A 72,089-nucleotide genomic window follows, 5' to 3' on the forward strand; every position below is an offset into this window, starting at 1 on the left:
GCTCATGCCCTCAGAGTTATTGAAGCGGTCAAAAATGAAGCAGCACTTTTGAAACTACGGGTGAGATTCCCTTTACGGAAGTTTCATTGACTTCAAATGCCATGGTTGGTGAAGGGACATTTCTATGCATCATTGCAAGACATTTCTCATACATTGTAAACTAAAAGTTCCTGCATTGCTCTTCAACATTGCTTTGCTTACCAAGTGGCAAGCACTCTAACATGGAACATGTTGCAGTGCCAAATTCACTAAAGGTGTCGCCCAGCCTACTCTCAAGGAGATGCTTCACATCTACACCAATTATGCTGAACACTTGGCAGACAAGGATGTTTTCAGACTCTAGTTTTTTCCTATAAAAATCTAAGTATGCAGTAGAGTTTTTTTTCTTTTCACATCACTATCAATATGTGACCAAAGATCCTCACATTTCTTGCCTTTGGCATAATCACTCAGCAAGAATTCTGTTAAATGTTGCCACATGGATAATATAGCATTCACAGCCCCTTCCCTTGGGCTGAGAACCATCAGCTAGTGTAAGAGACACAGTTGGGATGACTCTTTATTTGATGCCACACAAAGCACAAAATCAGAAATATTTGCGTTTTAGTTCCCACGCATAACAAAACAGTGCATCAAAATGGACTAAAAAGTCAATGGCATTCTTCATTAACTCTGAAGATTGCAAAGATGCTTTCAGCATACCATCTAACAAGTGGCAAGGATCTCTTATAGGAAAGCACTTTAACTCAGGTATCGGTTTTGACAGATCATCACACAACCTTTTCATATACGTAGCTGAATCACTGCAAATACAAACAATATCACTCCAATCTTTGTTGAACTTGGAAAGGATCTTTTTGCAGCAGCATTTCAAGTGACACTGCGTTCCATGTTTTCCAAAAGTCTGGTGTCATGTTTTCACCACTATCCCAGATGCTTGGTGATAGCATTCTTTTCACATATACTTGTCACTATGCCTTGCATTGAGTGTTTAAAGTCTGAGGTGTTGGCAATTCACCTACTATCAATACTGACTCACTGGAAACGGGGGACTGATGTATCAAGGGTTTTTACCCATTCTCTGTGGGTAAATGTGATGGCACATATTGGGAAAGATTCTTATGAAACCAACCATTTTATCTATCAGTGAAAGAATCAAACGCAGCCAAAATATCAAATATGATTTTGATATTTCCTGATTCTATACAGTTTATAAAATAATTAAACAAGACCTAAAACATGCTTCTAAACCCTGCAACTTTAGACCAAAGACCACAAAACTGAAAAAATCAATAGAAAGAAGAAACATATATACAATATTTTAGTGACATCCCTAAACAACAAAACTCAAGCAGAATAATGTTAGCTCAGTCTTTCTTGCTGCTAGCTTGTATAACAAAGTTACATTGTATTAGCCCCTCTTCAGGAAGAAAAATGACTCTTTCACTCTCCTTTTCCTTTTTCGAATGACATTTAGTTTGTGGTTGTACAGGTTTTTTTTCAGTGTTTATATATTTACACTGGCGAGGGCTATATCCCTTTTGGTGGGGTTTTATCAGTTATTATAGGTTTAAACCTAAAACCGAACAGCCTACTTATGAAGTACTGTTTAATGTTTGCTTAGTTAGAAAACGAGTAAGCACATTGAATTCTTTTGTAAATCTTTTTTTGCTTGGTGCAGATCTTCAGTCACTGTCAAAAAGTGAAATTTTTCTAAATTGGCTACTGTTCTCAAAATTGGTTTATTCATATTGTTTATCTACACAGTCTGTCCGACTGGAAAAGTGAAATTTATTCAATCTCTAAAAAATATGGGATATGTAGTAGGTAGATTGTACTAATGTATACAGCAGTAAAGTCTTTAAGCCTAATGAATGGTTGATGTGAATGTGCAGCTGGTTTTCTACTGGAGACCAGAGGCATCTGATCTACACCGCCCCTAGAGAATGCCCCCAGGCATCTGTCACCATTGGCAGATCTGGATGGGGACAATTTGTGATCAGTCAATCACCACTGCAATTCTTCAGCCATCTCCTTCGGCACCTGAATGGGGTTGGAAAAGTGAAGGAAATGACCCTGACTTGTCCATTCAGAACCCATCTTCATCTAAACGTGCTGTGCTCTCCTGCCATACTGCTAACTCCTCAACTTTTGCCTCACTTTGAATTTCCTTCACATTATTTAGTGTATCTTCAAACATGGCAGCCTCGGGTACCCACCTGACAGGACCCGCTACAAACATTCTTTTCATCTAGGTTCGAGCTGTCTCTATAGTTGTCTAGTCTGCAAATGCATTTCCCCTTCCAACATCATCAGTAATTGCCTTGTGGGCACAGCACCTGATTATGGCCAATTACTTAGGGAGTGTCAGAGTGGTCAATAGCCTATGTATTAGGGGTCCGTGCTATATATGTGTCCCATGCGGTGTAAGAAACCCTCTCTCTGCCCAGAGCCACCCAAAATAATGGTCATACTGGCTGTCAGTATAAATATTAACAGACAGTCCCTCACTCAATTCACAACCTCTAATAAGGGCGACTAACTCAGCTGCCTGAGCGGACTGATAAGGAACTTGTGATGTCTTAACTACCATATGCAGTGTAGTAAGTGCATATGCAGCGGCAGTGGTGCCATCTGGTAATTTGAAACAAGAGCCATCGACATATAGTTCCCCTTGGGGGTCAGATAAGGGAACATCAGTCAAGTCTACCCGTACCTTCGTCTCTTCCTCTGTCCGAAAAAGATAATCATGTATGTCTGTTTTCCCACTCTCAGAAGGGAGGGGTAGTAACGTGGCAGGATTCAGAGTGGCACATCTTTTTTTATCGTAATCTGCGGGCCAAAGAGTGTTAGCTCATACCAAGTCAGACGTGCACTGGTAAGGTGCTGTGTCTTTGTCTTATTCAAGAGGGTGTTCACCGCATGCAGTACCATGACTGTGAGGTCAGTATCAAGTATGAGCCCAGCCGATTGCCTTATAGAGAAAGCCACAGCCGCGACCGCTCTTAGACAGCTCAGAAGGGCTCTAGCGACTGGGTCAAGCAAAGCAGAAAAATAAGCACATGGCCGTTGCTTACCTCCAAAGGCCTGGGAAAGTGAACAACCAGCCGTTTCATGTACGTACAACTCAACCAGCTTTGCGTAATCTGGCGTACCAAGCACAGGTACAGAGCAAAGCGCAAGCTTCAATTGGTGAAAAGACTGCTGACATTCATGCGTCCAAGGAAGTGGCCCATGCACATCTTTAGTGGTTAGTGCTAAGAAACCCTTTATTAGTAATGAGTAGTTTGGGCTCCAGTGTCGACAGTAGGAAGTGATGCCAATGAAGGTGCGTACATCCCTCTGAGTTTTAGGAATGGGCATTTTAACAATGGTGCTAATGCGCTCAGGGGTCAATCTCCTTCGACAGTAGGTGAATTAAATAGGTGACCTCCTGGCGACAATATGGAAATTTGGAAAGGGACACTTAATGTCTATGGTGAGCCAAATGGAGCAACAACTTAACCGAACTGTCCTTGCATCCCTCTTTAGTGTCAGATGCAATTAGTATGTCATCCACGTACTGGAGTAATACATTACCTGGAGAAAGTATGAGGGAATCCAATTGAGCTTTCAAAGCTTGGCTATATATATACTAGGGCTCTCAGTATAGCCCTGAGGAGCTCGACAGGATCTAAACCTTCTGCCAGCCAGTGTAAAACCAAATAAATAACGGCTATCGGTGTGAATTGGTATACTGAAGAACAAATTTTTCAAATCAATGACAGAGAAGAATTTGGTAGAGGAAGGAATCATTGTTAGAAGGGCAGTAATGTCAGGGACCACCGGAAACTTAGGAACCACTATTTTGTTCACTGCGCGCAAATCAATTACAAAATGATAAACATCTGCTGCAGTGTCACCGGGGGAGTCTGGGGATGCCTTTTTGAGAATGGGAAGAATAGGGCTGTTATATATGTTCGCTGCTGTCTCTTCAACTACCCCGACTCAATCAGGTTATGTATAATGCGTAACAAAGCTCGCTCCCCCACCTGAGGAATTTTATATTGGTGAAGGCGGGGCAAGACAGCATTGTCCTTAACTTTGATGGAAGCTGGGGGTATCTGCAAGAGTCCCACATCCTTAAACTCAGCAGGAAGGGGCACATCTTTGGACCGACACTGCTTGGAACTGATCACATTTGGTCAGATTGTCATATAAACACCTTCCGGAGAACAAACAATTTTCGTATGCACCTTCTTCAATAAGTCTGAGCCCATTACATTTTCTCCACAATTGGATGTCAATAGAAACTGCGAATCCACAGTAAAAGGACCAATAGTCAAGGCATGGGGTTTGGAAATGGGGCTCAAAACCGGTACACCTGAAAAGCCTACTGAAACATTATTTTGGCCAGACAGAGCTGCCCCAGGAACCAGCGAACGAAAAACAGAGCTTTTCATCGCACCTGTATCCACCAAGAATTTCTTAGGTGAGCTTTGCAAATCCGCGGTGACATAAGTACCGCACTGATCTACAGGTATCTGAACTGGTCCCTCACCCTGTCCCTGGCTGTCCTAGCTGTGAGACATCCCTGTCACCTCGTCCAGATCATAATCATCGTGATAATACTGCCTCCTTCGAGGGTCATCAAAATAATTCTGGTCAGAGCGACCCAAGGGTGTACCCTCCTCCCGAACCCCAGGCTAATCACTTGCATCACGGCCCCGTCCACAATACCTAGTCCTGTGGATGCTGCAACATTCTGCAATAACACCAGACACTCACTGTGCCAGTGCCCCTCCTCCTTACAATACGTTCACTGATTCGGCCCCACCGGCGTAACGTTCCTACTAGTAGAAGGAAGTTACTGGGCCAGACCAGTACCACGTCCCCTGCCATTGCCCCTAGACGCCTGCTGCAACAACACCTTCATCTTCAATTCCTTATGCTTCTTTTGTACCTTTTCTTTCTCTTAATTTTCCCTATGTTCATAGTACAGTGCCATACTCCGTATTACAGAAGGGGAGGAGGTAGTCCAAGTACTCTCTGAAGCCTGCAACCGAGTCGCTACCTCAGGAAGCAGGTTCGTAACAAATCTATTAACGAACAGTCGGACTCCCCCCTCCACCGACAAATCCTGTCCGCTAAAATCAAAAAACACATCCTCAACCGAGTGAAAAAAATCTGACACACTTTCATCTTTCTTCTGGCTACATGCCGTTAACTTGTCACAATCTACCCTTCTCGGTGGAATAAGAGAATGCATGTATGTTATAATTCGACCCGGTAAAGCTAGTATCTCAGCTTTAGGCTTCTCCCTAGGTTTCCTGTCTTTGTCCTACACTTTAATCTGTTCCCAGGTACCACCCAACTCTACAGCGTGATCCTGCGTGTGCACATGCCTCCAAATGTCGACGGGCACCAACAGACCAAAGAACATTTCAATGTCAGCAAGTGTCAGTACAATCGAAGAAGCTGCTTCAGTCAGTTCCTTATAATATGCTGTTAGGTTTCTCCTAGGGTAGGGTAATTGCGTCTTAAGGGACAAAACCAAGCCTCAACCTTTGGTCTGATAACAACATTATGCTGGTCTCACTGCTCTGGTATTTCTGGGTGATATATGGGGTGCACCTCCCTCATCGGGAACTGAGACACCCAAGGAGCCTACCTCGGTAAGCAACCATCTCTGCCACATTACCAAACACCTGACCGGGCGCCATGTCAGCTACATAGACATGAGTCTTAATATCATAAATAATCGGTGTCACTGCATCATTAAAACATTGTTCCCAATGCTTAAGGGCATGCTGCTGCACAAAAGGCTTATAGTCTTTCATCACCTCCCACACATCCTCCACACTGTAAATAGAGTTACGAGCCCACTGGGCTGCCGGATTGCCACCCTAGCAGTCGCCCAGTCCCGGTCCCCCGCTCCCTGTACAGGTGTCCGGCTACCCAATACCGTCAGGGAATGAAGGACAAGGGAAGGAGCAGTGACAGAAGGAACAGGCACTAAAGTCGTCAATGTGTAAAAAGAAAAACTCTCTTGGGAATATATAGCCACCTAGATCACAATCCTTTCAAGCTCTATCAAACCAAGTCAACAGACAAACTCAACTAGGGGTCTGAAACACCCAAAACAATAGCCGCATATATCTCAAAGATAAAGTGAAAAAAAGGGAAGTAAAATTGAAATTTTAGTTTATTAACAACAATATATCCACATATTCGCAGTTATATAGCAGAATGCATACAGACAATCAATAAGGAATATAAAAACATCAACAATATCTAAAAAATATAGTTAGAGAGCAAAAGTACAATGTGAAATCGATATATTCATCACAGAATGGTGTAGTTCCAGTATAAATCAATCTGTGTGTGTCACAGGTCTATTCATAGTACAATAGATCCAAATATGAGACAGTTTCTGGATATTAGACCAATTCTGAGTAGTACAGGCGTCGACGCGTTTCGGTGGGAAATTCTAATTGAGATTCCACCTTCATCAGGACAAAGATAAAAAACTCTCCAAATTTTCTATACAATTAAAAACCCCTGTTGTGGGTGTAGTCCATTTGAAAGAACAGATATGTAAATATTATCTCTTCCGAGTGTATTCTTAATGAAGTACTTAGAAGTCCCTGTTTGTTGAAACTCAAGGGATCTTAATGTTTGCACATGAGTGCAGAATATGGGGAGCTCAGCTTGATAGAATCCAGCCCCACCTGACTCATTCAAAAAATCTGCACGAATACTGCAGGATTATCAGTGGCCAACGTGCGCTCCTTGCTGGAAATGTGCTTCAAACTTGCACCTTCATGAAGTGGCGGTTTCTATTCGTGGTGAGGCGTTTTCTGGTCCTCTAAATTATCGTGCCGTCTCCCCGTTTTACTCGTACCCGGATCAGTAGCCCATCCGTGATGAATATATCGATTTCTCCACTGCCGACTCTTCGGAACAAATGGTCAGATCCAAGGTTTTCGCCTCTCAGGACCCCAGCCGGGACGACCACTGGGCGAGGCACCTCCTGGTCAGACAGGCGGGGCAGCTGCGAGTACTATGCTCTATCGTGCAGGGATCCCAGATCCGCCCATCCGACCTGACGCAGCCCCGTCCTCCTCACCCATCCGCGGGCGAGGATGGGTCACACCCGAAGGGATCCCTGTTCAGGCGCCAACTGCAGGAAATTACCCTATTAGGCCCACCCCGGCCACTCACGACCACCTCTCAGCCTTCCATACAAAATGAAGAGTCAGTCAGACAGCGGAGAATACAAGCCAAAGTTATTTTAATAGTATCTGCTCGAGCGGAGTCCAGTCTGACCAGCCTGGACGAGGGACTGACCCCTGCCCACAAGGTAACACAAAATATACATTTCCAACACCTCTAAAATTCCAGCCCTGAGTGGAATTTTCCAGCCTGGGCACTAACGAACAAAGGGAGTACAGAAAGGCCAACTACCATCTTGGGAACGGGTACATGCTATCTTAGTTTCAAGGTAACTCTGCCCGTGCTCATCTCCCTAGAGGGGGGAGCAGGGCTTACTCGAGAAGAAAGGTATGCAGAGACAGAACGATCTATTCATTAGTGTAGTGGACTACAGCTAAAGAGAAACAATTGAGGCTGCCTTTCCACTGAGACAAACAATATGAGACAGAAGCTTAGTTTTCGATCATGGTACAAAATGGCGGCTGAATACAAAATGGTGCTGCAAATGCTAACTTATCTCATTCCAACAAAAGCAGCCTTAATACTGGGCCCACAGAGATTTCAGGTTCCATTGAAGGCTTGCAAATGCCACCTGGTGTAGTTGACCTGGAGGATGAATGTGGCTAAGCAGCCAAGAAGCCTCAGAAAGTGCTCCAGAATTGAAGCAGAAATAGCAGGATCATAGCCCAAGCAGAAATAGCAGGATCATAGCCCGAATGTCACAGGTTCACTGTGATGGTGGAAAGGTTTTGAAACTCACCATATGCAGGATCGCCCAATGAAAGAAAACGTCTGTGAGGGACTTCAACTAATTTGTGGCGAAGGCCTATGATGTTTGAAGTTCCATCATCCAGAGATGGTCTCCGGCTGACTGTGGCAAGCCGGCTTTCAGCAGCCAGTTGTTGAGGTTTGGGAAAATAGAAACTCCCAACCTCCGAAGATGGGCAGCAAAAATCACAAATCCTTTTGCAAACACCAGAAGGCAGAGGTGAGGCAAGATAGACAGATGCTTCTCCGAAATTCATTCTGGTGCAGAAGGAATGTGGGGTGGGGAGGCTATGAAAGGCAGGGCGTAGCCCTTTTCAATAATCTACAAGACCCATCTGTAGGACGTGCTGCATCACCAAATCTGGGTGGAAATACTGAATACTGCTTCTCACTGGTCAAGCGCGGGCCACTGAGGATAAAATAAAAGAGCTTAGTAGCCACTAAAGTAGTGGAAGAAGAGATGGAAAACGTGTGCCCCTGTTGGCCACTGCGATGTCTTCAGGTGCAGTGTCTGGGTCCCCGAAAGTACTTGTTAGCTGTATCACTGGCTAGGAAGGTTGCAGCACTAAAAAAAAGTAATAAAGTTGAAATGCAAAACGAAACAAATTCCAAAATTATTTAGAAAATAGAGTAAATTTAATAAACAAAATGACACCAACATGAAAATATCCAACCTTTAAAAATTGTAAGTGGGACTAGCACCAAGAAGCACAAAGTGCCAATAATAGTTACTAGTCGCCATGGAACAGGAGCTAGGCACAATTTGACGCTGACCGCGTTGCAGTGCAAGTCGGTTACACTGAACAGGTTCGTCTTAGTCAGAGATTTTACCTTCTGACTTTAGCCCTTTAAGTCCCAATTCACCAGAGCAACACACCTGTAAAGCACGCCAGGATCTCAGGGGAGGCACTTAGAGACTCACAAGGTGGCAGGGAGAGGCCAACAGGTGAATCCAGTCTAGATTCAGTTGCCACTGGTCAGCTGGCAGAAAAAGCCTTTTGAAGCCTGTTGTGTCACGGTAGCTTTAACTGGAGATCATCCTTATGGCTCTTGGAGTCGAATCCACGTCCTGGGTGCAAGAGTGAGAGCAATACTCTGCTAGTGAAACAATCAATCACAATGCTTTTTGCTCTATTAATACTCACACTCATTTGTTCGAGAGCAGCCCTGGCACACCAGCACACTGCAAATAATCCAATTTGGCCAGGTTGTGGTATTTCTATCTGCAGACAGAATGGGAAAATGTATCTCTAGACAGATCTAGTATCTTATCTTCAATTCCTCATACAGGCAAACGAAACTGATTTCTGCAATTTCTGATAATCTGACAAATAAAGCACCTAATGCGGGTTGGGGACGCAGTTATCTTCAAAAATAGATGAGAAAATGTGTTCCTAAAGAGAAGAGTCAAAATAGCATTTTAAAATAACAAACAATACAAATTAGTATTAGGAAACAATAAAGGTTTATTAACATTTTAGAGTGCAATACAAAAGGCAAAAATATCTCAAAGTCAATCAAGATGCATAATATTTCCATTTTAAGCAAAGAGCTCAGAAATGATTTACCATAAGACAGCCTTCAATAAAATAGATACAGCATTTGCAATATCAGGGAAATATGGTTTGTCTAGAATATGCAGCAACTCTAGAAGAAAGTTGAGCAGCATCCCTAAAGACTCAGGGAAAAGACCAAAAAGGTCTGGCACAACACCCAAAAACATGGCTTTTTATAATGGAAATTACCATTGAAAGTAACGGAAATCGCAGTCAGCATAGAGTGAGCAAATGTTTCAACAAATCATAATACAGCATTTTAAAAACGTCATATAATTCCACCGTCCATACACTATCCTCCTAATAATAATAAATCTCCACTGACCTAATTTCATCGGACATATAAGTAAACATCTGTTTACATAAACAATAAAAGTCTTGTGAATGAATAAGCCTACAGTGAAGAAACAAGAAAGAGACCTAGGAGTGCAGCAATTTAACTAATGGACCACACCTACACACATACATACTCACACTCAACCATCTACATGCACACTTACACCCAATTCACAAGCGCGCATACATACACCCACCATTCACAAGCACACGCACACATCCATTCACAGCACGCATGTATTAATACACATACATTAATATACTCACATGCTCCAAATATACAAAACAAATATATATATATATATACTTGAATGTATGACGATACAACACAAACATTTACAACGCATGCCTTTACAACACAGTTTTTACATCGCAACATCCATTACAACGCATGTTTTTACATCGCATGCCATCCCAATGCATTTTTAGAAATTACGTTTACAGTGCATTCCATTACATTGCATCATACCATTACAATGCATACCATTACATTGCATTTAAGGTAAGTGTTGGATAGTGTAGGGGTAAAAATTACTATTCCCACTCCAGTGAGTGCAACAGTTGGGTAAGTGTTGGACAGTGTAGGGGTAAAAATGTGTATTCCCACTCCAGTGAGTGCAACAGTAGGGTAAGTGTTGGACAGTGTAGGGGAAAAAATTACTATTCCCACTCCATTGAGTGCAATAGTAGGGTAAGTGTTGGATAGTGTAGGGTAAAAACTATGCGTTGTAATGGTATGCGTTGTAATGGTATGTGTTGCATTGACATGCATTGTAATGACATACGTTGTAGTGACATGCGATGTAATAGCTGCATTGTAATGGCATGCGATGTAAAGGATGTTGCAATTGTAATGACTGCGCTGTAAAGGTAGTGCGATGGAATGACTGCATTGTAAAGGTTGTTTCCCACATACTTACCAGGCAGCTATGGTGATCCTGGAGGGTTGGGTCTGCCACCTACTCTTACTGGAGGACCTTGGGTCAGCCAACGAGGAGCTGCGGCAGTCCATTACTCATCACAGAGTGGGACGGGTCAGTGAGATATGTTGACCCCACCCCAGTCTATGACAAGTGTACATGATGGACACTCTGCCGTGGGTACTTCAGGTCTTAAAATTGAAGTGGCCAGGTCCGATTCTATCAGTGACGCACCCCCTTGTCATGTGGTGGAGGACCTCAAGTGCTTAGCCGGGCTGAGGAGGCTACGCCACATGACTGTAAAATCCTCAGCCCAGCAAAGTTCAGCTCTGGAAGCCAGGTGCCTGAGCATTTGGCGCATGTACAGCGCCTGGTTGCCTGACATCAACATAAAGAGTGTTTATGAGGCCGACGTTTGCTCAGCCTGACAGACACCCTTCATGTCTGCAAAAAGATTAGGGGAGCCTCTGCTTTTAAGTACAGGTTGTGCCTGCTTCTTACTCTCTGAAACTCAATCCGTCACCTTCTACCTCATCTACCATCCACCTGGTCAGAACAAGGACTTCAGATAAGATTCCTCAGACCTCCTCATCACCTAATCCATCAAACACACCCACACAACTATGCTCAGTGACTCTAACCTCTCAGACAATTGAAGCATGGAAAAAAGAGACACATTTCTTAACCTCAGACACACGCTAAGTATGTACAGCATGTCACTCAATTAACACACTGCAAAGACCACATTATGGAACCTCATTTTCTGAACATCATCACCCATCTAAGCCTCAAGCACTGACAGACCAGACTGACCACCTCACCATCCCCATCACCATTATCCTGCTGAGGTCCACCAACATATCAAGGTCAACTCAATAGAGAACAACAAAGCTCCAGATCCTTCAAAGACTTCTCCATTGGCAATCTAAAGTTTGAACTTCAGCACCTTGGTACTCCAAAGACTTTGCCGACAACAAATGCTCAATCTCCAGGCAAAAGAGGAAATGGATGAAAAACAGAACCCCGATGAACTGGTGCTGCTAAATTTCCTCATATAACACACACAGACAACTCATCTCATTAGCAAAAGCCAAGTAAAATACCAGACCAGGATCATCAATGAAGCTTCCAACAGAAGCAAAACACTCTTCAAAACAATCGAGCACTACATAAACCCCTCTTTGAACCGCTTATCCTACCACATGGAAGAGACAAGTGTAATGCCTACAGAAGATCTAACAGTACAGTGACAATACCAAATCTGTTAACCCTCTGACACACACTCCTCTCTGCTGAAATCCACAATAGCCCTCTGTCAAACCCAGGGCCAGACTTGGAAACCAAAGCAGCACTGGCAATTTTGTCGGATCAGCCCACTCCAACGGAGGGGGGGTGGTGGAAGTGTGAAGCACTGCTGCTTTAGTTACTGGGGGCCGATATTGCAGCACCTCTGCAAAACCGGCCCCCACCCTTCCAGCCTCCTGGGGAAACGCCCGATGTCCGCTATGTCCAGTCTGGCCCTGGTCAAATGAATCTCTCAAAAACCTCGCCGACACACTCAACTCCCTGAGGAGGTCTTAAGCTCATCTTTCTTAAAAGTCCTCTCCCTAGAAGCTCTCTCACTTTTCTTTCCTGAAGTTTTCAAGACAGGCTATATTGTCCAGCTCCTGAAATAACAACACTAGTCCCAGAGAACCTTGCCAACTACCAGTCGATAACTTATATATCCTTCATTGGCACCATTATTGGAAAATCAGTCTATGTACAACTAGAACACTAACCATCTCCTACACAATCACCAATCCTGCTTCAAATCATGCTGCAGCACGGAAACAGCTACCTTACAAATCATAAATGATGTCTTCCTAACCAAGAGGAAGATGACAATGCGAAAGGCAGGTCAAACACCATAATTCAACTGCTGCTCAAACAAACAAAGGGATGATTACATTTTCACCTTTCCTCTGAACTTTCTCCCCTAGACATTCACATTCACTTGCTGATAAGGAATTTATGATAGGCTCTTTGTCCCACTACAGGGACTTATCTCTGATACTATCTAATAAACGTTTAAGTCTGTTTTTGCAGCACCAGCCAACATTGATATTGCAAAAGGTGCCACAGACATTTGGGTGACCCTTTCTGTAATGTGGATCATGCAAGGGCACATTTTGTGCCTCCACGATCTCAAATGGGCATCCCTCTATTCCCATGTAAATGTAGAACGCTTTGCACCTGCAACATACTGTATTACTGGAGTGATACTAAATATGCTGTTAGGAGGCACAATTTCAGTGTGCCCATTGGCCTGCCAGGAGTCATTAGGAGGAGGATTTGGGGGTTGCAGGGGGCCCCAGGCGTCCCCTACTGGCTGTAGCATACTGCACCCATTGGTGGAGGTGGGATTGGGCTGCTTTTTCCCTGCCAACTGTTTATATGGCCACCTATTAGTATACTTTGAAAGGAGGACCACCAGTACCAATCACTGTTCCGCCTTTGAAGGCTGCACTTCCCCAGTTGAGGTGTGAGCCAACAACTGCACCAGGTGTACAGCATGCAGTGTATATTATGGCGCACTGTTCAGTCTGTTCAGGATGCAGACAGGCACAGTGCACCATTTTTACCACATATATAACTATTTGTAATATGAAACACTTCATCCCTGAAACTTCTTGTGAAAGTCTTACTATGCAATCTGCTCTTTTGTTGCTGAAGCTTTTCAACACACAATGCGTCTTGTTCACCCTCTATAAAACAACTAAACAATAAATACTGTAAGTAAATTAAACGAGCCAGAGACAAAGAATTAAAAAAGGATATTGGAGTGGATGATGGTGTGGGTGAAAAAAATATCTTGCATGAAATAAAGTACCCAATATGTAATGTAAAAAATATTGAAAGTCACTTTGGGGTTCCTTTGCCTTATAACCGAACGTCTGTGACATGCAAATTTTTTTATAACTTATGGTAGGGGTTCTTTATTCCATCTATATATTTGCTTTTAGAGCAAAGGTCAGGAAAATTACCTTATCATGATTCTGGTACCCTTAGTGCTCTTCCTCCTTCAATCTAGAAAAACACATGTCTTTTTCACTTTAAAGTTGAATGTGGGTATTGCACAACCATCTCATCCTTGAACCCATGACTTAACTGGGTACCACCAAGCATCTTAGCCCAGTTGTTCATGTTATTTTTTGAGAGGAAATGCTGGACCATGACAAATTATATGATCAGCTGCAATCACTGAGTGGGTGTTGTAGGAATAGCGGCCAGGGCCGGGTTTAGGGCAGTGCGACTGGTGTAGCCGCACTGGGCGCTGACCTGTGGAGGGGGCGCTGACCTCAGGGGGGGCACTGTGTTTAGCAATAACTTATGATAGGAGAAATGAGGGGTACTTTTGCCCAGTAGTAGTGAGAGAATCTCAGGAGGTTTTTATGGGGTGTGGGGGCGCCAAAAATGATTGTCGCACTGGGCGCCACCAGCGCTAAAGCCGGCCCTGATAGAGGCAATCTTTCCTTACTGACATTGTACCTTTTCTCTCCGAAGGCTTTGTTTGTAACTTCCTAGCAAAAAAGTCCATCTGGAAAAGGTCCATTCAAAGAGAGGAAGATTTACAAAAATTAATTAGGGTGGCCTAGATTGCTGCCATACAAAAGCATGCATGCCATCTGCAATGGGTGCGTGCTTCTGAAAAGCCACAAAAGCAGTCTTTGATCCAGTGAAATGAGAAATGACTGTTCAAATATTTATGATTTGGCGACGGAATAAACTGCTAGGGAAAACTAGATGTTGCGGCTTAAGCCGTAGTATGTTCAAAGTAAATGACTGAACAATTCTTTGATATCATGCTCAAAGAAAAGCTCTAGACAAATCTAGATGTTATAATATGCCCTTTGCTAAAGAAGCAAGATGCCAAAGGTTGGAAAGGTCAGGTGGAATTTCATCATTTCCCACGGTAAAAAAAGATAAGGCCTTTCTAGGAACAAATGTCCCCGTGGAATATAGTGAAACGTTCCTTAAATGAAAATGCCTGAAAAGTACTCCTACCTTTCTGGCTGAAGTAATAGCAAACAGAAAAGGCAGCTTCCACATTGCCCGGTTACATGTAAAGTGGTTGTTTACAATGTTTGAGCATTGGGGAAGCAAGGAATAAGGGACCACCGAGGAGGTAATCCTTGATGGGATCAAGAATACAATATCAAGTTTGCTTTTTTCCTCAATCTTCAGATAGACCCCTAGTCTATCAGCATGGGCTGCTATGGCCAAAAGACAGTGCTGATAGGCATTAAGATCCCTGTGTCTGCCAGACAAGTCATAAAAGATTAAATATCCACCCTCAATAGACCTGTGAAAAAAGCAATGCCACTTGCTCAAGTATTTTCAACTTCTAATCCGTTTTGGCAGCACACAATATCAAATGTGTCATCCAATTTTCTGTAGTGTGCATAACTACTTGATCAGAAACCAAGCTTGCAGGTTAAGACGTCATAGGGAAGAATGAAGGCTCAACCCCAAATCATCTTCCAACCCAAGAGCATGTTGAGTGAAGGTGCCAGAGACCTGTGGAATAACAAGAATGCTGTTACATGGCGGCAACCCTGAGAATCAAATTGAACTTAGTCAGAAGGAGAGTACAGAGATCATAAGTGCTGATGTGTTAAATTTATGCAGACTGACAAAACAGTTATGACACAAAAGGCATGGAAAAGATTCTGAATGGGAGATCATCCCATATAAATGTTATCTTCACCACTACCTGGAAGGGCGCCTCTAGGCACCTAGTTCTCTGTGGCAAAATTATATTTAGGGCATCTACTTTCTGTTTATTTTGTCAGAAACGTTGTACTCTTTTGCCCTAGACATCTGGTATTTGGCATATGGAGTACTGGGACTGCTGATCATGTTCCAGCTACATGTAACTCGCCCTAAAAAGGAAAAAGGTTTTTGCTTTCAAATTGCTGTAAACCTATTTGAACGCCAACTGTCTAATCACAAAATATTTGCACACAATTACCAAGTACAGGTCAATAATGCAGAAGTGATGTGAATGTTGTACTGATTCGCATCTAAAAACATAGTAAATACTTAAAAGCCAGTGTGTTCTGTAGCAGTCCTACTATCAAAGCATGACATGTATGAAAAGCCCAAGATGGCTAATTTCTGAGAGGAATAACTACACACTTGAGATTTAGCATCATACTGATAAACCAGCATGACAATCAATGGAACTATTGGATTTTTAACACCCACAATGTTTATTCACCCTACAAGATACTAATATTACCAATTAGAAAGATAGCAGGAGAGTGTAAGAGCTATTCACATTCCACCTACAGCATTCTATGGGTCACTAATAATTGACGATATTTACTCTGGACGTAGCCATCAGACTGGATTCAATGTTAAACCCACACAAAAGAAGCTCGGGAAAGGAGAGAAATGTGTTCCAACACCCCAGGTGAGTAAGGAGAGCCTCAATATACTGTTTGAAATGGAAGACCTTTTTCACCACAGCGGACCACCCACGGCTGCAAAAGAAAGATAGATGGGTCTGAGGAGGCACAGATTTCCTTGGATCCTTGCTGGAAGTAACAATGATGACTCTGGGAGAGTGTTAGGAAGAGGGAAGACAGGACAAGGAAGCTATACTTCTTCTCTGTGGGGAAAAGGACTCTAGTTTTTGCCAAAAAGCTTATCCCAAAAACAAGACCCTGCCATTGTTCCAAAATTCTAGGGTGGAGAAAGTGTTAGCATTTTAGTTTGATTAATTCAGTGGGTGTTGCCACAGACTGATTTCATCCTTTAATTTAACTGGCTTAATGACTGAACCATTCATGAGATAGCTGGCATACCCATAAGAAGAAAACTCTTGCTTGCTGCTGAGAGGACTGCCGTCACTCGGGCTTGAAATTCTAAGACTAAAAAGCTCCCCATAGGACAAGGAAGATAGGTTCTTGCATTATTCCACCATCTAGTGGTTAGTTCAGGAATATCTCTATTGTACTCCCCCCCTCCTCTTTAAGCATCGCCTACTAGGTGGGTGTAGGCACCCCCTCACCCGATGGCATCAGATGTGCACCTACAATGCCCCTGTGTGTTTGCCATCTTCAGATTATTTTTTCCGGTGACCTGTACTGTTCTAGGGCTTACTATTAATAGTTACATACTGTCCTTCATTTAATAATTCTTTTAGCTTTCTGTTCTTCCTTTTTGCAGAGATTCACTTCACCTTCCTTGGGGAGGTGGGAGAGTCACATGTAAATACAGAAATGTTTTCAAGCTGCAAAACCAATTTTGTGGGTTAGTAACCTTTTTCTTTTGCAGTGTGAATCTTTTTGGATTCACATGCTTTCATAGATTACATAACAGTATTACCTGTACTTGAAAGATTGGGTTAAAGAGTGTGTTTGCAAACAGGTATATTAATAGTTTCTAGCCCACCTCCGCCTCTCTGTTGTCTTGGATGTCCACACAGTAAGGTTTAGTGAATGTGTGGATCGATGACCATGTGGTTGCCATCAAGTATGAATGGTAGTGCAGCTTTCGTTTTACTCATAGAGTGTACTCATTGCCATCCAGCACTTTCCCTGCTAGATCAGTGCTTTCAAAACTTCCTAGAATCATGACTCACTTTTAGAACAAACGTTTGCGACACTCCTAGCTTTAACTGCCATGATGCAAAGCACGTTTTTTAATGTACTAGTAGACATGCTTTCAAAATGCTGTATATTACCAAAATACCAAGTTTGTGTTCCTCTCTAACAGCAATAGTTGTAAACAGTCTTGACCACGCCCTTCAATATGTCTTTATTGGAATGCGGCCAAGATACGAATATGCCCATAAAAGTGGCAGATGGTTAACTACACTGGAGCTAGAACACTTTTTAGAGTGGTGTACTCACTATGGCTTCTGTTCACTAACATCACAAGTCTTCTGAAAAATCTTGGCGTTGATACCAGTGATTTTAGAAAATTTCAAAAACCCCTTCTAAAGCAGAGTATTGGGTAAAACCTGATAGTCATTTTTGGGTTACAATAGGGCTCACTGGTATATTTTGGACTCGCATATTGCAGTTTTACATAGTGCAAACACTGCCATTGGAGCACTTCATGTGAGCATCAGATTACATTACATAAGGTCAGATTCATTTTACTTTAAGCAGAGGAGAATAAGTAATTTGCCCAGTGCCAATGCAAGAACTCGGATCTGTTTCCCCAGATCCAAAGTCGGCAGCTCTGGCCATTAGTCCAAACCAACATCTCTCAATTTATGTGTGAAAGTCATACACAAGATAATTGCGTAAGACGACATACAGTGAGTACATTCTCCCTTCAAGTAGTAAAAGAAAAACAGCAAAAAATTCTAGATGGTTTACCCAGAGTCATACTTGGGAATATGTGCACGGTTTTGTGTTAAAACTGGACTTAGGGACATAGTTCAGCACTTTTGTAACAATGATGCTAGAACAATTTTCAGAGTGGTGTTCTTGACATTAACGTTACATCACTGAAGTCATGGGGATTGTGAAAAATCCTAGCTTCACACAGTGTAGCAAATGTATTCAGCAGGCGAGTTGTATGTAGCTGGTGGTGCATTTTGGAAAATACTGTTGCAAATAGATCACTAAAGCATCGAGCAGTGGCGCACTGTCATTTACAGACAGCAAGTTTTCCATTGAAATGATCACTAAATTTGCACAGACATACAGTTTTACTGATAAAAATATACAGCACATAAATGACAATGTCTGGAAATCAGGTTTCAGTAAATATTAATCATTTCCACATCACCAAGTAAAAGTATCTTTATTTGTTTTGATCCCATTAAAATATTTGATTCCATCACACTTCAGGTTCACAATCAAATGTGCTTCATTTTTGCTTTCCTAATTACTGATATATTCTGAAATATGCGTACAGTTAATTTACAGGTATTTAAATGTTGTTGTGTGTTACAAAGAAATTACATCATACAGCTTTTCCTTTAACACTCCTTGTAACCCATTAAGATCGTCACATAGCTCACTTTAAACATTCCTCTCACTCTGCAGTCAGATAAAGAAAAATAAATACCAACAATCCCCATTAAAATAAGCAGCAATTTGTCACAAAACATAGCCGGATATTTGTCTGTCTTTGAAGCACAGCAGATGTGACAAAATAAATAGTAATGTAAAGGTATCTTTATTTATTGCACTTTCATTATTCACCGAAAATTGGCTCACAGTTTGGGATACGCTGTGCTAGACTGTAGCACGTTTGTATGGTCTGCACTATCAATTATGTGAAGAGCACCCTTCTGTTTGATAGTGCTACAGAACAAATGGGTCCATTTCATACAGTTTGGTTTCTTATAGGAAATGAATCACTGCTCTTCTCACATCTAGAGTGTTCAGTGTTTTTTCCGCTTGTGGCTTTGATTGTTGGAAAAAGGGTGGCAATTCTATGGATTGATTGACATGGACGGTGAGATATAAATTCCTGAAAGAATTCTGGGTTCCTTGTCCTCACCACGCTACCCTTGTGCATTTGTAAGGTAGGTTTCTTTATAGTGAGTGCTTGTGATTCCTTAACTCTGCATAGGTTATGTTATGATAGTGAGGAATGATGTCTTCATTGTCAGCAGTTCAAGTCCAGTTTTGCCTGAGAACTCAAATGAGTCCTTTATTAGTTGTGTTAGCACAAGGTTCAGGTTCCACACAGGTGGGTGTGTGCTGAACTTGATGTGCAATCCCCTTTACCCTTCCTAGCAATCTTTGGATGACTGATGAGGTGAAGCGCTCCTTCCTGTAGTGCCTCTGGTATATTTCACTATTTCTGATAGGTGAACTTTGATGGTTATATGACAGGTCTGCGTCTAGCAGGTGTTTTAGGTACTTAATAATGGTGATGTCCCCATTCAAGTTGCGTATCAGATTTTTTCCTGCAGAAAGCACGAATAACATTTTCATGGTGTATGCATATTAGCCTCTCTCAATACCTCCATGTATCTGTAATGAGAACTCAGGTGACCAAATCCCAAGTCCTCAGCAACCAGACAGTTAAAGCTCAAGTTAGAAGTCTCCGAGTGGGAGGGGCGTGGCTGAGGCGCCTCGCAAGATGGCCACCAAGAGAGTTTTCTCCGCCACACCGGGACGCGCGACGGAGCATTTGCAGCGCTTATTATGAAGTTCGTCGTCCACAAACGCTCGCATCATGAGTCGGAGCGTTGACTGCCTCTGATGAGCTTACTTGCAACGCGCTGCATTTAAGGACTTTCCAGTACTCTGTGTTTTCTCCACATAACGGCCGCCATTTTGTTTTCTCGCGAGTCAGCTCAATGTCGGGGATTTACTGCCTCATAAAAATTCCTTCATACGCAGACTCCTCTCCTGTTTCCTTGGGCTTCCTGCCATGCTTTTATGATGAGTTGCCACGCAATTGAATAAATAATCGCTTCGCTTTCCGACTATTATAATGACTCCATTTGTTTCCTCATAATAACAGGCCACCTCAGTTACTGGACTTCCTGCAATTCTCTATATGGCACATTTCTCTATGCTGGAATGTTAACAGGATTACTAACTGTGCTTCTGCTCTTCCGTTCCTGATGTTTTCAGGGCCCTCTGTGTCACTGTTGCTGTACGCTTATTTTTTCATGGTGCTGAATGCTTTTTTACAACAATAGATGCCTTGACTGCCTGTTACATAGCATTTTTTCGGCTTCTACCACATATTTACCTACTCTACACGGTCAATTTTCACCGTTCTTGGAAGGCTTATTTTTGGTATCCTTATCCTCGTTCATCATAACAGCCCTTCACTTACCCTATTAGCTGAGGACTTTATTCTCTATGGGCAAGCTGCGTCACCCGAAGTTCGTCTTTACACCATCAAAGAGTGTTCCTGCGTCACCATCTTCTCATCCCTCTGCTTCTCCTAATACAAGCCAAATGGCGGGGGCTGCTCCTGGTCGCTCTCCCTCTACACAGCCCCCCTCAGGCAAACCTTCTCCGCCTACTGCTTCAACTAAACGCCTGAAGCACGACCCGCCATCTCCAGACAAGACTCCATCTCCCATCTCCATGGAACTACTTTTAGAGGAGATTCGCGCTCTACGCCCATTTGTAGAGGACACCAATAGCAAAATGCAGTGCCTTGAGGAGAAATGGTCATCAATGGATAAAAAAGTGTCGTCTGTAGAACAACAAGTTTCAGACCTGCAAGTTAATTCTCAACGCATCTCTTCTTTGGAACAATCGGTCCTTGCTCTTCAGCAGCACACTGAGGACTTAGAAAACAGGAATAGGAGGAACAACCTACACATTTATGGTTTACTGGAGTCTCTGGAAGGTGACGACCCTGTGACGTTCTTTTCCTCTTTCCTCCCGAAACTCCTAGACATGCCATCCACTACTTCTCTCAACATTCAAAGAGCGCACCCCGGCTTGGTCCCCACTCATCTGCCTCAGCTAAGCCACGTGGTGTCATCATTCTCTTCTTGAGGATCACGGATCTTCTTTCAGTTCTATCTGCGGCTAGATCTAAACGTCAAGTTTCCTGGTTGGGTAAGAGAGTGTTTCTGTCTCAAGATGTCTCCAATGCTACCGCCTCTAGAAGAAAAGAATTCCTAAACCTCCGTGCTCCTTTACGTTCTATTGGTGCTAGATATGGTTTATTTCACCCATGTATTTTCAAAGTTACTCACCAGAATCAAACATGGGCTTTTTTAGACCCAGCAGAACTTAAGAACTTTATTCATACTCAAACTAACAGTGGCATGGATACTTCCACTTCTCCTTGTGGTTGATTCCTTAATTTATTAATTTTTTTCTTTCTTCCTTACAGGTCTTCTTTTTGGGAGTATTTTGCATCTATCTTTATCCGTCATATATCTGTTATATTGTGGTTCCTGTCTTTTGAGATTTCTTATAGTCCTTTCATTGTACACTTCTTCTTTATGTTTGTTCTTCCTGACATCTTAGTCTTTTCCAGACCGTGTGTATCTTTTTTATTTATTTATTTTAAATTTTTTTTTTAAACCGTTTATTACAGAATCCAAAAGATATACAAAGATGGGCCTACAACCTTCAGGCCGGCCGCTAGCAGACAGAAAGAGCATATAATACAAACAGTAGAGCACACGCTGCGGCAGAAGGGAGATCACAGGAGTTGAAAGAAACGTTGGCAGCCACATCATCCGGGCCCACACAACGGTTTCATTTTTATATAAATAACGAAGAAAACAAATCCACAAGGCAATCCACAATCGGAAACAATAGCATGTGCTCCCTTGGGGGGGACCCTACCGGTCCACAGGAATATCAAGGGGGGGGATAGGTCGGGACAGAGACAAAGTGAACTCAAGCCCAGAACCAGGAGGACAAGCAGGCTAAGGAGACGGGGCCGGTGACGGATCAGGCATCAGCGGCGGGGTACAGATTCCCCCACGGTAGGCGTTCCAGGGGCCCCACACTTTCACCCATTTCCCAGGCTTACCTCTCGCAACATACACCACCTTTTCCCGAAACATACACCAATCCATGTTGTCCATCCACGCCGAGACAGTCGGTGACGTGTGTATCTTTTTAAGTTGTTTGTTGGTTGATTTGGTTTATATGTCCTTATATATTTCCCTGTTGTTAACTTTTTTTTGTATTGATTTATACAGATCGGTCGACTTATTCACCTTCTATCCATAAGGTTCTCTTTCTGCGTCTTCGTCCTGGTGCGGTTGGACTCCCAACTTCCCAACTCTCGGGAGGCTCGTCTTGTCGAGTGTCGCCATTGCCCCATTACCCTTTTTTATGTCCCCATCAGGTATGTTATTTTCAGTCATCCTTTTTGGATATTTGCTGTCTTTTCTTGTATTTCTGCCCTCTTTTCCTCCCCCTCTTTTCCTTTTCCCTCCTCTTCACTCACTGGTCAAACTCCTCTTTCTTTGGTTTCTCTTTTTCTCCCATTTTCTCTATCCTCCTTCTCTTTCTCTCATTTTTTGGCTTTATAGTACATATATACATTTTTGTGTTTTTTGTCTCTACTGATTTTATGTTATTTGTAAAATCAAAGTTGTGTCTTGGAATGTAAAAGGTTTTATTAATCCTATTAAACGGCAGAGAGTTCTTTCCCATTTAGCTTCCTATAACCCTGATATAGTTCTTTTACAGGAAACCCACCTTACCGAAATTGAATCCCTTAAATTAAAGAGGGGTTGGGTAGGTTCAGTTTTATTTTCACCTTCCAACAATAAAAAGAATGGAGTTGCCATTTTATGTCACAAAAAACTAAAATGTACTGTTTTGACACAAGAGGAGGATACTGAAGGTCGATGGATACTAGCTAAATTGTTAATCAACTCTATTCCTATAACTGTTTTTAACGTCTATGGTCCTATGCAACCGGATAGTTCTTTATGGCCATTTATCACGAAAAAATGTATTCAACATAGAGATGAATTATTTATTCTAGGAGGAGACTGTAACCAGATTGTTGATCCATTCCTTGATCGTAAATCTGCGGTTCGTTTCATACCTCACAAATCTCACAAACAATTTCTTGACACTATCTTGCAATCATGCTTTATTGACTCTTGGCGACTCTCGCACCCTGATACTTTGGATTACTCTTTTTTCTCTCCTCCCCACTCATCTTTTTCTCGTCTCGACTATATTTTTATTTCTCAACCTCTATCTCAAAACTTACTGTCTTCTTCTATCGAACCCATAGTTATTTCGGACCATGCCCCTATCGTAATGGTTCTTGACTTACTTCCTCCACACCACAAGCCCTCTCGCTGGCGCTTCAATAGCACTCTTCTTAGCGATCCCACCTTCTCTTCCTCTTTTCGTTCCTTTGCTAAGGAGTTCTTTCTACTTAACTCCGACACTAGTACCCCTCCTCATATCCTTTGGGATTCTTTTAAGGCTACCGCAAGAGGCTTCATTATTGATTTCGTGTCTAAAAAAAAGAAGCAATATCTTCAAAAGCGGAAAGCTTCCCTAGCGCATATAAAATCTTTGGAGCATAGGTTTTATATGTCCCCAGATCTTTTACGAGCAAAATTAGAATTTAACAAATTTACTACCGACAATGCATCTTCAATTCCTCTTCGTAGCAGTGCTCGTTATTATGGAGGCCGCAATAAATCAGGAAAACTCTTAGCTAATTATCTTAAATCTCATAAAGAACGTACTCTTATAGAATCTATTTATTCTTCTGATAATATTCTCCTACATAAAGATAAGGAAATTCTTGATCAATTCCAATTATTTTACCAACATCTCTATACCCCAGAATCTCCTCCTACCCCTTCTCTTATTCAGAATTACTTTAAGAAGCTTCCTAAACCTCCTAACTCTCATCTCAATTTTCCGGACCTTGAACTTGACCTCTCATTACACGAACTTTCCATTGCTTTGAATTCCCTTACTAAAGGTAAAATGCCCGGTCCTGATGGTTTCCCCGTTGAATTTTATTTACACTTTTCTGATCTCTTATTACCTAAACTTATGCTTCTTTTTCAGCCATTTTATTCATCTGGTAAGGCGGATGGCGCTTTTCAGGATGCTACCATTTGTCTTATCCCAAAAGATGGTCGTGACCCCCAATTATGTAAAAATTATCATCCGATCTCTTTAGTTAACGTGGACTATAAATTATTTGCTAAATTACTTGCGCTGTGCTTAGATCCCTTATGCCCCATCTCATTGGCAAGGAGCAATGTGGCTTTGTTAAAGGTAGGCTTACATCTGATAACTCTCGCCTGTTTCTTAATGTTCTAAACAAAGTTTCATCTCTTTCAACTCCTTTAGCCGCTATATCTGTTGATGCGGAAAAGGCTTTTGACAGGGTTGACTGGTCTTTTTTGTTTGCTTCATTACATTGGCATGGTTTTGGTCCCAAATTTATATCCCTTATTTCTCTGTTATATTCTGCTCCCAAAGCATCGGTGCTTGTAAACGGTCAACTCTCTTCGCCCTTTACTCTTCGGCGGGGCGTTCTTCAGGGCTGCCCTTTATCCCCACTTCTTTTTGTCTTGGCTCTTGAACCATTTTTGTCTTCCATTCGTTGCAATACCTCTATTTCTGGTTTACCTTATGGTAACAATCAATTGAAACTTTCTGCATATGCAGATGATATTCTTTTGTTTATTTCCGACCCAGAAACCTCTGTTCCCCCCTTACTATCTGAATGTGATTCCTTCTCTATGGTCTCAGGATACAAGATCAATGCAGACAAAACTGAAACCCTTCCTCTCACCACAACCTGTCTCCCCCATCTTTTCTCCTCTACTGGCTTTGCCTGGAATAGTTCAAAGATTAAATATCTGGGTATTTGGTTTTCTAACTCTATTTCTGCTTCAATTAAATTAAATATGTCCGCAGTTTTATCCAGAATTGAACAATTGTTCTCCTCCTGGAATCCTCTTTTTCTTTCCTGGTGGGGTCGAATAGACTCAATTAAGATGATGATATCCCCTATTCTAATTTATATCTTTTCCATGTTACCTGTTCATATTCCTGTACTCTACTTTAAGCGTATCGATTCTCTCCTTACGAAGTTTCTCTGGAAAAATAAAAAATCTAGAATCTCCCTTACAATTCTTCGTAAACCCAAACCTAATGGTGGAGTTAACTTCCCGGATTTCCGTCTCTATCATAAGTCCTTTCTTTACGTCAAGCCTCGAGATGGCTCTCATCAAACCCTTCTCCTTTTACCCCTCTTTGGCTTCTCATTGAACAAACATTACTGTTGCCCTTCTCCTTTGATGAAGTGGTACGCTTCTCTGCCAAGACTCCCTATTCCTCATTTCCCTTATTCAAACATACCTCTTCTCTTTTAAGACCCTTGGTCCATCCTACTACTATTACACGTGATTCCTTTTTAAATACACCCATTTGGTATAATTCATTTATCCTTTTAAATAACAGGCCCATCTTTTGGAAATCTTGGAGAGTGAGAGGCGTCATGTGGGTTAATCAACTCTTTGATGGATCATTACCTTGCTCCTTTCCCCAATTTCAACTCTTATTTCACTTTGTTTACAGAAATTTACCACCCTTATGGCAATAATTCTTGACCGTTATTATTCTCTTCCTTCTTCGTTCTCATCAGTACCTCCATCTCCTCTAATTAGTATTCTCATCACCCTCCCTAAAGCATCTCTTATCTATACATTTTTCGCCTCTCCTAATCCTGATCGCACCAAAACTAAGACGGAGATTTCCTGGGAAGCGGATTTTGGTTGTACTTGGTCTGTTGCTCTCTGGTATATACTTTGGTCCAGATCCTTAAAAATTTCTCGCTCTGCCTCTCTTACCCAATCTTTATTTTATCTTTATCATAGACTTTATCTTTCTCCTCTTTCCTTGTCTCGTTTCTTATCCGCTTCTGACTCTAAATGCTGGACTTGTGGCGCTTCCAATGCTGATCTTCTCCATCTGCTCTTTTTCTGTCCTGTTTCTGCTTTCTGGGGAAAAGTTTGGTAATACCTTTCTCACATTTTTACTTTCTCTGCTCCTTTCTAAATCACTTTTCTATTTCTGGGTAGTCGTTCTGTTTCTTTAGAACTACCTGCACATTCACATGGCCTTTTCGATCTCATGCTTGCTCTTGCATTCCAACACATCTCATCTAATTGGAAATCTCTCGCAAACGTCTCCATACAAGGCTGGTGGAACACTTTATGTAATTTTCACAGACTTGATGTTGCCTTTGCCTCCTCCTGCAAACCAATACGTAATGTTGATCTTTTCTGGTTACCCCTCACTACCTACCTGGATCAATTGGCTTTGAAGAAACCTATGCATATTAACTCAGAAAATGTTAAACCGCCTTGAAGGACTCCGACTCTCTCCTTGTTGTCTTTTATAGGTTCCTCATGTTATATCGCTTTTTATAATGATCATTTTTATATTGTTCATTTATTTCATTTGATTGTAAGCCGTAATGGTCTTTAGAGTTCATATTATGTAATCTTACCTTTGTAATCTTACCATCTTTCCCCCTCCTCCCTTCTCCCTTCCTATCTCTCTCTCTTTCCTTCCTCTTATCTTTAAAATCCCCATAAAATGCTTTTTGTCTCTTTAACATTGATATTAGCATTGTTATTGATTTATACTATGTTTGAGCTTAATTCCTGTTTATGCTGATGGCTTTACTTGTTAACTAATTTTTCAATAAAGCTTTTCAAACATAAAAAAAAGAAGTCTCCGAGTGACACACCAGACCCCTTTGTATTACCAGCATGTTCAGAAAGGCAGGTAACTTATATTATTCTGCCCTGCCTGACCGGTCTCAGCGGGCCATCTTTGGAGATGGATGGTGTGGTATCTGAAGGTGAAGTGTTGGCATTTTGCATGTGAATGGGTCGCAAACAGGTCAATTTGTGGAGTTACCTACCCGTGGAATATTCTTTGCACAACAGACTGGTCTAGTCCCGGTTGTGTAAAATGTTTCCTTGTCTGCTTAATCTATCTGCTTCTGTTTTTTTGGTGTGCCTGGCAGGTGTATGGCTATTAGAGATATGTTTCTCTGTTGCACTGCTACTTTCCATAGTTGCTGTGCTAGCTTGTTCAGGATATATGATCATATTTCTCCCTGTTTAGGTAGAACATTTTGGTTGTGTTGTTTCTTTGTATCTGGGACACCATTCCACTTGTGAAAGGCTTTGAGTGCTAGGAAGGCTGTCTTTGGCTCCAGCACATTCATGTGCTTCTGTGCCTCTTGTGGGTGCCAATAACCTATGATGTGGAGTTTCCCAAAGGGTGCACCTCATCCCATGTGGGATACACCTTTTTTTATGGTCACAGAAGGGGACTGTTGTTTGGAACTTCGGCCTATTTTAATGTTTTCTACCTTCAACCGTTGTATCTCTTTCTGTACCTTCTCTGGAACAATCTCTATACATCCCAGTCCCCTATTGATTGTGACCACTGGCTTTGCAACCATTCTTAGATTGGTCTCATATGGAGTTTATCACATTAGATTAGTGGAATGCATGAGATCATCATATTCATTAATTTAATGGCTGTTCTCATTATCAGAGATGAATAAGCTACTTACCTTCAGCAACGCCTTATCTGATAGAGAATATCTAGCTGTAGATTCCTTACCTTTGAATATCCCCAGGTGTCAGTCTAGATCTGGAAGTCTTCGATCAGTACCCCTACGCTGGTGGGTAGCATAGTTCAGCTCCACGTCAGCGCCGGAAGTGAAATGCGTGGCACCTATATAGGGGCGACCTAGGCAAGCTGACGCAAGTTACTTTTGCAACTTTCCATGCCAGGATTATGGAGCCACGATGAGAACTGACCCTGGTGTGGAAAAGACTAAGGCCCTGAAAGGGGGTGCCCCTTATTCCAAAGATGGTTTGCAGAGCGGGGAGGATCATATGATAGAGACTTCTAACTGCAGATTCATTACCTACCGGGAAGTGCCTGTCACAAAGGACTAGACTGTCCAGGCTGCAATGTTTTGTGAACGTGTGCCGGGATGCCCATGCTGCTGCCTTACAGATTTCCAGGAGGGGAACGCCACATGCTAATGCAGTGGTCACAGCCTTGGCTCTAGTAAAGTGATCCCGCAAGCCCTCAGGAAGCTGTTTTTTGGTCAATGCGTAGCAGATCTTAATGCACAGGACAATGCATTGTGAGATTGTTCTTTACTGTACAGCTTTTCCTTTCTTTGTTCCCACATTACCCACGAAGAGCTGATCGTCCATCCGGAACGGGCTTGTGCGGTCAAGGTAGAACAAAGATGCTGTTTTGGGGTCCAGGCGGTGGAGTCTCTCCTCTTCTTTTTGTCTCTATTGACTGTGCTGGTGCTTGCAACTGTGAAGATTTCTCACCCTTCTTCCTTCCTTTTTTATCACCCCACTCCTTTTTTTGGACCACTGGACTGAGGGGAGTTGATTGTGTGAAGTATGGATCGTAATTGTCTTGCATTTACGGATGACCAGATTGCGGCCATTTTGTCTGGCCCTTCACTTTTTCCTGATTCATCCCTATCTAGTACACTTTCTGCTAGAGAGGAATGGGAGAAGTTAAGTGGCTTAAAGAAACGGCAGGTGAGGGTGGCACTCCATGGGGCCCTAATGACCGAATATTATCGGGCAGGGGCTGCCCCTGCTAGTTTGTTGGTCAGGATCGAACCAAGGATTTTTCTAGAAGATAAGCAATTCCGGGTCGATTGGAGTTTCATCGCAAATAAATGTACCCGGGATTGGCTTATCCTAATCATTCAGACGGCCAAAAGGCTAAGTGATGCCTTATTGAAGGAGATTATTGATCTAGAGGAAGTAATAAAAAATGATACAACCCTCACTGATACAAAAGATCATCTACAGAGAATACAAGAGGATTTGACCGAATATAAAAACTACATGGTCAATCAAAAAATTAAGGGACTCAAAAGAAATTTGGAGAGGTACACACATGAGTGGGCTTTCCCTTACGTGGATGATAAACATTACCAGGCAAGCAGTGAGAGTATTCCTCCATCTAGATACCAGAGAGGGGGGCGTCAACAGCCTAGGAGAACACCTGGTAACTGGACTTTCGATAATACCTCCAGTGAGGATGATGAGGCAGCTCTACCCACAGCCCAGGGGAAGGTCAGATTCAATCTGGAACCACAGGCTAATCAAGAACTTGGCTCCCTGATCCGTTCTTTTTTGGGCCAGGCACAACAAGGCAACAGAGGGGGGAGGTCACAGGGGACGGGGCAGAGCCAGACAGAACCAGTCCCAGAACTGGCAGATGTTCTCCCCGCGCCAAACTCGCAGTCGAGGTCGAGCCCCGATGTAGATGTAAATAACATTGTTGTGAACCTTTCAGGGCATGAACTAACAGCAGGCCACTTAAAAGTACTGAACCGTGGTCTTGGGTATGTTCCGACCCCTAAACATGACTCTTTTAAATGCCGGACCGAACTCCATGAAGTGGTGAGAAGAATTAAGATCAAAAAATTCTTTGCAAACAAAGAACAGACTCCTGCCTCAGTTTTCTCAACGGATTTACACCGTCCCTCCCAGTTTTGCCCACCATTATCCTCAGTGGGCCCTGAGGTGGCAGTTTTTGAGAATAAGGTTTTGAATGAGATTAAATTACTTGAGGAATCTCAACAGGTTAACACCTTTAACAACATGAGCAAATTGGATTGGGCTGCAGTAAAATCTTTGCAAGATAACGCTGCACTTGCCATCAAATCTGCTGATAAAGGGGGCGCTGTGGTTCTTATGAATACCAGCGACTATGAGGCGGAAGTACTGAGGTTGTTGAGCGACAGGAGGAACTACTGTCCTCTTGCACGTGACCCCACGGCTGAATTGCTACAACAGATTACCATCATTGTGGCACAGGCACGGAGAAGAAATGGATTACTGCCAAAGAGGCGGAGTTCCTCGTCAACGTCAACCCTAGGACACCGGCATTCTATATTCTGCCGAAGATTCATAAGGCCCAGCGTCCACCCCCAGGTCGCCCGATTGTATCGGGCATTTCCTCGGTACTTGAGCCCCTTTCCCAGTTTGCTGATTTCTTCCTCAGGGAGTCTGTAATCACCCAACGGTCATATGTTCAGGATACGACTGATATCCTAAACATCATTAACGAAATGGACTTTGATCCTTCTCAGCAGTTACTTGTGACCATCGACATCGAGTCCTTGTACACTAGCATCCCCCAGGACGCGACGCTGGTGGCAGCAGCTCGCGCCCTGGGGGCTCAGGAGTGGTTCTACGACACTCCTCAGTCTTTTGTTATGCAATGTGTGGAGTTGGCCCTTACTCGAAACTATTTCTGTCACAAAGATGCCCTGTATTTACAGATCTCGGGGACATCTATGGGCGCTACATTCGCGCCGAGCCTGGCATGTATTTATGTCGGCCAATTCGAGGAACATTACCTGGACCATTCTTCCAATCCCTTCCAGGGGCACATCTGCCTCTGGAAGAGATATATAGACGATGTTCTATGTATTTGGACGGGCACTCAACAACACCTTTGTGAATTTCTGGAATGGCTAAACTCGCTTGACACCTGTTTAAATTTCACCTGGTAGTTCAGTAGAGAAACGGCAACGTATCTTGACCTTGACATCACTGTGGTTAATGATAGACTTAGCACCAGCGTTCATCATAAGCCTACTGACAAAAACTCCTTATTGCACTACCAGTCGTACCACCCTAGAGCTCTAAGGGATAACCTCCCGGTTGGCCAGTTTCTGAGATATCGCAGAAATTGTTCCTCCACAACTGACTACTTACATCAATCAGAGGTTTTGAGCATGAAATTGGAACAACGTGCTTACCCTAAGAGAATCATCACTAGAGCTCGCAAAAGGGCTCACAATACACCCAGGGAGGCATTGCTTGAGAGGAACAAAAAGGAAGCAAGGGAGAGCTTACCAGTAGTTCTGACGTTTGACCCTTTGTCTAACAAGATCAGACAAATAATCAAGCGACACTGGTCATTGTTATCAACTAGTGACTTTCAGATGCCCCAGCCCAGATTCGCGTTTAAAAGGACGCAAAACCTGAAAGACAGACTGGTGCACACAAGACCTGTCCATGGTCAGAAGAATGTAAGCCTTCCCCCAGGACATCATCCCTGTGGTAGTTGCTCAGTGTGTGGACTGACGGAGAAAACAACTGAAATTACACTAGGTAGTGGGAGAACCTGGTTTCTCCGTCAGTTTACCAATTGCAATACATGCCATGTAATATACAGACTGACATGTCCATGCGGCCTACACTATATTGGTCTTACATCTAGAAAGGTCAAGGTACGCATACAGGAACATCTGAGCACAATAAGGGCCGGCAAGCTCACTACACGATTGGTACAACACTATCGAGACCAGCAACATCACTTTAGATCTTTAAAGTGGGTCATTCTGGAGAAAGTTTTTGGCGACATTGGCGAAATAGACAAAAGATTGGCTGTGAAGGAGGCTCGCTGGATCTACTCAGAGAAGGGGGATACCACTGGTCTTAATGACCAAATTGAGTGGAACAAAGTGAGCAGATAGGTGGTCATTTATAAGCTGAGTATAACACCATGGAATTATGACCCCACTACCCGCACCAATCCTTGATGGTCTATCTGTGGCATAATAAGTGTAGTCTCACACATGAAAAGTCTAGTTGTATGATCCGAATTGATCAACTTGGGGTCTATTTTCTCTCCAATGTGGTCATTTGGGGGCTTGCGGGTCGAGTCTCTTTTTATTGTTGAGGTCGCCTTTTGTAATATGTTCATGGCGCACACATTCATTCCCTCTAACCCGTAAGTGAGCTCTATCTTGCAGTCTGAAGTATACTTGATTTTAAGAAACTCGAACTGGTTACTTCTTCCTATACCCATCATACTGTTAAGATGGCTGCCCCGTTTTTCACCCTTTAGTAGAGATCCGTTTTTCCACTCGAGGGTCGCTGTTTGTGTATAGAAGGAATATGTCCTTTGCATATGGGTTGTTAACCCGCTGGATGCGGGCTTGCTGGAAAGTCATATGGCACGCACTCAATGACCGTTGTGTGGCTGGGAATTACTTTTCCAACAAGGTCTGCACTATCTGAAAATAGGACCCAAGACAACTTTAAGATGGCCGCCGCATTTCCTATGAGCATACTGATACTAGCCGGGAAACCGTGGAGTCTCGCGAGACGGGGCTAGAGCCGTTTTGAAAAACAGGCACAGTCGCGCTGTAATTTGTTCCAGTGTTGAGGTACCGCCTGGGTGTAAAGTTACAGGGTAAGCTGGGGGTACACGAGCCACTGAAAGAAGGCTGTCTGTACCCTCGGATGTTGCGTGGATGTCGTGGTATGTAAAAACCGAGGTTATTCTTAAGCATGGCACGAATAGGAGGGGTGTCGTTTTCGAAGCCAGCTCAGTTGTGTAGGAATATCTAGAAACGAGTTGTGCTGCCTTGAGGCATAGGAAATAAATGGGTGAATCGCCGCAAGTGTACATGGTTGAGCAGAACTCTCAACCCGTTAGGTGAAGCATCTATGAGAGATCTAGGAGCAATAAATGCGCAGGGATTGTGCCTTGTTAGATTAGGTATATATGATCGATATACTTTTTCTACAGGTGCAGGCACCAACTACGGTCGTGCTTTGCAGAGCAGGAAGGCGATAGTAAAGAGGCTAGAACGCCCCTGCGACTGGTTGGTGGCTGGTATGTGGGCCCATAGCCCCAACTAGGTAATGGATTTAAGCTCATAATCCTAACTATTTCTGGGATGCACAGTGAATACATCTCCCGCTGAACTGATTAAGCTGTATGTTTGTCTTCTTGTGTTCGTCAGTCCGTTTTAAAGGTGTGTGTCCAGAGAAGGTGATCCTTGACCCCTTCTTGCCCTGATGAATTTGCCACAAATCAATTGGCAATGAAACATGTTGGCCGTCATTACTAAGGTATGCAACATGCTGTGTTTTTAAGAAGTGGGATAGACTCCTAACCAGAATAAAACAATTATTTGAGAGTCTATAAACCCTCACCATTTTTTACTGTCTTTGTCTGCACAGTTTGTGTGTCTCTCTGTTTTTACACTACACCGTCTTGTGTTATGTGTTTTTTTCACTGGACACTGCACACTTTTTTCTTGAGAGAGAGTTACCAATGATGAAATAAACGTGGGCAAGCTGGTGAGAACCAACCAGTAGCTCCTCTGGTGGTGCGCACGTGAGGTACTCTCTCTCTCTCTACACATTTTTTCACCTCTTTATCATCGAGGGTTTGTGTAGAGTGTATCTTTCTGTGGACTGACTTCACATTTCTTTCATTCTGACTTTTCTGACTTACTCAATTTTTAATTTTGTAGCATTCTGGATGGGCTGTCTCCATATAATACAATATAAATGAGTGTTGGTGGTTTGTGATAAAGCACACTCCCTCCACCTATTCCAGAACAAAAATAAATTTGTGCTACGGGGTGCCAGTACTTTTTGTGTTGAAACTATTGTTGATTGGAGGGCGTTCTGGCACGTTTCCCCTCTCTAGCTCCTTTGTGATTGAATCTATTGAGTGTGCGCCAACAGCACTTGTAGTTCACTGATCCTATTGCCCAATGTTATGGCCACTAAAAGGCTGTTTGATGGTCATCAGCCTAAGAGAACAATTGTGTAGACGCTCGAATGATGCACACATGAGAAAAGTAAGGACCAGGCTGAGGTTCTACTGAGGCATGATAAGGGCTTAGGTGGAAACATGTTGCAGGCTTTTAACAAACCTAGCCACAACAGGTTACTTAAAAAGAAAAGGTGGTCCGGTTACTGCAAAAACGCAAAGATTGGCAGACACGTAACCCTTAACTGAGCCCAAAGCAGAGCCCTGCTGGGCCAAAATGTGCAAACAAAAGAACTCATGAGAGAAGTGTAGATGGGAAGGCCGACATTGCAAGAAGCATACCATGATAAAACCGTTTCCCAACAGCAGGCATATATCGTCTTGGTGGCGAGACACCTGGCTGCTAGAATAACATCACAGACTTCAGGAGGAATACAAAAGCTGGCAACTGTCGCTGCTCAATCTCCATGCATGGAGGTGGAGGGTGTGCAGGTTTGGCTGCAAAACCCTGCCCTGTTGCTGCAATGGAAGATCCTCGCAAAGAGGCAGCCTGACTGGAAGACCGATGGTCATGATAAACAGCTGGGGATACCAGACTCCCCGAGCCCAATCCAGAGCCACAAGAATGATTTGGGCCTAATCCTTCCTGATTTTCTTGAGAACCCTGGGCAGGAATTGTATTGGAGGAAAGGCGTACAGGAGGCCAGAGCTTACTCAAGACAAAAACGTCTACTAGCGAAAGCCGCCTTGGAAACTCCAGCACGCAGAACTGCTGACATTGCGTGTTCTCGACAGTAGTGAACAGATGTAACCAAGGCTCTCCCCACTGCTGAAAGACCACCTCCGGGTAGAGATGCTGTTTGTGATCCACAAGGCATCTTCTGCTGAGCTTGTCTGCCTTGGTGTTCAGAGAGCCTGACAGGTGTTGAACCACCATGGAAATGCCTGACTTTCCAGCCATGTCTTGAGGTGCAGAGCCTCTTGACACAGGGTTAACCTCCTCACTCCACCCTGTTTGTTGAAGTACTGCATGGCGGTGGTGTTGCCCATGAACACCTGCACCAGCCTTCCACTGATCAAAGAAGGAAAGGCTTTTAACGCCAAGCGGTTCGCCTGATACTCCAACAGGTTTATGTGAAACTTGGACCCCGCCGGGACCAGAGTCCTCTTATCTCCACCTCTCCCACATGACCACCCCAGCACAAGTGATGCATCTGTCACTATCGTCAACTCTGGCTAGGAAAGAAGCCTGCCACTGTCAAATCGCGGTTTGCCAGGCACCACTACAGGTCCTTTCAAGCTCCCTCCAAGATCTGGACTATGTTGGAGGGATTCCCCTGATGCTGCGCCTACTGGTCCTTCAGTTCCCACTGCTGAGCCCGCATATGTCAGCGGGCATGTGCCACCAGCAGGAGGCCAGGAGACCCAACAGCCTGAGTCAGTCTCACCGAAATCCAAGATAGAGGCTGAAACATTGGTATCATGCCTTAAATATCTTGGACTCCCCGCTCGGGAGAATATGCCGGAAACAGCCCAGATGAAATTGAGTGTCTGAGAGGGAGTCAGGTGTGACTTGGGCATGTTGAAAGTGAACCCCAGTGAGTGCAGATTTGCTGTAGTCTAAAGGTGGGAGATGACTGCCTGGGGCAAACCCACCTTCAATAACCAGTTGTTGTGGTAGAAGAAGACTGTGATCCCTGACCTCCACAGAGGAGCTGCGACCACTGGCCTCACCTTGGTGAACACCCGAGGTGTGGGGTTAAGGACATAGGGACCCACAGCAAACTGAAAGTGCTTGTGGCCCACTGTGAACCACAGATAGTGTCTATGGGCCAGCAGGACTGGTATGTGGAATGTAGTATGTGGGAATAAGTGTCCTCCAAGGCCAACACTATGTCTCCCGGATCTTCAAGGAGAGATTGAGAAGGACCAGATCTAGGATAGGATGAAGTCCTCCATCCTTGTTTGGCACCAACTAGCAGTGATATTAGCAACCATAACCTACTTCTAAAGTCGGCAACCTCTCTTTGAGCAACAGAGAATGGACTTCTTGACTGAGTAAGAAGAGATGGTCCTCCATCAGACAATTGTAAGTGGGTGGGATGGGTGGAGGATTTGTCCCAAAGGGGAGGGAGTAGCCCTATGAACTATCTGTAGGACCTAATCATATGATGTTTATGATCACCAGTGGGGGAGGTGACGGTGTATCTTGCCTCCCACTGGGTGCCCGTGTTGGTCAGAGAGCGGACCACAGAGGCATGGAGGCAACGGCTGCCGGAGGGGGGTGGACTGACCCGGCTGCCTGCCCCACATAGTCTATGGGACCCGCACGCTTCGCCACCAAAAGGCCGGGAAGCCTGTTGGCTGTGGTGGCTAGGAGGGTATGGGCAACGTTGGATGCTCCTTCCGAAGACACAAAAGGGGCAGAAGGTGGACTGGGTTTGACCAGTGGACATAGACAAGTCCAAGGACCTGGCTGTAGCTCTACTGTTCTTGAATTGTTGAATAAGCCTTGTCTTCAAATAGGCGAGAGCCATCAAAGGGCATGTCCATGAGGGATGCCAGGACAACCCCTGAAAAACCAGATGTTCTCTGCCAGGATTGGAGCCGCAAGGTCGCCGCTGCTGAAATCACTCTACATAGGGAGTCGGTTGTGCCAAGCCCACATCTGATGGAGAACTTTTCTGCTTCTCTACGGTTGATAGCTGCTTGAGAGAGTGTGGCCCAGGCCTCCTACGGGACTATAGGCAGCACTTTCGCAACTGAATTGTATAGTGTATGGGAATAAAGGCCCAATAGGCATGCAGTGTTCACCAACAGCAGTGCCAGGCTGGTGGAAGAGAACATTCTCTTACTTAAGGTGTCCATCCTCTTGGATTTCCAAACTGGTGGAGTGGTAGGGAACGCACTTTAGTGAATGCAGGATGAGGAGTCTTGGCCCACCAAGCTCTCTGGGGGGAGGTGCTGGTTAAAGAAACTGGGATCCCCAGGAGCGGGACAATGGCAGCAGGCAATCATCCTAGTCACAGGAGCCCCTGCGCAGGACTTGGACCAGGCCCCCAAGTAGGACGTCCATAAGGGCTTTATTAAAGGGGATTAAGGGTTCTGAGGGGGAACTCTCGGCTGAAACACTGCAGTCAAAACGTTAGTTTTGACTGTCACTGAGGGTAGGTTAAGGTCCAGGAGCTCAGCCGCCCTGCGCACCACCATACCAAAAGAGCCTCCCTCCTCCGTAGCCACAGTAGGAGGGGAAACCAGGCCAGTGTCAGGTGAGGTGTCCAGCCCACTGGCCTCACCCTGTTCCTCGTACAGTTGTCCTCCTCAACTGGATCTCCTATAGACCCCTCCTAAACGTCTGTCAGGTTGTACCACTGTATGTACACTAACCTGCTTGGTTGTCCAGCGGAGATGATGGAAAGATGCTTGGTCCCTGATTCCTCTAGGTGCTACCACGCCGAGTGTGAAACAAATACCACTACTCAGGATGTAAGCACTCTGGGAAAAAACAGGGAAAGGGAAAAAACAAAATAGCGCTGTCTACTGCAACAGCCAGCCACTCCCCTCTGGAAGAAGCGTATCGCCAAGGTGTGGGAGAGAAGTTTCAGTGTGGTGCGGGACGGCCTTGCTGCGCACTGCTGACTGACCACAGGCATACCGCTGAGTATTTGTACAGAAAAGTAAAAATAGGAATGTGTGCACCTGCACACTGTAGAATAGTTCTCCCACACACTAAATAGTCACTACTCTCCTCCAGGAGAGCACACTAAAGAAAATCAGGCGGAAAGTGCTCCAAGGAGTGTGACGAGCAAAAACGTTCAGCAGTTTATCCAAAAGAAAAATACAGAAATGTTTCCACCTACTGGAATGTGCATGTAAGGACAACTCCTTGTTCCTTCACAGCTGTCGTAACATATGTCCACGAAATACAGGATTCCCCACACCGCTCTAGTCTTCCTCAACAGGAAGAGAGGAACTGTAGCGCAGGCAGAAATGCAGCTCGTAACAAGCTGCCAGCGAACACTGAGCACGGAACCCCCACGTACTGCCGATGATTCCAGGATGCTGCAAGCTGCACCACAACTCCAAAGAATGTACGGGGCGAGGTTGCCGCCACGGGAGGTGCACCCCAGTAAGCGAGCAGGAGGAAAGCACTCAGGTCGGGTGCAGACAAGAGCATCGGTAATACCGGTCAGCAGCACAGGGCGCAGCTACGTCCTCACTGGCAAAACAAATCCAGAACTCTGATTGGCAAGCACCGTGGTAGCGTGCAGGAGGAGCTTATAACCTCCCTCTCCTCTTCCAGGTGATACAGCATGCACGCTATAATTGCCCCAAAGGTTTCTGGGGCATGTAGTTCAGCATACACATTCGTTTGCCAGTCAAACAGCAGTAACGCAGAGGATAGCTGGCTAACTTGTGTGTCCCTCGCACATGCCTAACCTGGCATCGGGACACCACCATGACACGTCTCCCTCTCCAGGCCTATCCATTAAATAAGGCACTGGCTTCGCTCCAGGGAGGAGGTCTTCTGTCGGTGTTGAACATCTCACAACCGGCTCCTTCTCAGAGTTGGGTATGATGAAGGGGATGGCACTGCCTAGGGGCGTTGGCACTGGAGCAGGCAGAGGAAGATTTCCATTTTGCCGGTGGCTCAGCTCTAGATCCATTGAGGGATCTTTGAGACTTGACTGGTGCCAAAGATGATCTGACCGGCGTTCCCATGGGGGACCCTCCCGTGCCCATGGGGCCCATAGGCGGTCCAGAGGTGCCAGGCCAATGACAATAAAAAATTACAATAAAATTCTTTTCGCTGGACGGGGGTCTCTCTGGCTCCAGGAAAATCAGGAAAGCATAAAGAGGATCCAGGTTCAGACACCACCGACTCGCAGGGCCTGGGGTGCAAATGCTCCCTTGTCTAATCATATGACTGTTTGGACTTCAACCTCTTGTGGGACTTAAACAACTTCCCAGATGACTTCGAGTGCTACAAGTAAGGTCGGGAGGGGCTCCGCAAATGGTACCCGGACCTCCCACGTGAACAGGACTTTGAGTGTCGCAGAGTTGACTGACGTCGGGTGGTGAGGAGCTTGAGGGATCGCTACCTCAGTGCCTTCGGGTGCATGGTGCGGCAGTCCTAACACGCCTTGGAGTCAAGTGGGGGTTGGTCACCATTTGCCTGCTACAGCCCCACATGGTTTAAAGCCTGCTGTTTTTTAGGTGACAACCTTACACCTGGAGACACAATTTCAGAATTTGTTTTGACAAAAAGTCAAAAAAGGCCGGATAAATATAGGACCAAGGGTTAGCTCAATCTAAATGAGCACTATCTGGCACAGAAAGGAGAGAACCGATTCCAGCATGCCAGAGATGTCGCCTATATAGGGACCGTGCACATCACTTTCGGCAGAGAGCTGAACGTCACCATCTACCGGCGTGCAGGTGTACTGCTCAGAAATCTTATGGATCCAGTCTAATGTCTGGGGATATTCAAAGGTGAGGAATCTGTCGCAAAAATTTTCCATCCGATTTTACATTCTGGTTAAAGGAAACTTTCTGGGACATATTGAGTGCAAAGAGTGAAAAAACTATATCAGAGCTGCACCACTTTTCAAAAAGTTCAAATTCATGTGAATAGTAAATGTTCACCGAAGCAACAAAGCAGTTGTATAAAGAACTAGTTTTTCTCTTCTTTATTAATTCATTATTTAAAGACAAACAGTCAGCGCGTTTCGTCCTTAGGTACAGGACTTCTTCAGGGCTGTAGACTTAAAAACATATAAAAACTACATTTATAAAACATAAACTGTACAGAACGCTCAACATTAATCAATACGTATATATGGAAAATTGAGAACAATAACGAAAAAATATCACATATATACAAATAGGAAATTCAGACAAAGAACATATGTTGAACACTTAAGAAAAGACTATACCCCACATACCTTATATAACGAGACATTTGTTAAACTCAAACCCCTATACATCATGAACAAATACACAAAATCACAAGCACTACATTAAAGTCATGATATACCAGGAAAAGAAAACCACTAATGCCATTGAGAGTGCAGACAATTACATCCACGATTGACACAAAACAAGTAAAAAGACGTATATTGATGTCAGGTAAAAACAGTCCATGGGTAGTCTATACTGAATAGATAGACACCAACATTACATGAATGGTTTGAATCACACATAGAACCCAATAACTAAAACTCCAAACGTGTCCATGATAGAGCCTGTTCATGAAATAGCCCAACCCATGACAGTGTGTACCAAAGAACCCCAGTGAGAGAAATCCAGTCACTGTGTCAATACACCCGGAATGGTAAGGGTACCTACCATTAGAAATTCTATATAGACCAATAGGTGTAAATGGATGCGGTAGTAACCTTGAACATATGTATGGTTTGGCAAAGGTGGCAGTCGCATCAATGCGTGGAGCTGAAAGTCAAAACGGAAAGGAAAAAAGACCGTAAATAAGAACCATGGATACAAATATAGATAAATATGTCCTGAAACAGCCTTATTGTACATTGTATGTACACGAATCATGAATGGGCACACCTCATCTTTTGAGCGAGCGGATGATCCAAATCGATAAGGATGATAAAAAGGCAAATGTGAATCCAAATTCTTTGTATGTATTAGAGATAGGCAGCAGTTATTATAGCACGCATGGTTTGATAGCCACAATTGTGTGCTATTAAGTTGCGGTCGGCGCTCCCTTAGACATATCCAGAGCTTGGCAAGTTTACCTATAGAGAGAGCCACACGGAGAAAATGACATGAGGGATACCTTGAGGTGAAAGGCTAAAAAGAATATATATAGAGTATTTCCTCCACAATCTCCGCTAAAACATTAATGCACACGTACTAGACAGGCCCAAAGATTGTGAACATCTTGAATGTAGGCAGAGGTCTCTATGCCGCGTGTTATTAACAGTATATCCATGATTGTCACAGAATATTCCTCACAAAAACTGGCCACGCCATAGACTGTTTTTCTTCGGAAGAGGGGAGAAAGGCCCCTATCCCTTACTCGCCAGGTAATAAGCGTTAGTCGAGAGGTACTGGTTCTTGCCCAATGACAGGGGGAAACCCCTATCCCCCTAGTTTTAGCAAAAGTTCTGATGGGTTGTCAAGGCAAGATTAGTGTATTCTGATTCTTGGAGGAAAAAATTCCAATTCAAAGCAAGTTGATTTAAACGTGAGCTAGTCCTTTATTTGCACTCATACATAGGGGTGGGTATGAGAAAAAACCAAGGGGTGGCACAGCCAACACGTGTTTCGCCCCCTACATGGCCTATAGGCCTGGGGCTTCTTCAGGGCTGTTCATTTTAAGGGTAGGTAAAAAACATTTGGGATATGCGAATGCATATGACATGTTAAGCACAAGAGTTAAAGAGAAAACAGGCCAGTGAGTCAAAATGTAAGAACGTTAATGGGAGAAGAAAACAGAAAGAACAATAAGATACACATTTAGGAGTAATGTTTAACAGCGGAGAATTAGTAGGGAAAAGGATAGTGCGTTTTATAGAAGAAAGCCAAAGGAAAAAAGAAGGGGGGTTTGTTTTAATTATTTGGAGAGGTCACGTGAGGGTTAGTGTGGACGGTACAGTAGGTATCAAGAATAAGTAAGTTAAAGGTACAGTGTGTGACATATTATAGGATACAATACAATATTGTGCATGTCCATATTAGAGAAAGAAGAATCACAGGACGTAATGGAGGTCATCAAGACCAAAGAAGTCAAAGGTTCCATATGCCACAGATCATTCGAGTGTATAAACAGAAACATTGTCATATATCGAGAAAAATACGTTATTTGTATCAATTTACAGGGTAAATGTAATGTGATCCACATACGCGTAACGGTATGAAATTTTCGACAAGTCATAGAGTATGGAACACGAGAGTGAATAAATAACAGTGCCAAAAAAGTATACATTGGTGAAGAACGGCAATGACGAAACGTATATATGACACATTGTGGGCCAACAAAACATTAAAGTTTGGTGTGTAAATAAGTAAAAGTTATATATTTACAGGTTTGTACCGGGTCATGGGCATCAGGGTGATGAGTTGATATTGCGTCGGTAGGGTTTGTCACGAGAGAGAGGATTTAAATTAGTCTTTATAATGGAACTGGTCGTAGCGCATGCAAGGCGAGTATGGTGATATCTCAATTATAGACGAGAAAAGTGAGAAGGCTTAAAGCCAAGTGGTCGTGATTCAGTGATCAGGTAAAATCAGGTGGCGTGGTTGTTGTGTAATAAAATGCTCGAGGTGAGTATCTTGGTTGGTTGTACGCGAGATCGTGAATAGGGTAATCAAGGAGGGAATTTACAGGCGTCTGAATCATTCGAAAGAGTTCATTAACGTGCACTAGGTATTTCATGCGTGAACTTATAAATCGGCCGTCAAAAAGTCGAGGTCGGCAGCACGGCAAATTGTGGTCCCAAACGGGATAGACGTATTTATATTTACGTGGCGCGGTATTGTGAGGGCATATGTAAAAGGTTTAGCGTGCTCTTGAATGATGAAGTTAAGTAGAGACTATATCTTTCTAGCACATCGTGGAAACGTCCATTTTCAGTAATACCCGGTAAGCTCTACTCTGCCCTTCCTTGCCTCTAACGCTTAAATACCTCACTCGTCACGAATACCATCACTGTAAAATATAAATCTGCACGACCACAATACTCGTATTTTGTTATACTTTTAAATTTAAAATTAAACACGCACAGTGAAAACGCCTCTCTGATCACGTCTTGCTGTAATCACGTCAAGTCTTGTCACCACTGTATTATCAGTTTCTACTTAACTTCATCATTCAAGAGCACGCTAAACCTTTTACATATGCCCTCACAATACCGCGCCACGTAAATATAAATACGTCTATCCCGTTTGGGACCACAATTTGCCGTGCTGCCGACCTCGACTTTTTGACGGCCGATTTATAAGTTCACGCATGAAATACCTAGTGCACGTTAATGAACTCTTTCGAATGATTCAGACGCCTGTAAATTCCCTCCTTGATTACCCTATTCACGATCTCGCGTACAACCAACCAAGATACTCACCTCGAGCATTTTATTACACAACAACCACGCCACCTGATTTTACCTGATCACTGAATCACGACCACTTGGCTTTAAGCCTTCTCACTTTTCTCGTCTATAATTGAGATATCACCATACTCGCCTTGCATGCGCTACGACCAGTTCCATTATAAAGACTAATTTAAATCCTCTCTCTCGTGACAAACCCTACCGACGCAATATCAACTCATCACCCTGATGCCCATGACCCGGTACAAACCTGTAAATATATAACTTTTACTTATTTACACACCAAACTTTAATGTTTTGTTGGCCCACAATGTGTCATATATACGTTTCGTCATTGCCGTTCTTCACCAATGTATACTTTTTTGGCACTGTTATTTATTCACTCTCGTGTTCCATACTCTATGACTTGTCGAAAATTTCATACCGTTACGCGTATGTGGATCACATTACATTTACCCTGTAAATTGATACAAATAACGTATTTTTCTCGATATATGACAATGTTTCTGTTTATACACTCGAATGATCTGTGGCATATGGAACCTTTGACTTCTTTGGTCTTGATGACCTCCATTACGTCCTGTGATTCTTCTTTCTCTAATATGGACATGCACAATATTGTATTGTATCCTATAATATGTCACACACTGTACCTTTAACTTACTTATTCTTGATACCTACTGTACCGTCCACACTAACCCTCACGTGACCTCTCCAAATAATTAAAACAAACCCCCCTTTTTTTTTTTCTTTTTTCCTTTGGCTTTCTTCTATAAAACGCACTATCCTTTTCCCTACTAATTCTCCGCTGTTAAACATTACTCCTAAATGTGTATCTTATTGTTCTTTCTGTTTTCTTCTCCCATTAACGTTCTTACATTTTGACTCACTGGCCTGTTTTCTCTTTAACTCTTGTGCTTAACATGTCATATGCATTCGCATATCCCAAATGTTTTTTACCTACCCTTAAAATGAACAGCCCTGAAGAAGCCCCAGGCCTATAGGCCATGTAGGGGGCGAAACACGTGTTGGCTGTGCCACCCCTTGGTTTTTTCTCATACCCACCCCTATGTATGAGTGCAAATAAAGGACTAGCTCACGTTTAAATCAACTTGCTTTGAATTGGAATTTTTTCCTCCAAGAATCAGAATACACTAATCTTGCCTTGACAACCCATCAGAGCACGCCATAGACTGTCCAAGGCATATATTTATAGGAATTAGGCTATTCCAAACACATTATGAAAGTGACCGTTGGAAAGATAATGGTCATGTATACCGAAAACGAGTATGAGCTAAATTTTAGAGAACAACATAACCATAATACGTTCTGCTAAGCAAGCGCGAAAATGCCAACAACGTATATCATCAAATATTGGTGAAAGGATCAATTCATTTGCACCCCCTTATTAAGGAACCCACTGTATGGGTGTGGGATATCTTTTAGAGAAAGACAGAACCATGATACGATCTGTTTAGCAGGCGCGACAATACCATCAACATATATCCTCAGACATTGGTGAAAAGATCAATTAGTTCGCCCCTCCATTATTAAGGATCCTGCTGGGTAGCAGTGTCTTATATATCCTAACCGTTATGGGCACAAGTTTGAAAAGGACCAGAATAATGGCGCATAATGCGAGGAAAGGTGGAAGATGGGCTCATTCCCACCCCCCTATTCAAGAAACAGCTAGGGGGCTAATGTCTGATTAACCCTAACAATTGTAAACTCAAAAAATATGTTCATACCTTAGTAGTAAGAAGTGTCGCGTCGCACGATGTTCGGTGTTCTCCTGCCGCCCTACGACTCGACACAGCCATAAAGCGTCGCGTTGTCACGTGACATGCGCGTGCGATGTAATAAGCCTGTATGGGAGATTCTAAGCAAGTAGATGCCGCAATGTTGAAAGGGGATAATACACATGGAAAACCAATAGGTTTCCGTCAAAAAGGAGGTCAGGGACAGACGGTAAGAGTCTAAAAGTCAACGAAAAATTACGCCAATGTGGTGCACCACATAACTTAAGTGTGTGAATTGCAACGATGGTGGATTCAATAATTATATAGCAACGAACCATGTGAGGATCTTATTTGCGCAAAAGCATTGGATCTGTCAATAACGTAGTGAAATGGTGATGAATGGGTGCTCACTAACCAAGGAATATAAAAGGGGCCACAATGATGTAATATTATGTGTCCCAATAGTAAATTTGGCATTTAAGGCTCACTTAATCACGTGACCCGTGTGAGAACCGTGTCTGCGCTTCCGCATGTATAAATCCAAGAGGAAAACAAATCGCCATGTTGGAGGGGTGTCAAATAAACAGTCCGAACGGGGAACGGTTGCTTTTGGTCCACTGTCCAACTTGTGTGTTTTCATTTTTTGAGTGCAAAGAGTATCAATAAGTAGCAACTGAAGATGGGTGACTTCCCATGGGCGAGCTGAAAGGTAAATCAACTGCTGAGACATACGCAAGGGAAAGGTAAGGGATTAAAAAAATTGTAAATTGTTTATGTTTTTCCTCCTTCCCTTTTCACAGCACATATTTGTCTATTGGCCTTCAAACTCTCCTTCAGAACTGTGGGAAGAAAAGTCATACACAGAAAAGGCTCTATCCCCTTAAGTTGGAGAAACCATCCTCTTTCTCTCATTCCAACCCCCTTCCCGAGGCCTGTTGCTGTCACACAGTACCAACTCTAAGTGTAGATATCCACGTAATGGGAGCATTAGTGGCTTACTCTTCGTTTTCGCAGACCTCCACCATTAGTCAAGGGAGTGGAGCTTGGCCTCTTGACAAGATCGAGATGACGCCTTGCAGTGTGGCCATCTTAACTTCTGTGTCTTGGCAAATTTGTTCAAGAATCTAAGGTCAATGGGGTACCTAAATATCAAGTCTTTTTTAGGATCAGGAGATAGACAGAGTATAGTTCCTGATTGGGTTTGTGTCTTAGTACCTTCTTTCTCATCCACCTTTTGTAGGAGGTCTTTTTTCTCTTAGAAGTTTGTCTTGTTTAAAAGTCTTTTATTTGGCTTGACAAGTGGTAGTATAAGTTCTAGCTCTATGCAGTATCAGTACTTTATGATGTTGAGCCACTATTTATCAGAAGTAATTTCCTTCCACTCCTAAGGGAAACCTCCCGGTATGCCCCCAACAGGTGTCTGATAGATTGGGGTACCATGATTAGAGGCTCATTTTGGGGCAGAGGCTGACCTTCCAGTGTTCCGTTACGGACTCGAAAGAGCTCTTTTAGTGTCATTGGATACAGCCACTGCATACCTGTGCTCCTCCCACTGCCCTGGTGGCTGGCTGTGAATTTGGGGATTGTTTTGTGTCAGACTAAAACCCCCCACCCATGGTTTTTCTGGTAGTGTAGTGAAGACAGGGGTCTGCCTGCACACATTGCTATGTTAGCATAAGCGTTTTAGAAGTTAAACGCCATCTTGCCACTTTGCCGCTTTTGCACACAACACTATAGGTGGCTGTTATTATAAGTAAAACTGCTTGCTTGCTTTTTCTTCACATATGAACGGTCTGTTTTTCACATCCCTAGACTTACACCGCGACCTTAGTCTGAACACTGTGTGCAGAAACCGTCAAGGTCAAATAACAATGTATGCTGTTGAATTCAGGTTGATCGGCCCACGCTCTAGACACAAAAAGCACACAGCTGCAAATGTCTGAAACTCGGGTGCCTTTAATATTGCATTGCATGCATGATGCTGGCACTCTTGGAGAAAACCTTTCCAGACACAGAGAGCAGTGCTGATCCTGTGATGTGATTCGCCTAAACTGATCTTGGAGGTATGGGGTTCCCCATTCAAACCTAGAGACCTTCTATTATTATAAAACTAGTTTCTAGCCAGGGGAGGGTGGTACACTAGGTGCTATAGGCCCTGTTTCCACTATCATTATAATATGATTTCTCCCTTTTTTTTTGGAATTGTAACAATGCTGATGGTTTTATTTCTAATCATTTGTCTGCTTATGTTGGCCAAAATACTGCATCTTAGATCACGTAGTTAAAAATAAACATTTTAAACTTTTCCGTGTCTCTGATTACTCAAGTTGTGTACTGATATGAGAATAAAAACGAAAAGGTGTTCTTGATTCCCACCATTCCTGAGAGTAACCTAAGTCGCTTGTTCTGGGTTGTCTAATCATTAGTAGCTTTGCTGTAGTACGGAAACGAATGAGACACATGCTTGTCAGATAGGGGTTCTGGGTACTAAGGTGAGTTTTTTGGTACACCACAATTCACTGAGGTCCTGGTTTCCTGCGCATAGTTCTGTGCATGAGCAGAATCCTGGCAACAGTAGGAGTAACTCATCTTCTGAAGAATCCTTAAAACTACAGGGCCCTAATTGCCTCTGATGTAACATTGCACCTATTGGAGGGAATCCTCCACTGCGGGTGCAAACAAACTTACCCCAAGGAGTGTTAATTATGATTGCCTGCAACCTCCTGTTTGAACCTAGAGCCCTTAGCTGGGCTAGTCTTCTGAGGCCGAAAACAGTGCACATCTACCCATTGGCGTGCCAGCTGCATTCAATGCTGATTTCAGACAAGTGTTAGCTATCGTCTTACATTTTTGGATGAAAGTTATTGCCTTCTTATACCCGCGATTGTTTACCATTTGTTAGCTTCAGCGGCGCTCTCATTTTCTTTGTTCCTCTTGTCATGGCATATGGGCATCATGTCCTCTTCTTGTGTTTGACCCTCCTCGAGAGCATGGTGCAAGTACTTGTGTTCAACCGCTGCTCCTGTTTTTGAGCTACTTTCTTCTTTGTGTTCAAGCACTCCATATGAGTGTTTGTGTTTTTATTCCACCTCCCGTATCTCTGCCCATGTAGCTTCTACTCCCCTTCCATGTAGTCTTTTTCCTCTTACCCCTCTTCCATGTACTCTATGCCACTGTACTCTACTCTGCACCACTCTATTTTATGAAAGTGCACTCTACACCACTGCACTACACGCTGCATCAATCTACACCACTGCACTCTACAACACACTACTTTCTGCAACTACACTCTACTCTGCACCACTCTACATTACTGACCTCTGATACTGCACCACTCTATGCCAATGCACTCTGCTCTATGCCACTCTGCACTGCTCTACTCTGCTCCACTATAAACGACACTCTACTTGTGCCACTGCACTGTACACCAATCTACTCTATGCCACAGCACTCTTTGCTTCACAGCTGTACACCACTGTGCTCTGCACCACTCTACATCACTGCACTTTACACTGCACCACTTTATACACCACTCTACTGCACATCACTCCAATCTATGCCACTCCACTACACGCCATTTCACCGTGTCAGTCTACCCCACACCACTCGTTGCCACTCTACACTACACTACACCGCTTAGCATCATGCCACTCCACTCTACCCCACTCGAACCTACGCCACTCTGTGTGAGGCCACTTCACTCTACACTACGCCACTCCACTCTAAACTGATCTACTCTATGCCAGTCAACTCCACTCTACGCCACTCCACACCACTATACGCCATGCCACTCCACATTCTACTCTATTCCACACTACTGTACAACATGGCTAAAAGACACTGCCAATGCCAATAGTTTCCAAGTAGGCGAAACTTATTTAGTGCTTGTTATACATAAGATCTTGTAGAGAGCCTGTAATTTGTTTTCTGTCTCTGGCGTGGCTGCTTTAGAAAAGGTAGATTTGTAAATACTTTAGAAGAGGTAGCTCTTTAAACCCCCCTTTCACCTTGGTCTAACATGACTGGCAACATGGGAATTAATTGGTTATTTTTCGGTGCAGGATGTTAGGTTTCGAGAAGAAAACCTACTTCTGGTTGTTTTGTTTTTTCTTCTAACTGCATCCGATATCAACTGTGAGCAATGGTTTTGAGGGGTTTGAATTGATGCCTTCTTCTGGGATGTCTGTATCCAGTTCTTGCCACCCATGTTCGTTATCCCAGATATGTGAAGCATACCATGTTCATACTCTTCTTCCTGTCCATAGAAAGGTTCTTGAACTTCCTCCTGAGGTTCAGGGTATGATGGTGGCTCTAACTTGATCTACTCTCTCAGTGTCCAACTCACCTTTTTTCTTGAAGGGATTCTAAACCCAGTGAAGGCTTCAATGGACTCCTTTTCATTCTGTAGCATGACCACCATTTTGGCCTTGAGTCTTCTTTTGGACCTCAAGCGCCTGTTCGAGGTAGAGTGTTAGGGAATATTTTCTTTTCAGGATCGGAGTCTCTTTCCCCATTGCCTACCTTTCCTTCCTCTGACCTCGATTTTCTTTCAGAGTCAAGTCTGAAAGTGTTTTCCCAATGGTCTCATTATGCTTTGAGCTGTGGGGCTTTTTGGGGTTTGACTTTCTTTGGACTAGCTTTGTTTTTTGTGTCAATTGTCTTATCGAAGACTTCAGAGTCTGAGGGTTTTGGCTCGGTCCCACTGTGGCCCTGAGGCTTTGCTGGCATGAATTTCTTTAGTCTAATCCCAATCTCTCTGCGACTTTTTCAGCACCTCTTCTTTCTCAGTTAGCTGTAGATATCCTTGATGTCAGACTCACCCCTCTGCACTATGTCAGTTTCCTCACGCCCTTCTTCCTCAGTTGACAGACCATGACCTTTAATGGAGCCCTGTTTGGGCTTTGACTGCATCAAGACGAAATGAGCCCATCTCTGGATCCCCCTCAATTTAACAGTCCTATGAAGAAGCTTGTTGAAGGCTTAACAATCCTCAGACGTTTGGACATGGGTAGGTAAATGTTACACACTTTGAGTTTATCCTTCTAAGTGAGCTTGTGATGGCACTTTGGGGGATTTTGTGTCTCTGGGAAAATTAACACACCTCACTGTGCAATCTACGATCCACATGGTTGAAGCCCAAATGTAAAACCTGAGTTGGGATTAGAACCTCAATATCGCGACTGCACTCTGGGGCATTGTGGGCATAGGTCTGATGTTATGGGGAAGATGGCTTGACCCACCTATGGGTCATCACCCTAAAGAAAAAGTACAAAAGGGACATTCCCAACTCAATCACTGGAAGGCAGAGTAATGCTTTTGCTCCAGTCACAATAAGGAATTAGCAGCTCTGGGAATTTCAGACCACATTAAGTGGACGTTGGATGTAGGTCTTGATCCTTCTCGATTGGTCCGCTGCCTTTGACAGTATCTCTCACTCTACATCCTGCACTGTCTTGGGTTGTGAGGGGTACTGTGTGGCCAGGAATGAGTGGCACTGGTGTAACTCATTCCTGGCTGCCAGAGGCCAGTCAGTCTGGGTCGCCTCTTTTTCTTCGGAGGTCAAGGCAGTTAACCGAGGGGTACTGCAGGACGCCTCTCTCAGCCTTACCTTTTTCCCATATTTTCATGGCCCCCTTGGCATCTTTTGTCGAGCCGTTTGGATGTAAAATTATGTCTTACGCTGGTGGCACTCAGATGCTCTTTGGCTTTGAGGGCTCTCACGCCTCTATTGCAGTTTTCTTCACCGACTGCATGACGGAAACTATTCCATTTGTGTCGCACGTGTCCACCTGGTGGGAAGATCCTTGGGCCCTCTGCATTGCCTGCCCTGCCTCCTACCCTGTAAGTGGTTGAAAAATCTAGTGGTGAAGTTGAATAAACCCCCTCTCCATGAAGTTGCAGATTTTTGCCATGGTTTGCATTGCTCCGCACTGTTAAGAAATTCCTCCCTCTCCTGCCTTTGGAGGCGAGAAAAGTAGTAATCCATACCCTGATCACTTCGCATTTGGATTACACAAATGCCATGTCTTTTGGAGCAGGGAAAGCTTAGGTGAAGCATATACAGTTGGCCCAAAATGCGCAGTCTTACTACTATTTGCCTGCCGAGATGTTCTTAGACTGCAGTTGCTTCAAAAGTTCTGCATTGGTTGCCCGTTACAAAACAGATTCTGTTGAAAGCCTTAACTTTGGTTCACAGGGCAGTGCATCTTTCTAGTCCTGGCTATCTGGCTGTGAGATTCACCCAGTATATACCTTCTAGAGTGCTGCTGCCTATTTCTGCCCCACTTTTAGTAATCTTGCGCTGTACATGTGCTCGAAGGGGCAGTAAAGCCTTTTCCTTTCTTGTGGCCAAGGCGTGTAATAAGCTCCTGCGAGAATAGCGCCTAATCTCTTCTGAGCCCACTTTCCACTATAAACCTGGCTTTTCTCTGGGGAGCAGTAAGTTTTCTGTTTGGAGTGGAGTACATAGGCTCTGCCTTGTAAGTGCCAGGACACTCCTCAGCATAGCTGTGCACTCCAAAATTCCCTTTCATTCATTCATTCATGCTTAGCGTGTCAATCAAGAAAGAATTCACGCTGATGGGACGGAAAAGTCCTCATAGAGTGCCGAACTGTATTGTTTTTTTCGATCCCTAATGCTGATTTTTTTGTCATAGGCGGACACAAATCATGCATGTGACATGACATAGGCCTGTCTCATGGAATGCGTTTTTGTTGGACCGGAAGGGGCACTCAAAGTGCTACCATCATAGTGGTGAAAGTCTACTGCCTTCAACAGGAGTTAAATAGCACATGTGCGATGTTGGCACATACGTGTGATGATTAGTAGTCGTGGCCAGGTCCTTTTCATCCTGTCACTGGAGTGAGGACTACAGGCTCACTCCAAATTTTTAAACGTTCTGCTGTTCTGTGTTTAATTCACCCTTGGCTTACATTAGCCTGGTGTAGAAGTGCATGCATAGTGAAAAAGTGCTGAGTGCATGTGAGCGCACAGGACGTACACTACACAGAGGGTGCAGTGTGAAACAGTGTGCACATGATAAATCTGTGTGCTCTGATATAGGATGTTTAAAGTGACACACTGGTAAAGCACAGACAGACTGCATTTTAAACAGCATGAGCAGACTGAGTGTGTGTGTTGCATGTGGAAATGCTGGTGGTAGCAGGATACATGGGCACAACAATAGAAGTGTCTGCACTGGTACATTACAAAGAGGACCTGGGGTTCCATTTTGGGAAGCTCAGGCCTGCCTGATGAAAACACGAGGAGTAGAGGAACGCCCCCAAAGACAGATTTTTATATTGCTGCATTTCTTTTTTAAAAATTATTATTGCTTGGGATACAGTACAGACCGACGGAGAGCAAAGATGGCGACCGCCTAGACCCACTGCCCACTCACGCTATCCCTCTCACCTTCAATGATCGGCAGACAGATTGACTGCAGCTGTGGCTGGAGGCTGCGGATTGCGCGAGGCAGCAACGCAGAGCTGGAGTCCGGACCGTGGCATTTTGGATTACTTTACGGACCAGGAAGCAGTTAAATGAATTCGGAGTAACTGCCGCGAAGATCAACATTACGGTCTTGGATGGAAGTCAATCACACTAAGGACTGCTGGATCGACCACAACAAGTGGTGTAAGCTCGGAGGTAGCCAAGGCCCTAAACAAAGAGAGAACACCGCCAGAGTCAGACGGGAGCCCGGAGGGACGAAAAAACAAGCATTGAAGGCACCTCCAGGTAACGGGCTGCAGGAGGGTGGGACTCTCCAAACAACTATAGCCCCCTGTTAGGGTGGGATGGGAAAACTCTCGGACCCTCCTTTGATCCAAGCAAAAATGACTTAAGCAGCGCTGCCCTTACACCAGGAGAGGGGTATCCCCAACATTAAACCCCTGTAATGTTCGAAAGTCTTGGGGATCAGAATGACAGCTCAGACAAAGGTAATAACCCCCCTGTAATTGCCCCAGGAAATGCACAACGTGTCAATCCCACCCTAAATTTGGGGCTGGAAATGAATTTCGCCACACAAGGGGCAGTTCAAGGTGAGGAAGAAGAGGTGACCCCAAGGGTGGCTAAATCTAAAGAAGTTATCTTGCCTAGACCGGGGAAGTCAAGCCACAAACATATGGGAACTTTATCCCCTGAATGGCCGGGGGAGAGAAGTTTTTTTCTCTGACAGATGGTTCGGACTCATCTTATTAGGAGTGCTCATCCTTCGAAAGTGAAGTTTCTCTGGATCTGAGAGTAGTGTTTCCCTGGATGACCTTCAAAACAGGCAAAGAAAGAGAAAGTCCTCAAAGAAGAAATACAGGAGGGTGGGAAAGGAGGGCCCATCAGGGAACAGCAAGCAGCAGCTGAATGGGACTACTCCAATGGCCAGCTTTCATTTCATGAACCCGGGATAAGCGATAGGGACTACACCGAAGCAGGGGTCGCAGCCGGGGGACAAGAACCATCTCTCACCACTATCTTTCTGTCCCTTAAACAAATGCAGGAAGAGAACTTCAACGAAAGCTGACAGGCCAGGGTCTCCTCAAAGAAACTGCAGGTTGGGGTGCGAAAGCTGAGCAAAGTCTATGGAGAATTTGCAGACCGACTAACAACAGTTGAAGGCCATACAGAGTCCCTGGAGACCGAAGTAGACACACTGAAAGCTCAGAAAGCATCACACGGTGCGGAACTGGCTAATGTCATACTCAAACTGGAGGACCAGGAGAACCGCCAGTGGCGGAATAACCTACATTTGCTTGGGATTCCCAAAGGGGTGGAGGGTGATGACCCAAGAGACTACGTGGTTAATCTACTAAGAGTAGCCTTCCCGGATCTAGTTAATTAGGACTGGAATGCAGAGGTCCAAAGGGCTCACCGCTTCCCCTTAACGGCGGGGAAACACCCACAGAATGAATCCAAAAAGGCCCAGGGCAATGCTTGTCTATTTTGGCAATTTCTTGTTGAGGCAATATATCTATGCTAAGGCATGCCCGAACGCTAATAAATCTTTTGAAGGGGTATCATTCTTCGCTAAACAGGACTTCACACATGCTACCATGGAGCGAAGATGGCGCCTCCGGCAGTTAATCAGCCCCTTCCAAAGGGTAGGAGCAGAAGTCTACCTCCTAATCCCGGCCAGGCTAAAGGTCATCTTCAGAGGTCATATTCGTAGTTTTACATCAGAGATACATGCACAAGAATATTTGACAGAACTGAGTCCGGGGAACATTAATAATAATGTTAAATGATATTTAGGATGAACCTAGAAAGATATTACTTGAAGGAAGTTGCGGTGGGAGGCTAACTGGGGCAAGGACGATACTCTTCTTTCTTTTGTTTGTTTTTTCTTTTATCACTCTATGGAGAGAGGGATGGCGGGGGTAGGGGTCTGGGGACACATCGCTCAGGCTATGCCTGATTGCTCATTTTTTGGGGGGGTGGGGTGGGCGGGTGGATAAAGGGAACCACACAATTTGTTTGCATTTGGTGTTTGTGTTGTAAGTCCGGACATTTCTGTAGTTAAGCTTGTTCGTGGATGGCATAATACAATATGGCGGTACGGATGATAGGTGCTGGGAAGCTCCGCATACCCACGGTTGACATATGCAGGCTACACGATGCCAAGAAAAGACAAAGGGTACATTTAGGGCTGCAATCACTGCGAGCAGACATCGTCTGTCTGCAAGAAACTCTCATAGAAGAATCAAGGGTGGGCCTGTTAAAAAACCTTGGCTATAGGCTGATAGGAGGGACCACTCAAGGATCACATACCCGTGGTGTCGCCATACTAGCCCGACACAATAAAATGCAGTTTCCCCAGACACAAGTGGATTCAATGGGGAGATGGGTGATCACTAAGTCTACCATAGTGGGGATGGACTATTTTAGGCTTTGCTCTTTGTGTGGGTCTATAGTGGATGATCCCGGGGTCCAATTTACCCAATAACTGGGAGTCCGCCCCTAAGTATGTAGGGAGAAAACCTAAAGTGTTTCAAGTGCTTTCACTTCTATGTAGCATGCATGGCTTGATGGACATCTGGGCAACGGGGAGGTCGATAGAAGATGGTTTTACTTTTTTTTCCTGCCCCTCACCACAAACATGCACAACTGGATTATTTTTTTGTATCATCCATGATTCAGTCAAAGTGCAAAATAGATAGACACCCCAGACTTCTATCTAACCATAATCCGCTCGTGCTGGAATAGGTGGGGCTCGAGAACCTCAACTTCGACCTTCGAAAGAGCATTACTTCTTGACGAAAACTATAAGAAACACATGAGGGATTGGATTCCGAGATTTCGGGGGTAAATACAGGAACAGCCTCCCTAGTTAATGTCTGGGATTTCCTTAAAGCCAGCATCTGGGGGGAAAACATCTAATTTCCTTACAAAGGTAAAGACGATAAACGAAAGACGCAGGAACTCCACCTAGGACTTGTCCAAGCAGAATTAAAGAACAAGTTACTTACCTCCGGTAACGATGTATCTGTAAGAAACATTAGTTAGTTAGATTCCTCACCTTAGAATATCCCCAGGCGTCAGGCTTGATCCGGAAAGATTTTTCGTCGGCAATACCCCTTGCGCGTCGCTAGGCGTCGTCTGCGGCTCCACGTCCGTCGTCGGCGTCGTGCGCCGGAATGATGTCGTCGGAGTACTTAGACGTCGCCCTCGCGCGCTGACGTCAGTTCTTGTACATAGCTTTCCGCGCCAGGAATGCAGAGCCATGCAAGAGACCGACACTGGTGCCAAAAAATCTAGGGCCCTAGAAAGGATAGCCTTAACCCTAGATGTCGGTTCGCAGAACGGGGAGGATGGGTGGATTGGTGAGGAATCTAACTAACTAATGTTTCTTACAGATACATCGTTACCGAAGGTAAGTAACTTGTTCATCTGAAAGAAACACGTTAGAATAGATACCCCAGCAATACCAACCCCGGTGGTGGGTCTGCGAACCAAGATCACACCAGAAAGTCCTGGAAAACAGAACGGCCAAAGAAGCCATCTCTCCGGACTTGGCTGTCCAGGCAATAATGCTTGCCAAACGTGTGCAGCGAGGCCTACGTTGCTGCCTGACAAATGTCCTGCAAAGGGACTCCCCGTCCCAGGGCAGTAGTAGCCGCTTTGGCCCGGGTGGAATGGGCTCTCAGCCCTACAGGAGGGTCCTTTTTAGCGAAGGAGTAACAAGCCTTTATACACAATACGACCCACCGTGAGATGGTCCGCTTGTGTACTGCCCTTCCCTTCTTAGCACCCACGTATCCAACAAAAAGCTGGTCGTACACCCGGAACTGTTTGGTGCGGTCCAAATAAGGACAGCGCCCGTTTTGGGTCCAGGCGGTGGAGCCTCTCTTCCTATTTCGAAGGATGCGGAGGCGGAAAGAAGGTGGGCAAGGTGACAGATTGCCCGATGTGAAAGGGAGTTACCACTTTTGGAAGAAAGGAAGGACGAGTCCGGAGGACAACCTTGTCCGGATGAACAGAAAGAAAAGGAGGCTTAGACGATAACGCCTGGAGCTCACACACCCGTCTAGCCGAGGTGATAGCTACCAGGAAAGCAGTCTTAAGAGTCAGAAGATGAATGGGACAATTGTGAAGAGGCTCAAAGGGAGCGCACATCAGAAAGGTCAAGACTAAATTCAAATCCCACTGAGGCATTACGAAGGGGACAGGAGGAAACATGTGAGTAATGCCCTTAAGGAAACGAGAAACAACAGGGGATTTGAAAAGAGAAGGCTGATCAGGAAGTCATAAGAAAGCCGAGATAGCTGATAGATAACCTTTCATGGTGCCCAGAGCAGAGCTCTGCTGGGCTAGAGAGAGAAAAAAGAGGAGAACCTCAGAAAGAGCGGCTGAAAGGGGATCCACAGCCTTTGCTGTGCACCATGCCACAAATTTGCTCCACCTGCAGGCGTATACCGTTTTAGAGGAGGGACGCCTGGCTGCCAGAATAACGTCACAGACTTCAGGAGGCAAGTCAAATGGCATCAACTGTCACCGCTCAATCTCCACGCATGGAGGTGGAGACTGGACAGGTTCGGGTGGAGAACCGTCCCCTGCTGCTGCGACAGAAGGTCCTCCCGAAGAGGCAGTCGTGTCGGAGGATCGATTGACATACTGAGTAGCTCGGGATACCAGTACCTTCGTGCCCAATCTGGAGCCACTAAGATGACTTGGGCCCGGTCACGCCTGATCTTCTTCAGCACTCTGGGCAGAAGTGGTATAGGCGGAAACGCGTACAACAGCCGCAACTCCACTCGTGACGAAAGGCGTCTCCGAGCGAGTGCCGCCTTGGAAACTCCAACGCGCAGAACTGCGGACATTGCGCGTTCTCTTCGGTGGCGAATAGATCTAACCAAGGCTCTCCCCACTGCCGAAAGAGGCCTTGCGCCACGTCCGAGTTTAGACGACATTCATGATCCATCATGTACCGTCGGCTGAGTTCGTCTGCTCTGGCGTTCAGAGAGCCCGCCAGATGTTGAACCACCAGGGTGATGCCCTGGTGTTCCAGCCATGTCCAGAGGCGCAGAGCCTCCTGACAAAGGGTCCACGACCCCACCCCGCCCTGTTTGTTGCAATACCACATGGCAGTGGTGTTGTCCGTGAACACCTGCACCACACTTCCCCGGACAACGGGAAGGAATGCCTTCAGTTTAAAGTCGGATCGCTCTCAGCTCCAAAAGGTTGATATGGAGCCGAGTCTCCGCCGGAGACCAGAGTCCTCTGATCTCCGCCTCCCCCATGTGGCCCCCCCATCCCAGGAGGGACGCATCCGTCACTACTACGTGCTCCGGTTGGGGTAGGGAGAGGGATCTGACGCTGACCCAATCGCGGTTTGTGAGCCACCACTGCAACTGCTTCGCAGTACCCTCCGAGATCAAGACATGGTCGGACAGGTTGCCACGATGCTGGGCCCACTGAAACTTCAGGTCCCACTGCAGAGCCCGCATTCGCCACCTGGCGTAATGCACCAACAGGATGCAGGAGGCCATCAGCCCCAGAAGCCGCAGCACCAACCTGACCGAAACCCAGGATAGAGGCCGAAAGATGGGAATCAGAGCCTGAATATCCCGGACCCGCTGCTCTGGAGGATAGGCCCGGAACTGCGCCGAATCTAGAACCGCTCCGATGAAGAGGAGCTTCTGGGAGGGTCTCAGGTGTGACTTCGGCACATTGATGGAGAACCCCAGCAAATGCAGGAGGTCGGCCGTAGTCTGGAGGTGGGAGACGACTGCCTGGGGCGAGCCCGCCTTCAACAGCCATGTGACGGACCAACCAGTGAAGAGCAGCGCGAGTGCCCCGGGGGCACTCCACCAAAGCGACTAGTGCTGACTCTCGCGACGGCAAAGGGGTGGAGTCCAGGAGCGTACGTAAACCCGGAAGCAGAGACAGCCGGAGAGAGACGCGAGGGACACGAGGAGCTCCAGGGAGATCTACAGAACGGGGAGAGCGGAAGCAAGAAGACAGCGAGGAAGACGAAGGAGGCCAGTCGAGCGGAGGCTCGAGGAGACGGCGAAGCAGCGGAGACAAGGACCAAGACGGACCCCGAGGAAGGCGCTCCGGACGAGACGACCGGGACCCCGTCATCGGGTTCCGGTTTCAGGCAAGTGGCGGGGAAAACGGGACGCTCACTGATGGGTGGTGGCGAACAGAGTCTGGCTTCTCAGGTTTATAGGAGGAGCGGGCGGAGATAGCCGGGACGGCCAGGAGAGGGGTCTTGGGTCCTCTTATGTGTGGGTATAGACCTTAAAGGGAAAAGCACCGCAGAGTTTAGGGAGTGCCTCACTCACCTCCAATGGGAGTTTCCCTGACGAAAGGGCCCAGGAACGTGAACCGAGTAGGCTGACCCTGAAAAAGTGCACGCCAAATCCCAGTGGGGAGTTGGCGGGTGTAGCTAAAAATTCATAAACAGGAAACCTAACGTCTCTCCTTTTCTACTTTACCAAGGGAGAATGTCCAGCAGGACTAGCCACAGGAACAGGACCCAGCAAAGACCAGGAACCCGCAGACCCTACAGCGAAGGGACGGCGACGAAGAGCCAGCTCCCCCCCCCAAAGGACGAACGCCCTAGCACTTTCCATTGTATATTGTCAATAAAAGCCTGCACAACTTTCACCCCTGCATTGTCCTCTCTGTGGCCCGCGACAGTGGTGTCAGATGTGGGATTTGAACCCACGTCTCCAGAGGAGACTGCGAAGCGGCGGAGACAAGGACCAAGACGGACCCCGAGGAAGGCGCTCCGGACGAGATGACCGGGACCCCGTCATCGGGTTCCGGTTTCAGGCAAGTGGCGGGGAAAACGGGACGCTCACTGTTTGGGTGGTGGCGAACAGAGTCTGGCTTCTCAGGTTTATAGGTGGAGCGGGCGGAGATAAGCTAAAAATTCATAAACAGGAAACCTAACCGTCTCTCCTTTTCTACTTTACCGAGGGGGGACGTCCAGCAGGACTAGCCACGGGAACAGGACCCAGCAAAGACCAGGAACCCGCAGACCCTACAGCGAAGGGACGGCGACGAAGAGCCAGCTCCCCCCCCCCAAAGGATGAACGCCCTAGCACTTTCCATTGTATATTGTCAATAAAAGCCTGCACAACTTGCACCTCTGCATTGTCCTCTCTGTGGCCCGCGACAAGCCAGTCGTCGAGATAGGGGAAGACTGGAACCCCCGATCTGCGCTAATGAGCTGCGACCACCGCCATAACTTTCTTGAACACCCGAGGGGCACTGGTGAGGCCGAAGGGAAGCACGGTGAACTGAAAATGCTCCTGACCCACCGTGAACCGCAGGTGACGCCGGTGGGCCGGCAGGACAGGGATGTGAAAATAAGCATCCTGCAAGTCCAATGCTACCATCCAGTCTCCAGGGTCTAGGGCAGCCAGAACCTGAGCTAAGGTGAGCATCTTGAACCGCTCCTTCCGGAGGAAGGCGTTGACGCTCCTGAGGTCCAAGATAGGGCGTAGGCCCCCTTTGCCCTTCTTGGGAATCAGAAAGTAGTGGGAATAGCAACCACGACCTACTTCTGGACCAGGAACGCGCTTGACGGCCTCTTTGGCCAAGAGGGCCGTAACTTCCTCCCAGAGAAGATTCAAGTGATCCCCCGACATGCGGTGGTACTGTGGTGGCATGGCTAGAGGGGTCGTCTCAAAGGGGAGGGAGTAGCCCCTTCGGACGATTTGCAGCACCCACCTGTCCGACGTGATGGAACGCCAGTGGAGCAGGTGATGGCGAACTCTGCCGCCCACTGGCGTGGAATGGGCCTGAAAGCTCGGACTAGGAGGGCTTTGAGGCGGATGCTGCTGGGGTGGATGTGGACTGACCGGCACGTTGTCCTCCAGTACCGCCTCGGCGGAACCCACGTCCGCGTACAGATTGGTTCTGCGGCCGGTGGCTAGGCGGACATGAGGAGGCGCCCCTTCCTTGGCCACGAAAGGGACGAAAGGCGGAAGTTTGCGGCCGAGAGACCCAAGGACTTGGCCGTAGCCAGGGAGTCCTTGAAACGAGCCAGCACACTATCCGCCTTCTCGCCAAAAAGGCGAGTGCCATCAAAGGGCATATCCATGAGGGTACTCTGGACATCTCCCGAGAAAGACGTGGACCGTAGCCAGGCGTGGCGACGAAGCACCACCGTAGTCGAAATTGCCCGCCCCAGCGAGTCCATGGTGTCTAGTCCACACCGTATGGCATGCCGTGCTGCATCTCGCCCATCAGCAAGCGCCTGGGTGAGCCGTGACCGGGCCTCCTCCGGACACAGGGGCAGCACGTCCTCCACCGTATCCCAGTGGGAATAACGGTCCAACAGGCAAGCGGTATTCAAGGACCGCAGACCCAAACTCAGGGAAGAGAACAGCCTCTTTCCAAACTGTTCCAGCCTCTTGGATTCCTGATCCGGAGGAGCGGACGGGAAGGAGGATTGGGAAGTCGAGGACTGGATAACCAGACTCTCGGGGGTGGGGTGTTGGGACACAAAACTGGGGTCGCCCGGAGCAGGGCGGTGGCGCCGGGCCACATTCCGATCCACAGGAGGTACTGTGGAGGGCTTGGACCAGGTGCCCTGCAGAACGTCTATGAGTGCCTCATTGAACTGCAGCAGAGGCTCTGTGGAGCTTGCTGACGGTTGAAGCACTTCTGTGAGGACGTTAGTCCTCACGGCCACAGCAGGCAACTCCAGCCCAAGGGCATCGGCCGCCTTGCGCAGCACCACTGAAAAAGCTGCACCTTCCTCCGAGGCCACAGTCGGAGGAGAGATGAAACCAGCGTCCGGGGAGGTGTCCAGACCACTGGCATCCCCCAGTTCGTCTGCCCAGTCCTGTGAAAGTTCGGCCTGTCTGGCCATAGGGTCCTCAGACCCCTCCCAATCGCCCCCGTCATCCGATTCCTGATAAACAGGAGGAATAACCAGAGCTGGGCGGTAGATGAAATGCTCATGCATCGCGTTGGATGCGGCATCGAGCGGCGCCGCACCGGCGCCAGGCCCGGACCGGGGCTAAACCGGGGAACGGCGTCATCCGGGGACGGCGCCGGGGGTGGAACCGGTGTCGGCGCCGGCGGAGGAGGCGTCGTGAGGTCGACCGGCGCCGGCAGAGATCCAGGCCTGGATCCCTCGGGGACCTGCGGCGTCAGGACCGAAGTCGTCGACGGCACCGGGGCCGGAGCCGCCGGATTGTGAGGCCGCCCAGTCGAGCCCGCGGGGCCCGAAGGCACGCCAGCAGGCGTCGACGGCGGAGCCAGGCCCATCATGGCCGAGAGGAAGGCGCTGAACTCCGCCGGAGTCGCGTCATTCCCAGGGACCGGCGGGTACGGAACAGACGTGGCTCCTGCGGCTCCGATGGAGCCGCGCGGGTGGGACCACCCTGACCCTCGACCGAGTCACGCGACCGGCGAGAGGAGACCGAAGAGCGGTGTCACCTCTTGGACTTCTTCGAGCGCTTCGACTTACCCGAAGACTTCGAGCCCGAAGAGCGATGATGGTGACTGTGGCTCCGCGACCGGTCCTTGGACCTCCTCCTGGACCGGGACCGTCAACGGCGCGAAGCCGAGTGCTGAAGCTCAAGAAGCTTACGGGACTGCTCCCGCCTAGCCTTCAAGGTCAAGGCCTGACAATCGAGGCACGACTCCGCATCGTGGTCGGGCCCCAGGCAGTAAAGGCACCGGCGATGGTGGTCCGTCACCGACATCAGTCGATGACAGGAGTCACAGGCCTTAAAACCAGGCATCCAACCGGAACCTGAGTCGAGTCGACAGAAGACCAAAAAGAGTCAAAAAAGTTTAGTCAAGAAGTGACTTAGGGGTAAGCTCTTCCCGGATCGGCACTGTCTGGCGTGGAAAAAAGAAGAACTGACGTCAGCGCGCGAGGGCGGCGACTAAGTACTCCGACGACGTCATTCCGGCGCACGACGCTGACGACGGACGCGGAGCCGCAGACGACGCCTAGCAATGCGCAAGGGGTATTGCTGATGAAAAATCTTTCCGGATCCAGCCTGATGCCTGGGGATATTCTAAGGTGAGGAATCTAACTAACGTGTTTCTTTCAGATGCTGGTAACGACCGTACAGATAGCGAATGGGATTAGTGAGGCTCAAATGGAGATCACAATGGCTAAAGCGGCGGTTAGCAATGTCCACACAAAGAAGTCAGTCGACAGAGCTATACTCCATCAAGAAAAAATTTATGAAAACTGCAAGAAAATAGGTCACCAATTGGCGGTATGAACCCGGCAGGAGTACATGCGAAGCGAGGTCACTTATATCAGGGAACCCGATGTAGGTATAGTTACTGACCCCGAAGGGATCCAACAGGAATTCCAGAAATACTACCAAAATCTTTACACCGAGGAACCTGAGAGGCTGGGCCCTCAACGATGTGATTCCCTTGCTAATTACTTAAATCTGGTACCTATGACTATACTGACGTAGAAAGATAAAGAGGACTTAGAAGCACCTCTGGTTATGGACGAGATGTTTCTGGCACTCTCAAGTTTATCAGATGGGAAAGCTGCGGGGCCAGACCTAATACCCTTTGTGAGTTTTATAAGGTGTTTGCAGATCAGTTAAAAGGCGCAACTATGGATCTTTTTATGCAAACTTTTAATGGGGCTATTCCACCACAATCATGGGCAGAAGCTAAAATTATTGTTTTTCCCCAAAATAATAAACCTGTTTAAGAATTAGGTTCCTATCGTCCAATTACTTTGGTTAATTGTGATGCAAAAGCTTTTTCTAAGATGCTGGAATCCCGACTGTCTAGAGTGATTGATAAAATAGTGGTTAATTACCAACACAGATTTATGCCGTGAGGGGGCCCATTGACCACATCAGAAGAATAATATCTTTATTTGATGTAGGATAGGTGACAGGAGACTCTATGACGGTAATCCTGCTTGATGTGGAGAAAGCTTTCAATAGGGTCTCCTGGCACTTTCTGTGGCTCATTATGCAGAGAAAGGGGATTGGCCCAAATTTCATCTGGGCAGTCAGGGCCCTGTATTCAAACCCCGTGGCTAGAGTTAGTATAAATGAGTAATAATCTAGACCCTGAGCATTACAAGTGGGATACAACAGGGCTGTACATGCTCTCCGCTGCTTTTTGCATTGTATATAGATCCCTTCTTACAAAAACTGGAGGGCAATTCAAACATACCCCCGTAATATCGCAAGGCCACAATACCTCTGTTCTGGCATATGCCGATGATGTGGCGGTGGCCACCCCTGACCGTGATCTAGCCATAAAAACCATAAAGGAATTAGCAGCAGTCTTTGAGGAGCTGTCAGGGTACTCCCTGAACAGGGGAAAAACGCAGATAGTCATCAATGAAGATGTTACAATAACGGAAAGTAGGGTAGTCAAGAATGCCAACTACCTGGGGGCTATAATTAGGGCGGACCTGCACGCTACGGTAGATGAGACCTAACACCCGTAGCGGAAAAAACTAAGCTCAATTTGAGGAAATTGGATAATATGCATCTCATGCTGGTAGGTTGGTGTAATTTGATATAAATGGTTTACTTTCCCAAATTGTTGTACCTGATGAGAGTTATTGCCAACTACTGGTTTAAAAAATTTGAAAATATATTCTCTCAATTTATCTGGACCTACTCGAAACCCAGAAGATCGGTTAAATGGCTGACACTTCCCAAAGAGCGTGGTGGGTTGGTATTATCCAACCTGAAGGTCAGGTCAGGTAAAATGACAGAAAGCGAACTGGTGGAGAAGAAAAGGAGCCCCCCCCCCCCCTCGTATTGGGACTATATACTGCCTGCTAAATGGGTTAATGAAGGATGACATAGAGAAATATTCTGAAAGGTGGCAAGTTAAAACTTGGCATCACAGGTACTTTGTTTCATCAAGCCTTTTTAACCGCACAGGCAGCATTGATGTCAGCTAAACTGCAGGTCCAATTTTATAAAACCGGTTTCCTTTTATACTATACTCCATATCGTATTTCAAAGTGGGGTCAAGGGAAAGGAACTCGTTGTCCACGCTGTGCTCTTCTCAAAGCAGACATAGTCCACTTGTTTGCTACATGTGCGTCTCTCTCAACGATATTAACCAAATTGGGGGATTTTTTTAGAGATAAACTATGACTGAATGTAGTTATGACACCAGCCTAAATCCTACTGGGTATTCAAGAGGGAGAAAGCACCTACGAGGGTAGGGAATTATTGTCTATCGCAATGGCTATATTTAGGCTATGTGTTTCCTCGGCCTGGCTGGATCCAGATCCTCCTGCCTTTCAGCAGTGGGTTGCCTGATTACTGTCCACCCATAATCTGGAAACATCCATCTAAGCCCGGAAAGTTTCCGGGGCACGGAAAAAAGGGCCTTAAAATATGAGAGCATCTGGCCAGCTGGGTAGACCAAGTTAAGGGATGACTGCACACGCACTTTATAGGTTTGATTATAGGTTTGATTGCCCAGAATAAGTAATTTTATTAGGCTACTGGGGATAAACTACCCTTCTCTTTTATGCATTGTGTTGTACTTGGTCTGGAAGTTGATTTCCGATCGCACATGCACTTTATAGAATGCACTGAATGTAATATTTGCTTATACCTAGTAACTTGATCATTACTGTATGAAATGCACAAACGATTATTTACTTCTCCTTGTACTTTGTATTTAACTTGGTCATAGAATATGTTCTCAGTAGAGTCCGGTTAATTTTTTCTTATGTATGTAACATCACCGTGGGGGGTGAGGGAGGGTGGGAAGAGGGGGGTAGGGATTAAAAAGGGGGTAAAAAAAACAGAAAAAAAGGGATACAGTACAGATCAATTTTTTTCAGCAATTGACGTTCCGCATTATCATGCCATAAATACCATAGACATAACAGAAACCAAATTGATACACACAGTGCAACAAACCATAAATCAACCAACCAAGTGACAGTCCAATAACATGTCTGTCAATTTCAACATCTGACCGTCAGTTAATAAATTGCAATATGAATACAAAATATGACAAACCATTCATTAACCCTTAAAGTGCAATAGCAATTTTGACAATATTCGACCTCAAGCCGAAAATTCTTGAAATTACCTGTACCAAGCGGGCCCTTCCTTTTCAATATAACCCAGGAAAATGAAAATATTACATCTTACAAAAATCCAAGAGCCCACACATAAATGCAGGCTAACCCCTAAGAATGGGCGTCCCCCCAATTGACAAGTAGTATAAAGTGATGATACGAATAAAGTGACTGTGCCAACCCAAGTATATAGCAGAATACCTAAAACGATCAGGAAGAATGAGCTTCCCCCCTAATTAAGGAGTAATATGAAGTGGCAATGCAAATAAATGAGAGTGCCAACTCAAGTGTATGGCATAATATCTAATGCTGTCAAGAAAACCCAAGGTTAATATAGGACAATGCCAAGAAAAAACATGGGCTGTTGATATTAAGTGCCTGCACAGTAATGAGATGGGTTCCTTTATTACCTTTTACAGATAAGTGAAACAAACTGCTGCGTCGAATGGTCCAGCCATCAACCACAGGATGCAGTGCAAGTGCAAACCAAAAACTGGAGAAAAAAAAATGCTCGTAAGTCTAAACAGAGATCTGTTTCAGTTTTCATACACTTCGTCTTGCGCCTCTTCCCCAAGAAAAAGTCCCCAAATTCTTGTATACTGATGTAACTAATTTAGGCGAGCAAAATACCATTGTTCTCTTCTACTGAGATATTAACCTTGGCGGTTAGGCAAAATTTGAATTTGCATCCAAAAAGATATTTGGGGATATTTTATTCCGATACGGTTTTGGATAGTTATTGTTTAAATTTTGCACCCTTTTTGTCAAAGATCCGCTCTTGATTTGCTCTTTGGAAATCACTTCCCATATCAATGATCGGGCGGATATCAGTCAGAAAGATGCCACTTCTACCCCTTTTTTTGTTTAAACAATACGTGTTTCCTACAAATTACCAGTTTTTTTCTGCTGGAGAGTAGTTTTTCATCATTTATATGGGGCAATAAATCCCTCCGGGTCAGCTTAAAAATACTCCAACTTCCCAAGACAGATGGGGCGCTAAGCCTTTCCCTGTCTATGGACTTACTATCTTGGGTACATTGTCTTACAGCTGCGTCAGTTTTCTATGCAGGGGTCTCAGCTTGACACTTCTCTGGTGACATGTTAAATCATTGCAAGATTGCAAGTCTTTCAAGTGTTATTCACGATCCTAAGTTCCAAAGAAAGTCAGATATAAGACTGTCGATCTTCAGGGCTATAAAGCAGCGTTTTTTTTCCGTAAGCTACCCCTCTGTCTTGCTATTATCATCTCTCCCCCTTGCTTTCAGCCAGCGGTTATTAAGAAATGGGCATGGCTTAATATTTATAAGATTGGGAATTTATTGACCGCAATAAAGTGTGGTATCCTGCTCTTCTTGCTTTGTATTCTTTGCCCTGCTGCTCAGCCATAGTGTGAGTGATGTGATAGAATGTTCATGTGTACCTGGTTGAGTGAATGTCAACTGGAGTGTGTGGGCTGAGCAGCTGGGATGTTGCTCCCAGTGGGGCGTCTAACTTAATTCTTACAGTTTCTGTAACCTATGACTCCTACTTGAAACTGAAGAATAAACTTTCATCTTGTTTCATCATCTACGCTGGCTTTCTCTCATTCATACAATTTTATAATAGTAGCTGCCGCTTGCCAAGACCGGCATGCCCAGGAGGGATTGGAGAGTGTTGGATGGAGCGACATCCAGAGAGGAGCCCAGATGTGTGGGGCTCCTGAGCGAGGTGCGCTGCATCGATCAGGCAGTTGCCAATGTGCAGCGTAGTGGAAGTTGGCGAACCCCGTATGCCAGGGTGGCCCCCCATGTGCCGAGAAGCTGTGTTGCATTGTTAGGGGTATCGCCCATGTGCGGGAAGTTGCCGCAACCCCGTATGCCAGGAGGGGCTGCAGAATAGGCAACCTGAGGCCAGCATGACCAGACAGTGAGGTTTGTCGAGTGATGCTGTACGCCAGAAGGGGCCACTCGAAACTCTCAGGCCGGTGGTCTGGGTTTTTGCCTGTGATCCAAATTGCTGCTACAACCAAGACGAGGGAGGGTTTGTAGTATCCGGGAAGCTTCGAGATTAGAGGAGACACCGTTAGAACCCCACTGGAGCAAGGAGCCTGCCCCCCATCATGAACAAAGGCAAAACAAGATTTACCAAATATGGCTGGATCCTGATCAACTCAGAGTGTCAGGACGCTGGTAAGCACGGCACAGGAGAGAGAGCCAATTCATGCCAGGAGCTGCATGGTACCGCTGCCAGGGTTTGTACCGCCAGAGCGGGTTAGCTGAGAACTGGGCCTACCAAGCCCCATTGGATACACCGCCTTTGGTTTTTGCGACCCTACTTGACGCTAAATAACTATACCTTTTTGACGGAGTCCCAGAGGGTGAACAGGGCCTAGTAAGTTGTGGCGGAACTCTCTGCACCAGGTGCGTTCTTGCCAGCCCCTTCACTTTCATTACATCATTGTAACGAACTTGCGCTGTGGTGGAGAAGGTAAAGCAAAAATGTGTATACCTTCTCTATTTGCATGATAACATACTAATTTCGTAACTATTCTAAATATTAACCTGTATTAATTGTTTTGAGTGTTACTACTAATCAACCTTGCACCTTAATAAACACAAATTACACGTGGGACTAAATTGCTAATTGCATGGCTAATAAATTTAATGATTAACTGTGGTATGCATATTAACCGTAGGACGTGGTCTGATAGAAATTGCATGATTTATGTTGCTTTTGTGATGGTTTGCGTTCCTGGTATTGCGGAATGGTGAGTATTATTGCCTTAAATGTTGCTATAAGCTAGGAAAATACTAATATATATTGGGATTAGTGTGGATTTAAACATTAGAATCTTCATTTCCGTATATTAATTACTTTTTATGTTTGTTTTGCCTAAGTTGGCATTCGGGCCTACTAGGCCGCGATATTCAAAATGGAGTTCGGAAGTGGCCACTGTTGTGTTAGCGCAATGTTTACTGCGCAGACTCGGATGGCTCTGAAGATTCCAGGCGACCTCCAAATTGGGCACCGTGTTCCTCGTCAAGGATAGGAACGTGGAGGATTGCCACAACTCAAATAGTGTGAATGACAGAAAAGACAATAGTAACCTGTATACAGAGGTCTACACATTTTTACTTCTGAACTTTTCGCATGAGAACTGTACAAACTAAAAGATGACATATTCGATTCCCTGAGAACCAAGAAAACCTGGGAACAACGTCCAATATTTCAAATTTTAGGAGCTTAGCCAATCAGGACATTTCGACTTTTAGAAAATGTTGCAGATTATCCTAGAATTTTCTATAAAAAGGGGAACTTAGAAGAGGGTGGGTAGTAGTGCGAGTGCGTTCCAGAAGAACAAGTTACTTACCTTCGGTAACGATGTATCTGTAAGAAACAATAGTTAGTTAGATTCCTCACCTTAGAATATCCCCAGGTGTCAGACTGGATCCGGAAGATTTTTCGTCAGCAATACCCCTTGCACGTCGCTAGGCGTCGTATGCGGCTTCGCGTCCGTCGTCGGCGTCGTGCGTCGGGATGACGTCGTCGGAGTACTTAGACGCCACCCTCACGCGCTGACGTCAGTTCTTGTACATAGCTTTCCGCGCCAGGAACGCAGAGCCATGCAAGAGACCGACACTGGTGCCAAAAAATTCTAGGGCTCTGAAAGGGATAGCCTTAACCCTAGATGTCAGTTCGCAGAACGGGGAGGATGGGTGGGTCGGTGAGGAATCTAACTAACTAATCTTTCTTACAGATACATCGTTACCAGAGGTAAGTAACTTGTTCATCTGAAAGAAACACGTTAGTTAGATTCCTCACCTTAGAATAGATACCCAAGCAATACCATCCCCGGTGGTGGGTCTGAGAACCAAGATCACACCAGAAAGTCCTGGAGGACAGAACGGCCAGAGAAGCCATCCCTCCGGACTTGGCTGTCTAGGCAATAGTGCCTGGCAAACGTGTGCAGCGAAGCCCACGTCGCCGCCTGACAGATGTCCTGCAAAGGGACTCCCCGTCCCAAAGCAGTAGTAGCGGCTGTGGCCAGAGTAGAATGGGCTCGCAGCCCAACAGGAGGGTCCTTTTTCGCCAAGGAATAACAGATTTTTATACACAAAACGACCCACCGGGAGATGGTCCGTTTGTGCACAGATTTTCCCTTCTTTGCACCCACGTAGCCAACGAAAAGCTGATCGTCCACTCGGAACTGTTTCGTGCGGTCCAAATAAAAGGAGAGCGCACGTTTTGGGTCCAGACGGTGGAGCCGCTCTTCCTCTTTGGAAGGGTGCAGAGGCGGAAAGAAGGTGGGCAAGGTGACAGATTGCACAAGATGAAAGGGGGTCACCACTTTCGGTAGAAAGGAAGGACGAGGCCGAAGGACAACCTTGTCCGGATGAACAGATAGAAAAGGAGGCTTGGACGATAGAGCCTGGAGCTCACTCACCCGTCTAGCCGAGGTGATGGCTACCAGGAAAGCAGTCTTAAGAGTTAGAAGACGAAGAGGACAATTGTGAAGAGGCTCAAAGGGAGCGCACATCAGGAATGTCAAGACAAGATTCAAGTCCCACTGAGGCATTACGAAAGGGACAGGAGGGAACATGTGAGTAATGCCTTTAAGAAAGCGTGACACTACAGGGGACTTGAAAAGAGAGGGCTGATCAGGAAGCCGTAAGAAGGCAGAGAGGGCAGCAAGATAACCTTTCAAGGTGCCCAGGGCAGAGCCCTGCCGGGCCAAAGAAAGAAGAAAGAGGAGAACCTCAGAAAGAGGGGTGGAAAGGGGATCCACAGCCTTTGCTGTGCACAATGCCACAAATTTGTTCCACCGGCAGGCGTATACCGTCTTTGTGGAGGGACGCCTGGCTGCCAGAATGATATCACAGACTTCAGGAGGCAAGTCAAATGGCATCAACTGCCGCCGCTCAATCTCCACGCATGGAGGTGGAGGCTGGACAGGTTTGGGTGGAGGACCGTCCCCTGCTGCTGCGACAGAAGATCCTCCCGGAGGGGCAGACGTATCGGAGGATCGGTCAACATACTGAGTAGCTCAGAATACCAGTACCTTCGTGCCCAATCCGGAGCCACCAAGATGACTTGGGCCCGGTCGCGCCTGATCTTCTTCAGCACTCTGGGCAGAAGTGGTATAGGCGGAAAGACGTACAACAGACCGCAACTCCACTCGCGACGAAAAGCGTCGCCGAGCGAGTGCCGCCTTGGAAATTCCAACGCGCAGAACTGCTGACATTGCGCGTTCTCGTCGGTGGCGAATAGATCTAACCAAGGCTCTCCCCACTGCAGAAAGAGACCTTGCGCCACCTCGGAGTTCAGACGCCATTCGTGATCCATCATGCACCGGCGGCTAAGTTCGTCTGCTCTGGTGTTCAGAGAGCCCGCCAGATGTTGAACCACCAGGGTGATGCCCTGGTGTTCCAGCCATGTCCAGAGGCGCAGAGCCTCCTGACAAAGGGTCCACGACCCCACCCCGCCCTGTTTGTTGCAATACCACATGGCAGTGGTGTTGTCCGTGAACACCTGCACGACACTTCCCCGGACAGAGGGAAGGAAGGCTTTCAGTGCAAGTCTGATCGCTCTCAGCTCCAACAAGTTGATGTGGAGGCGAGACTCCGCCGGAGACCAGAGGCCTCTGATCTCCGCCTCTCCCATATGGCCACCCCATCCCAGGAGGGACGCATCCGTCACCACGACATGCTCCGGTAGGGGTAGGGAGAGGCTCTTGCCCGTGACCCAATCGTGGTCCGTGAGCCACCACTGCAACTGCTGTGCAGTGCCCTCCGAGATCAAGACATGGTCGGACAGGTTGCCGTGATGCTGGGCCCACTGAAACTTCAGGTCCCACTGCAGAGCCCGCATGCGCCGCCTGGCGTGATGCACTAGTAGGATGCAGGAGGCCATCAGCCCCAGAAGCCGCAACACTAGCCTGACCGAAACCCAGGATAGAGGCCGAAAGATGGGAATCAGGGCCTGTATATCCCGGACCCGCTGTTCCGGGGGATGAACCCGGAACTGCGCCGAATCGAGAACCGCTCCGATGAAGAGGAGCTTCTGAGAGGGGCTCAGGTGTGACTTCGGCACGTTGATGGAAAACCCCAGCAAAGGCAGGAGATCCGCCGTAGTCTGGAGGTGGGAGACGACTGCCTGGGGCGAGCCCGCCTTCAACAACCAGTTGTCGAGATAGGGGAAGACTGGAACCCCTGATCTGCGCAGATGAGCTGCGACCACCGCCATCACTTTCGTGAACACCTGAGGGGCACTGGTAAGGTCGAAGGGGAGCACGGTGAACTGAAAGTGCTCCGGACCCACCGTGAACCGCAGGTAACGCCGGTGGGCCGGCAGGACGGGGATGTTGAAATATGCGTCCTGAAAGTCCAACGCTACCATCCAGTCTCCAGGGTCGAGGGCAGCTAGAACCTGAGCCAAAGTTAACATTTTGAACCGTTCCTTCCGGAGGAAGGCATTGACGTTCCGGAGGTCCAAGATAGGGCGTAGGCCCCATTTGCCCTTCTTGGGAACCAGAAAGTAGTGGGAATAACAACCACGACCTACTTCTGGGCTCGGAACGCGCTCGACGGCCCCCTTGGCCAAGAGGGCCGAAACTTCCTCGTGGAGAAGATTCAAATGATCCCCCCGAGATACGGTGGTGCTGCGGTGGCATGGCTGGAGGGGTCGTCTCGAAGGGGAGGGAGTAGCCCCTTCGGACGATTTACAGCACCCACCTGTCCGACGTGATGGAACGCCAGTGGAGCAGGTGATGGCGAACTCTGCCGCACACTGGCGTGGAATGGGCCTGAAAGCTCGGACTAGGAAAGCTTTGAGGCGGATGCTGCCGGGGTGGATGTGGACTGACCGCGTCGTCCTCCAGTACCGCCTTGGCGGAAACCACGTCCGCGACCGCATGCAGGCTGGTTCTGCGGCCGGTGGCTAGGCGTGAGGAGGTGCCC

The 72,089-nt window shown here is 45.8% G+C and overlaps 1 long non-coding RNA gene across 1 annotated transcript; it reads right to left on the reverse strand.

Moving 5' to 3' along the window:
• Positions 1 to 14,516: 14,516 nt before the first annotated feature.
• Positions 14,517 to 44,721, reverse strand: LOC146799002 (uncharacterized). Its single transcript, XR_014968826.1, has 4 exons — positions 44,651 to 44,721; positions 40,396 to 40,586; positions 40,171 to 40,272; positions 14,517 to 15,334 (listed from the first exon to the last, which is right to left on the reverse strand). It is a non-coding gene; the product is annotated as an uncharacterized LOC146799002 (long non-coding RNA).
• Between the last annotated feature and the right edge of the window lie 27,368 nt (positions 44,722 to 72,089).

This window comes from Triturus cristatus, chromosome 9, assembly GCF_964204655.1.
Source record: "Triturus cristatus chromosome 9, aTriCri1.1, whole genome shotgun sequence".
In the NCBI taxonomy this organism is placed as follows: Eukaryota; Metazoa; Chordata; class Amphibia; order Caudata; family Salamandridae; genus Triturus; species Triturus cristatus.